This window comes from Notamacropus eugenii, chromosome 5 (assembly GCF_028372415.1).
Source record: "Notamacropus eugenii isolate mMacEug1 chromosome 5, mMacEug1.pri_v2, whole genome shotgun sequence".
Lineage (NCBI taxonomy): Eukaryota > Metazoa > Chordata > Mammalia > Diprotodontia > Macropodidae > Notamacropus > Notamacropus eugenii.
The window spans coordinates 3,623,488-3,692,132 of NC_092876.1; the positions used below are offsets into that span (position 1 = coordinate 3,623,488).

Below are 68,645 nucleotides of genomic sequence, written 5' to 3' on the forward strand. Positions count from 1 at the left end.
CAAGGAAGCTGGGCTGTCTCACTTCCTCCTTCATCAACCAACAAAAATGCTCCACCAACAATTCTCCTTGCCCAGGAGAGTAGCTCAAGAATTAGTTAAAGAATGGCCTTCATGCGCAACCTTTGCATCATCTCCCTTCCCTCTTGGAGTAAATCCCAGAGGACTACGAGCCAACCACCTATGCAAATGGACATAACCCATATGGCATCATTTGGCAAGTATAAGTTCATTCATGTTTCTATTGACACATATTCTCATGCACTCTGGGCAACAGCTTAACCAGGGGAATCTTCATTTAATGGTCGAGCTCATTGCATTGAAGCTTTTGCTGCTCTTGGGATTCCTACCAAGATTAAAAGTGAAAATGGTCCCAGTTACACAAGGAGGCCCTTGGCAGAATTTTGTTCTTTATGGTCTGTCACTCAGAAAGCTGGAATTCCATATAATCCCTGTGGCCAGGCTAAAATTGAAGGAGCTCACCAGCGTTTGAGCTCACAACTGCTTAAACAAAACGGGGAATATGAACGCTGCTATGGCAAACCCTCAGTTAATCCTAATAGACTATGAAAACGAGCACTTTTAACTTTCAATTTTTTCACCTGGGACGATCAAGGGATAATGCCTATGCACAAACATTTTGCCAATGATAATAATTCACAACCCCACCCTTTGGTGTGGTGGAAGCCCTTGGAAGGAGGACCCTGGCAGGATCCTGCAGAATTACTCACATGGGGCAGAGGGTATGCTTGTATCTCTACAGGTGATTCCACTAAGAAACATCAAACCTCACCATGGATGGGGACAAGATCAGCAGACAATTGAGAGACCTCTCTCTCGCAGACAATGGAACCTGGAGAGTCAGAGTATCAACAAGGAAGACCCAGGAGGCTGCACCAATAATGTGGGGTCAAGTCAAGAAGATGATCGAGATGGCAGAACAGTCAATTGAAGCAGCAGAGATTCCTAAAACGGCCCCAAACTTACTTGTTGCAGTGTGTATCATCATCACTGGAGCAGTAGGGGTTCAGGGAGACACTGGCTGGGCTGGGCTTTAGAGACCCCCTACCATTTGGCCCCTTATGTGGCTAGATCAACCCCCTCTGGCGAATGTTAATGATACCCAATGGATACCTCATCCTAGACTTCCTGAAGGGATACAAGTAGAAAATGAGGGTACCCCTTACAGGTATACTTCACATTCAGTGAACCCACCCCTATCTTTTACCAGAAATACAACTACCCATTAGTATTATGTAAGATGGAGATACCAACTTTGATTAATTCATGCAGAAAGTTATACCCATGCACTGGCAGTGGGCTCCCTGGGTCTTGGGGATAGATGGGATAATATCTCAGGATCAGTCCCATGTCCAGCAGGAGAGCCCTATTATTGGGAAGCTCATTGGGGAAATGAAGAGACTCATTGGAGGAAGTATGTTACCCTGTGACCTTCCAAAGTTAACATGACATGCAATGAATGTTTAAATGCAGCTAATTGGGGCCCTATCCTGATCACCATGGAGGAAACTAGAAGGGTACAATATGGTAATCAACCCATTCTTTTCTAACCAATCATTGTCTTTCCTTGATGATGCTCTAGTTGGCCCCCAATTCAACATTCCCCATTGTCCACTCCAAAATTCTCAATGGAAATTGGCAGTACTATCTGGACCATTAATGTTTGCTCAGGGTCAGGGCCCAAGCCCCCTGGGGTCCCCCCTGACCAACAGGTCTCTGAATGCCTGTCAGTCTGGGTTGAGAGATCTGTGAGCTCTGAAGAAAGGAGACTGGAGACAAGATGATAAGCAACTCAGCAACTCCGTTTATTCAGCTGAAAGTCAGGGTTTATAAAAGCGTACCCACCAATCATATACAGGCTGAGCTCATCCCATTACTTCACCATCTCATGACCATTACTTCATCACCTCATGACTATTCTACGTCCTTACACCTGCAGTAAGTAACAAAGCTTATCTTGTTCCTGAAGCTGGTTCCTGGGTTTCCAGGCCCACTTGTGACTTTACTGTATAGAACATCAGTATCTGCAGGAACATCAGGTTCCAGGGTCATACAGAGCTTCTGCCAGGGTTTGAGTAAGCACAAGTCCCACAGGACCAGGCTTTGCCTCTGCTATAGCCTTGGTCCCAGGACTTGCACCCCCCTGGGCCCCTTACAAATGTTGTATCAAACATCATTCTAATTTAACTTTAAATGCATCAAAAATTGTGACCACATACATTGAGGCTTGTGTCTTTGCCCCATATGACCTGCTTATGGGTGATAGAATTCATATCCAAAAGAATCGAGAAGGCTTAGACATCTCTTCTCCTTCTTGTTATTTGCATCATTGTATTACTAGTGAAAACCAAAATACCACCTTTATGGTCATGGATCAGCCACCATTCCTGGGGTTCTCCATCCATTTGGATAAAGATTGGTCTGTGACACCTTCTCTGCATCTCTTTGCCCAAGTTTTAATGAAGGTGTTACATAAGTCTAAGAGATCCCTCTCTATACTCATAGGAGACATAGTAAATCTGATCTCTCTTAGAGCCTCCCTGTCTACTGCCCTTGTTGCTCTATCTACTAGTATTCAATACATGTATATATGAAGGAAGTTGTTCCCAATTCCACTGTGATATGGAAAACTCAGGACAGCCTGGAAGCCACCTACTGTGATGAATTAGTCTAAAAGAAGCCATATTCTGGTTTTGGAAAAAGATAGAGGCTATACAAGATCGGTTATGCTTACCTTGTCATTTTAATGCACCACAATATTATATAACCCCTTTAAAATATAATTCAAGCTGATATACTTGGCCCCAGATTCAAGCTCATGCTCTAGGGGTCTGGGAGAAGCACTATAGCAGCCCTGATGTACTGAGATTACTCGATGAAATTAAGAACCTAGAAAGAGCAAAATTAGATTCAGTCACTTCCTCTATTGTAGAGGAATGGTTAAACGGAATGAAATCCTTCGATCCCAGACAAATTTTTGGCCTAACAAATGTGCTGGGCCTTCTTGGTTTCTGTATAATAGTAATTTCTCTACGTTGTGTCCTTGCAATCTGCAGAACAGTGTTGACCTCAAAACTTGGTTAAAGAAAAGGCAACAGACTAAATGCATACATTTTAGGATTTAATTAATTAATTGATCGATTCCCTATTAAAGAGAACGGTAACATAATGCATTATGGAGCCAGAAATGTTCTGGCTGCCGATACAAAGAATTGGGCAGCCTTAAATATGTTTTAGGACAACGACATGTTCTGTGTCCTTTAGATTTATGGTCTCCATAAGTGATTCACTAGACCATTAGAAAGGAATTTCTCAATTGCATAGGTTGTAAATACAATAAGATAACAGAGTTTGTCAAAGTTTCACATAGAAATCACGACCCAAGATATCTGTGTTTTCTTTTTTTTTCTCTTTTTTTTTTTATTTTTTTATTTTTTTAATGTTTAACAATCACTGCCATACAATTGCGATTTTATCCCTCCCCACCTACCCCTCACTACCTCCCTCCCTCCCCACGACTGCATACAATTCTGTATAAATTCTACATATACTTTCCTATTGAGTATATTTTCACTATAGTCATGCTATGTAGTCAGACTAAGATAAATGAAAGAAATCGTATAAGAAATCAGAACATGATACACAAACACATACACATACACAGACATGATCTGCTACATTATGTGAGTGACTTCCATATTTCTCTCTCTGAGTGTGGAAGGCATTTTGCCTTGAGATCCACCACTGGGATTTTTTTTTTTTTGTAAGAAGTTCTTGTGTTTTTACAAAAATCTAAGTCTACCAGAAAAAACTCTCACACACTGTGGTTGTTGCTGTGCATAAAGTTTCCTGGTTCTGCTCCTTTCACTCAGCATCAGGTCATAGAAGTCCTTCCAGGCCTCTCTGAAGTCTCCTTGTTCATCATTTCTTATGGCACAATAGTACTCCATTACATTCATATACCATAATTTATTCAGCCATTCCCCAATTGATGGACATCCCCTTGACTTCCAGTTTTTGGCAACTACATAGAGTGCTGCTATAAATATTTTTGTACATGTGGGACCCTTTCCCATTTTTATGATCTCTTGGGGATATAGTCCTAGTAGCGATATTGCTGGGTCAAAGGGTATGCACATTTTTGTAGCCCTTTGGGCATAGTTCCAAATTGCTCTCCAGAATGGTTGGATGCGCTCGCAGCTCCACCAACAATGAATTAGTGTTCCAACTCTCCCACATCCTCTCCAGCATTTATCATTTTCTTGTTCTGTCATGTTTGCCAATCTTATAGGTGTGATGTGGTACCTCAGAGTTGTTTTGATTTGCATCTCTCTAACCAATAGTGATTTAGAGCATTTTTTCATATGATTATAGATAGCTTTAATTTCTTCCTCTGAAAATTGCCTGTTCATATCCTTTGACCATTTATCAATTGGGGAATGACTTGTATGATTATACATTTGGGTCAGTTCTCTATATATTCTAGAAATGAGGCCTTTATCCCCGAGCTTAGCTGTAAAAATTTTTTCCCAATTTACTACATCCCTCCGGATTTTGGTTGCATTGGGTTTGGTTGTGCAAAAACTTCTCAGTTTAATGTAATCAAAGTTATCCATTTTGCATTTCATAATGCATTCTATCTCTCCTTTAGTAAAGAATTCTTCCCTTCTCCATAGATCTGATAAATACACTATTCCTTGCTTCTCCAGTTTATTCATGGTATCAATCTTTATACCTAAATCATGTACCCATTTGGACTTTATTCTTGTGTACGGTGTCAGGTATGGGTCTATGCCTAATTTCTGCCACACTGTTATCCAGTTTTCCCAGCAATTTTTGTCAAACAATGAGTTCTTATCCCAGAAGCTGGGGTCCTTGGGTTTATCAAACAGAAGGTTGCTATATTCCTTGCCTACTGCATCTTGAGTGCCAAGTCTATTCCACTTGTCTACCTCTCTGTTTCTTAGCCAATACCAAGTGGTTTTGATAATTGCTGCTTTATAGTACAGTTTGAGGTCTGGTAGCCCTAGGCCACCTTCCCAAGCATTTCTTTTCATTAGTCCCTTTGATATTCTGGACCTTTTGTTTTTCCAAATGAATTTTGATATTATTTTATCCAGCTCTAGAAAGTAATTGTCTGATAGTTTAATTGGTATGGCACTAAATAAGTATATTAATTTGGGTAGAATTGTCATTTTTATTATATTAGCACGGCCTACCCATGAGCAACTAATGTTTTTCCACTTACTTAAATCTGACTTTATTTGTGCAAAAAGTGTCTTGTAATTGTGTTCATATAATCCCTGGGTTTGTTTTGGCAGGTAGACTCCTAAGTATTTTATACTGTCTACCCTAACTTTAAATGGGATTTCTCTTTCTATCTCTTGCTGTTGGACTTTGTTGCTAATATATAGGAATGCAGAAGATTTGTGTGGGTTTATTTTGTACCCTGCAACTTTGCCAAAGTTGTTTATTAATTGAAGTAATTTTTTACTTGAATCTCTGGGATTCTCTAGGTAAATCATCATATCATCTGCAAAGAGTGATAACTTAGTTTCTTCTTTGGCTATTCTAATTCCTTGAATATCTTTATCTTGTCTAATTGCTACAGCTAACATTTCTAGTACCATATTGAATATTAGTGGTGATAATGGACATCCTTGTTTCACCCCTGATCTTATTGGGAATGCATCTAGCTTATCCCCATTGCATATAATGCTTGCTGAAGGTTTTAGATAGATACTGCTTATTATTTTTGTGTTTTCTTTACCATTAACACGCCATAACATAGTAGATGTCCAGAAAATATGAAGATATGGAAAGCGTCCCGTTGTTCAAGATAGTGTCTTAGGTTAAAGGTCTTCTAAGGAATGTAGAGTCAGCCCTGGCTGGCTTTTGCTGACATAGGAAGAGGCATTCTCTGAGTTTGCTTCAGAGAGAGCAAAGAGATTATTCCAAAATTGTATATTAAACGTTATCAACAGCAATAAAGGCCAGGACTGTTCTTCATGATATGCAACCTCAGATCACTTCATCTCTCTCCCTTCATAAATTACAGAAAACAAAAGGGGGATATGTAGGACTACATCCTTCTGCAGCTTGATTTCACAAGCCTCCTAAGCAGCAAAAGTTGTATATGAGGTGTGTCTCCTGCAGAAGCAGGGACATGATTGTGAGGTGAAGCATGCCTCCTTGGGAACCCAGCTGGGCAGGAAATGCCCTAAGGAAATTGTATGGCATTCTGTGTCATGAAGCCTGGCAATGGGTCTTAAAGTTTCACATTGTATGTTTGTGTGTTCTCCCAGGAAATGGATGTTTGCCTCTCCTTATCTTGGGATGTAACCAGGACGTCAATTTCTAAATAAAAGTTGACTCCTGAAGTGGCTCGGGACAGTGGCTTGCTCCCCAACCTGCCCATGCTGTGCCTTGAATAGTTTGGTGTCTGGTTGCTCTCTTGAATTCCCACATGCTCTCCTGTCCCCTTACAGGTGACCCCTGTTCAAATTCTGCTGCCCAGGACACAGCACGAAAGAAAAAGAGAAAAAAAAAAGAGAAATTCAGCCAGTAAAACCCAAGTTAACTAGGCATCTTTCAGCCATTGACATTTAGCTTCCTTTGGAGAGGAGAAAGAGAGGGAGAGAGAGAGGATGAGCTGAATTATCCAACTGGCTAGGTCCCCATTTAGGCAACAAATGCTGTGAACTGGGGCTGGAGGGGAAGAGTGAAGGGTGAGACACAATCCTGGCCTCATACTCTGGTCCAGTGTTTCTGGCAAATAGGGAAACTCCAGAAAGCAGGTTAAGTTAACTTGTAGATCACCTTTCCATTTTCAAAGGTCCTTAGCAGAGCCGTTTAGATGAGGCCAAAGAAAAGAATTCCTTCTTTAGCTGTTCATCAGCATTTGTGAAGGGCCTAGTATTGTCCTTGCTAGAGAGGGTGAAGTGAAAGAGCTGAGTCTGGGGCACTATTCAAAGTCCTAGGGATTTTCCTTTCACCTCAGAGTTGTTCTGGTTCACATTTCTGTTACTAGCAGTTTCAAGCGATATTTTATTTGAATTTTTTTTCAATTCAAAGAAATACAAAACAAGGAAGTTTGAAAAAAAACTTTGCCATGTGGAGAACAGAACGCGACTGAGGATTCAAAATGTAGAGCCCAAAATTTCCATTTCAGGAAGACCTGCACAGTAAATACTCTGCCTTGTGCTTTATGTGTCCGTCTCTTCTTCCTTGGAAGTTTTCCTTTTCCCCCCGCTGTGCACTCATTCCTTTTTTCCTTTTTTCCCTTCTGCCCCTCCCCCCAGAAGGCTACAATGAAGTGTGGATATATACATTTCCCGCAAACTACTACCTTGACTGCTGATGATATTTAATATCAATTTTAGACTTTAATAAGGGCCAAAGTTTGCATGAAGAAGAGCCTGGACCTAATAGTCTCCTTTGCTTAGAGGATGCCTTTGGATGGGCAAATGGGACTTCCTTATCAGACCCTTCTTCTAGCATCCTAGTGTTAAGAAAACCACAAATACTTTGGGGTATGACTTCAGCTTTGTCAAACTCTGTTAAGATCACAACTTCAAAGTCCTGTGAAGGACAGGATGTCTGTCATCTGGGTGATGGGACTTTTTCCTTATCTTAAATCACAGAGACATGCTATGTGTTGACCTGAAAACTTGTTGAAGAAAAGGCAACAGGCTGAATGCATACATTTTATGATTTAATTAATTGATCAATTCCCCATAAAGAAAACAGTCACATAGTGCTATGGAGTCAGAGGTGACTCTGACTACCTAGTACAGAAAACATCTGTCTTAAGTACATTCTGCCATGAGAAGGAAACTCTCCTAATTAAGCAAATCATAAATTCAGTAAGACAAGACAATTAACAAAGCAATGTCAGTCAGGTCTTGAGATTCCAAGCTGGGTAAACATATGTCTCAGGTGGTAAGGAAGGAAGGAAATCCCACCACTAGTGAGTGGCAGGCTTCCTGCCCCAAACAGGTAACTGACACAGGAAAGGGCAAACAATGTTCAATGGAAACCCAGGATGCCTATTTTTTCTTTACCACTAATATGCCATAACATAGTATGTGTCTATAGATAATAAGATACAAAGGAAAGTCCCATTATTCAAGATATGTCATAGGTTAAAGGTCTCCCAAGGAGTGCAGAGCCAGGTTTGGCTGGCTTTTGCTGACATAGGAAGAGGCATTCTCTGAGTTTGCTTCAGAGAGAACAAAGAGATTATTCCAAAATTTTATATTAAACATTATCATATGGAAAGAAGATGCCCATAGCCTGGGATCATAAAACCCAACTGACGCCACGTTGTGTACAATGTGTTTATCAAGAGAACTCCTTCCTCATGGCAAAATGTACTTAAGACAGTCAATTTCTGTACTAAGGCAGCCAGTTCTGATCCTGGCTCCATAGCGCTATGTAACTGTCTTCTTTATGGGGAATTGATTAATTAATTAAATCATAAAATGTATGCATTTAGCCTGTTGCCTTTTCTCTCTAGCCAAGTTTTCAGGTCAACACTGCATACCATAAAAGTTGTTAGGTTGCCTCATGGTTGTTGTTGACCTGAAAACTTGTTAAGAGAAAAGGCAACAGGCTAAATGCATACATTTTATGATTAAATTAATTAATTGATCAATTCCCGATAAAGAAAACAGTTACATAGCGCTATGGAGCCAGGATCAGAACTGGCTGATTTAGTACAGAAATTGACTGTCTTAAGTACATTTTGCCATGAGGAAGGAGTTCTCTTAGATAAACACATTGCAAACAAAGTGGTGTCAGTTGGGTTTTATGATCCCAAGCAATGGGCATCTTCTTTCTGTAGCATGTCTCTGTGATTTAAGAGAAGGAAAAGGTCCCATCACCCAGATAACAGACATCCTGTCCTGAACAGGCCTTTGAAGTCGTTTATCTTAACAGAGTTTGACAAAAGCTGGAGTTACAAGCCAGGCCTTATCACTAAGATGCCAGAAGAAGGGTCTGGTAAGGAAGTCCCATTTGTTTGCTTGACATCCAAAGGTATCCTCTAAGTTAAACAAAGGAGCCTATTAGGTCCAGGCTCTTCTTAATTCAGACTGTGACCCTTATTAAAGTCTAACATTTATATTAAATATTGTCATTGTCATTCCCTTTCATTATTAAATATTTCTATTTGTTTCCAATTAATTTTTAGTCTATCTTTTCACTGCCCTTTAGTGAATGTAATTTTTATCTCACTATGATGTGAAGAGGCTGCATTTTACATTTCTGCTTCTCTGTATTTGATTGTGAGGTTTTTATGCTCTCATGCCTGGATAAGTTTTGTGGAAAGGCCAGGTACTGCTGAGAGAAAAGTATATTCCTTTATATTCTCATTCTGTTCTCTCCAAAGATCTAATGATGGGCTTCAGACTCTGGGAACTTCCCTGAACTTCCCTTGAATCTCTGCACCTGGCCTTTCATACTCAATTTTGCAGACAGGTTCCCCCTGAATCTTGCCACTTAACCTGGCCTTTCATAATCAAATCCAGTTCCTACTCAAATTCCTTGCCCTTGGCCTAGCCTGGTCTTCCATCGTTGGTTACATCCCACCCCAGCCCTGCATTGTCTGCTTCCAGCTGTTTCTGCCCCTGTATTACATCATTGGTTACCCCAGTCCCATACAGATCCTCTTTAGACCTCCCTCCCAGACCATTAGACCACATCTAGATCCCTCCTACAGTCATTTCTCTATTTAAATTCCATCTTGCCTCCATGAAGGTGCTCAGATTCAATCCAGCGCAGATTCTGTCTGGCTGAGATTCTGTCTGGCCTGCTTGAGAATACAAGCATTACAAATGCTTAGGCTTTGTTTTTCTGTAGTTTAGAAAAGTCTTGAGTAAAATTCATTTGAGTAGGACCCGGGGTGTTGGTATTTTGGGGCCCCCAGAATCCCTCAAACCTCAACAGTAGCCCTCTAAATTTTCCCAAATTTATTTACCTCCTTCACTTCTTTCTTGTTTACCTTTAGTTAGATTTATCTAGTTCTGAGAGGGGAAGGTTGATGTCCTCCACTAGTGTAGTTTTGTTGTCTGTTTCCTCCTGTAACTCATTCCAGCTGTGCTTTTAAACCTTAGATGTTTGTGGCCCCTTTGAGCAAGATATAGTTTCCTTCCTTTTCTCTTTTAATCAGATCTATTTGTGCTATTGCTTTGTCTGAGATGATCATTGTTACCCCTGCTTTCTTTGCTTCAGTTATAGTATAATAAATTCTACTCCAGCCCTTTACCTTTGCTGTATGTGTATCTCTGCTTTCAGTGTGTTGCTTCTAAATGGTTTATTTTAGGATTCTAGTTTTTCATTCATTCTACTACCTACTTCCATTTATGGGTGAGCTCATTTCAATTTTGATTTACAGTTATAAGTATGTATTTTCCCCCATCCTGGTTTCTGCATTTCTCCTTCTCTCTCTCTCCCTTTCACCTTTAACCCTGTCTCTTCTCCCTAGCGTTTTCCTTCTGATGAATGTCTACCCCAATCTGCCTTGGGGCAGCTAGGTGGTGCAGTGGATAGAGCACCAGTGCAGGAGGCTGCAGAACCTGAGTTCAAATCTCACTTCAGACACTTGATGCTCATTACCTGTGTGACCATGGGCAAGTCACTTAACCCCAACTGCCTCATTTTGGGTCATCCGAAGTCATCTTGATGAATATCTGGTCGCTGGACTCAGATGGCTTTGGAGGAGAAGTGAGACTGGTGACCTGCACAGTGCTTCCTCACTCAAAACAAAGTCAAGTGCAAGTCATGTCATCATTTCTCTGATGGCATGGTCTTCTTCAGCAAAGAAGGATGAACACACCAGTCTACCCTTCCTTCTGTCAGTTCCCTCCCCGCTCCCCATTCCCAGTCCCTTTTACTTCACTATAGGATGAGATAAACTTCTTTACTCATCTGAGCATGTATGTATTTTCCTTTGAGTCAATTTTGATAAGAGCAAGGCTTCAGGTCTCCCTTCCATCTCCCCCATCTTTCCCTACACTGTAATGGCTCTTCCCTGCCTCTTGGATGTGAGATATTTCACCCCCTTCTGCCTCTCCTTTCCCTGTTCTTGGAATGCAGTTCTCTTTCTCACCCCTTAATTTTGTTTTCTTGACTATCATCCCATCACCGTCAGTGTATACAGTTAAAGTATACTCTTTCTAATTGCCCTAATCATGCAAAAGTCTTAAGAGGTACAGGTATCATCCTCCCATGTAGAAACATAAACAATTTAACTTCATTGAATCTCTGCTGTTTTCTCTTTCCTGTTTCCCTTTTGAGGCTTCTCTTAGGTCTTGCATTTGAAGATCAATTTTTTGTTCAGCTTTGGTTTTTTCATTAGCAATGCCTGATTATCCTCTAATTTATTGAATGTCCATTCTCCCCTAAAGAATTTTGCTCAGGTTTGCTGGTGTGTGATGCTTTGCCTTGTGAATATCCTATTCCACACCCTCTCATTGTTTAATGTGAAAGCTATTCCACTATCTGTTAGCCTGACTGTGGCTCCATGACATTGGAATTGCTCCTTTCGGGCAGTTTGTCCTCTTTTCTCCTTGACCTGGGAGCTCTGCAATTTGGCTATAATATTCCTGGGAGTTTTCATTTGGGGATCATTTTCAGGAGGTGATTGTGGATTCTTTCAATTTCTGTTTTACCCTCTGGCTCTAAGACATCAGGGCTGTTTTCCTTGATAATTTCTTGGACACAAAAATACCAAATGTGGTCACAGAGGGTCAGACATGACTGAAATAACTGAACAACAACAGAGCATCCATATAGAATGTCTTGTAAGGTCCAGTGTAAGATGCTGGGCTAATCCTCAGTTCCTTCCTGATTGTTTCTCCACTTTCTCACCAGTTTTTTGAAACCAAATAATTTTTACCCAGGGTAGTTTGTTTTCCACTATATCAAGCACTGAGTTACTGAGTTCCAGTGATTCTGAATCTCCCTTATTTAATCTGTTCCATTAAATCATCTCTCTCTCTGTCTTATTTTAACATTAGCACATGGTTTTGCTGAACACTACTGTGTACTCTAGTTTGAGGTTTACAAGTGCTGTGGCCCTAAACTTACTGCTTGTCATCATGTGTCTTGATATTGTAGGTCTTTTGCTAAAGAAATGAATTTTATTTTCTTCAGCTCTCTCAAATATTGGCTTCATAATTTCGTTTTTATTCTTATTGATGTTTTCAGTCACGTCCAACTCTTTGTGACTTCGTTTAGGATTTTCTTGTCAAAGATATTGGAGTGGTTTCTTTCTTTCTCCAGCTCGTTTTACAGATGAGGAAACTGAGGCAGAGGCAAATGCCCTGCCCAGGAACACACAACTGGTAAGGGTATGAGACCAAATATCAACTCAGATTTTCCTGACTCCTGTCCCAACATTCTATCCTCTGTGCCCCCTAGCTGCCTCTAAAATTTTATTGGTATAATATTAAAAGGGTATATATCACTGCTGAGTGTCTATTTGGGTTTGAATCTTTTGTGGTCCCTGAACCAATTTCCACTCTTATTTCCTTATGAAATGAAAGTCACCATTCATATGTGGAACCACTGGTTACAGCAGATAGGTTACAGATCCAGTGGGATAGTTCATGTACCTTGACAATATACTTTCGAGAATGTACACACAGCTGATGAGGTTGGGGAAAGAAATAACCTTGAGTGGTATCTAATGACTCTGGCTTATTTTTAGTTTGATTGGAATGTTAAGTTACCATCTATGGGAAAAGCTAGCCCTCACAGCTAAGTCAGACTACCATCGATATTCTCTTAAATCTAGGTTACTTATAGATATGGTGAATACAGAGATTGATGAGACTTTACCATTTAGTAGCTGGATCCCGAGTACATGGAGAGGAAGAGGAAGGTGAGTGACTCCTGGAGAATCAGTGTCAGAGAGGAATTTCTCTGCTCTGAGTTCTTGTGGTGGGTCAGTGGAGGTAAAAACCCAGGCTGTAGTATTGTGCTCAAGCATGAGTGCAGGCCTCAGAAAAACCCTAAACAGTCCTGAGGATTCTTTTGAGGCTTGTTTGAGGCAGATTTGCATCAGAGGGACAGAGAAATCATTACAAAAGTGATCCATGAAAGCTGGCTCCATCTTGAATCTCTTGCTGACCTGAGGTGACCAACCTTAGTTGCTGCTACCTTGACACAGGATAAGACTCTTAAACATTCTCTTTGTCCTTAGCTTTGCCTCCTCAACCAGGGTAAAAGGCTGAATGAAGAATTTACAAAGTCCCTTGTACTTTTCTCAGAGTAAATTCTTATTCATTTTAAAGCCAAATATACCCAAATAAATAAGTAGCACTTTTGAAACATTGTAAGCACACTCTGACAACTTAATTCATAATTTCACAGCATACTGATGAAAAGAAGAACTTCTGTAAACCATTTATAAAAGGTTTGGTCCAAAGAAAGAAACAGATTCAGCTTCCCCACATGATTTTTCCTAAGAACAAACAGAACAGGGTTCCTGCTGTGTACCCCTCCCCAAATGATTTGAGCACCTCCACCCCCGATCTGAGAAAGGCCTAAAACCTGGAATGGCCCATCAGGAGACAGACATTTTGGCCCACTCTGGGCTTAGCCTACCACAATGCCTTGTGTGTTCTGGCCTGACAGACATGCATGACTTTGCTGTCAGGGAACCCCACAATTCCCCTTCCTGTGTCAGCAGCTACAGTAGGCCAGATGAAGCTGCCTGGAAGTATTTTTCTATTTATGAATGCCAAAGACAAGCACCTTGAACTGGACACTATCTTGAATACTGGGACTTTTTCTTGGTATGTTATGGACACATGTTAAGCTATGTACAGTCATGTTAATGACATAAGAAACACAGACTCCCCTGGATTAATCATTTCAATGGTCACTTTCACACTTCTTCTATCTTATTATATTTACAGCCTATTCAATTAAGAAATTCCTTTCCCATGTCATGGGTAACATGTATGGAGACTGTATTTTTGGCTGACACAGGCATCCTGAGCCAGCAAGGGAGGGAGGGGGGGGAGGAAATTACTCTGAAGCCATAAAATCCCCTTTTCTGTCCTTCCTGGGCTCATTCACAATGGACCCCCAGGCATATCTCTGTATGTCCCATGCATGTCTCAGTAATCGTTAACGTGTTTACTTATTCTCATTAAACCAGAGTCAGGCATGATGGAGTCAGAAAAGAAGACATAAAAATATTTGAGGTCAGCAGGTTAGAGCACACGTACAGCCTGATTCTGTTTGCTCCTTGTTCAGACCTTCCGTGAGGGGTGTCAGCCATTACTGAGTGTGTTCTAAGAACGAGAAACAAAACTAGGCATTGTGTGTGTTTGTTTCTCTGGAAGCTGCTGGATCATGCATGGAGAGATATGCAGGGGGCTTCACTGTCTGTCATGCCAGAGCACGCAAGGCATGATGGTAGGTTAAGGTCAGAATGGGAGACAATGTGTCTCCTGATTGGCCAGTCCAGGCTTCAGGCCTTTCTCAGGGGAGGGGGCTCCAGAGGGTTTGAGGGGGCCCCTGGCTGGTCCTGATGAGGTTTAAGGGTGAGGGGAACCCCAAAATACCGACGGTCCGGGTCGTGCTCGAATGAATTCGACTCAAGCCTTCTTAAAGCCAAAGAAAACAAAGTTTATTAAGGATTCGCCTAATTGGGTTGCCTCTTAAGGAGCCTAAGCTTTTGTAACGCTTGTATTCACAAGCGGGCCAGACACAATCCCAGCTAGACAGAGTCTGAGCTGGATTGCATCTGAGCACCTTCATGGAGGCAAGGTGGGACTTAAATACAGAAAAGAGTATAGGAGGGATCTGGGGGGTGGTCTGGTAGTCCAGGGTGATGGGAGGAGGGATTTAGGAAGGGTCCTGAGGAGAAGTCCAAGGAGGGTCAAAGGCTGGAAACAGCTGGAGGCTATCAGGAGATATCAGGCTAGGGAGGGTTTGGGTGGGAAGCAGGTGGGGCAATCCAGAGATCTTGATAGGGACAGTTATGGGTATGGGGTTGATGGGATCAAGGGTGGGGAGTGCAACAGAGACCTGAAATGATAATGAAAAGCCCATGGGCTTCCGGAGACTGCCTGAACAAATGAGAAGATTAGATTTGGGTAAGAAAGGCCAGATTAAGTGGGAAGATTCAAGGGGAACTCAAGGAGGCTCCCAGAGTCTGAACCTCATCAGTCCCACTCCTTTTCTAAGGGCACAGTTGCATGTCCCTCTAGAAACCATTTTTCCAAATTAAGAGCATAACTTAGAGCACGATTTCCTCCACATCCCCCAATGGAAAAATGTGAAGCAAAGTAAAAACATACACAATGTTACAGTTTCAACGCATGAAACAAAGTTGCCAAAGCACATCCTTCACTTGATGATCTCAGATTGTCTCCGATATAAAACCCACTGTATCCATTTCTCCTTGGCCCTGCAGCCTGAAGCCTTTCAGAGAGGACAACGGGGGGATTCGGACCCACTGCCATTTAATGCTCATTCCCTCAGCTCCTAAACACACCCCCTCACATGCCACATTTAAGTGTATTTTACATTAAGGGTGGCTCTGCCCTTAGCTGGTCAAACATCCCCATGATCCCCTGGGATCTGCCTGGAAATGAGCCCACATTCCACTCTGCCATGGGAGAAACGTGAGAACCCAAGTGACTGCATTTTGGGAGCAACCTCCACCCCGAAACAGCAGAACTCAGCTTTGCTGGGAATCACCGGCTTTCCTGGCCACCCCCAGGTCGTCTCTTCCGGGCTCTCCCCCTCCCCCCAATCAGGTGGTAGTGATAACCAAGAGATGACGGACCTGGCGGGTGGTGCCCAGGTGGAATCAGAGCCCGGGGTGGAGTTTGGAGGCCTGGGAGGGGTCTGGGGCGGGGGAGGGCTCATCCCACTGAGGAAGGTAATTGACGGGATGGAGGGCGGGGCTTGGGGCGGAGCTCCTGGCCCTGGGTGTGATTGGAGGAAACGGCCCACGGTCTCGGGGGCGGGCAGAGGGTGGGAGCACCCTCCCAGGGGGCTGGCTGAGAACAGGAACTTGGGCTGCGGTGGCTCCTTCTTCTCCTTGCCCTGTGAGCAGAGATCTCTCCCTTTTTCTCTCCCAGAGTTGAGAACTCTGCCCTCTGGACGCCAGCTCTGTGGGTGCAGGTCCCAGGTAGGTCCGAGCCCGCGCCTCCCAGCCCTGCTGGCTCCTCTTACCACTGGGTCTTCACCTTTTCCTCTGACCACGTGGTCTGTGCCCCCTGGTCCCATTCTCCCCCACAGGCCTGGCTGCAGGACAAGCCTCTCCCTGCTGGGGTCTGTAAGGACCGAAAGCTCGTGCCTGCCCTGAGGACGCGACTTTGGATGCAGGAACCAAACCTCCTCCTGACCCGCCTTTACCTGGATCCACAACTCCCGGGCTGCTTCCCTATCAGACCCCAGCCACTGGCTCCCGGTGTCTGATCTCCCTTTGAGGAATTCCAGGCCTGAGCTCTCCCAGAGGATCCCACATCCTCCTGAGCTCCTAGTTAGACCCCAGGACACAGGCCTCCTGCTCTCCCAGGCTCAGTGTCCCCCTGGACCTCTTCTGTCAGTGCAGTGTCCCTGACCTCCCTGCCGTGAGCTGGGGTAGAATGTCTTCCTACCAGACCTTTCCTGGGCTCCCCTTCCCCAGGCCTCCTGTATCCCTGCCCCCTCTTCTTGCAGAGCCCTCAGGCCCCCTACCAGGGGGCTGAATCCCAGACTGGACTGGATCTCCCAGCCTCAGGCTTCCCCTGGACATTCTCTGGGGCTCCATCCCAGAGTCCTCCCCACCCTCCACCTTCCTAAGCTTCCCTCCTCTCTAGATCAATGAGTCAGTCTGCTGTCTAGATAGTGTGTGTGTGTGTTAGTTGGGGAGAGGGTGTGCAGGGAGGGAAAAGGACCAGTTGGAGGGAGATCTATGATTCAGGAGCCATTGAAGTTCTGACTGCTCTTGTCTCACCTGGGATCTGAAAGGCCTTCTGCCCCTTGGTTGTCTGAAGGATAGTAGGGAGGAGAAGGGGGCAGAAGAGGAGGAGGAGGAGAGCATGGGATCATCTACCATTCCCGTAGGTTAGAATCTCTGCCCTGAGGGCAAGGCCTGACCCTCTGTGGATCCCTGTAGCCCAGCCTCCTGCCCTGGAAGAAAAGGGAAAGACTCTGCCCCTCTGGGATCCTCCCTCCCCAGCTCAGCCTGCAGAAGACCAAGGCCTGGCCCAAGCAAGGAGCCTGGAGCCAGAGGGAATGGCCCCTGGGAACTGCAGCCCCCCAGCCCAGGTGAGTGCACTTTGCCCTCAGACTTGACCAACATCAGCCAGAGGCCATTTCCACGGACTAGGAGGGATTGTCTCTGAGGCAGGCACTCCCCTCCCTATGGAATGTTTCTTCACAGAAATAGGCAGGACATTGAAAACAGTAGTAACAACACTGCCCTGCTCTCTCCTTCTGTGTTCTGCAAGGATTGAAGGCACCTTCACATTACAGGCTCTAACCTACCCACCCCCACCCTGGCTACACCCACTTGCTCCCCTCCCATGTTCATTTTTAAGGTTTCCCTCTCTGTCCCATAGGGGTCATGTCTTTGCTCCTTTATCCATGTCTAGCACCCCTCCCCTTTGCTTCTTTGGCCCAGCTCTCCCTCCCAGACCTGGAAGACAGAGTGCTCTGCTTCTCCAGGGTCTAAGCTGCACAGACAGTTTATTGGTCTGGTCTACGCTGACTGGTCCCTGTTTTGTAGGTGGTTTAACTGTCAAGGCTACACTGAGAGGGCAGTAAGGACTGATAGGAGCCAGTCCCAGGAGGTAGGTTTTGGGCTTTGGGGTCCTGACCTCCTGCCTGCTCTGGTCTAGTGTTTCTGGAAAATATGGGAACTCAAGAAAACAGGTTAAGTTGGCTTCTGGGTCACATTCACAGGTTCATAGGCACTTAAAGAGAGCTGTTTGGATCAGGACAGAGGAAACAGTGCCTTCTTTAGTTCTTAAGTAATTAGCATTCCTCCCTAAAGGGCCCAAGGTCTCCCAGTGCATTCTGGGTCATCTCCAGTCATGTTGAGGAATATCTGGTCACTGGATTCACATGGCTGTGGAGGAAAAGTGAGGCTGGTGACCTGCACAGCCCTCCCTCATTCAAAACAAAGTCAAGTGCAAGTCATGTCATCAATTCTCTGATGGCAGGGTCTTCTTTTGCAAGGAAGGATGAACACAGTTAGCATTGGTGAAGGGCCTAGGACTTCCCTTGTTAGAGAGGATGCAGGGAAAGGGCTGAGTCTGGGAACTATTCAAAGTCCTGGGAGATTTTTTTTGCCAGTGAAGAAAGGGGATACTGAAGGAGACACCCAGTTCTTGTCAGAGAGGCATCAGGCTCAAAGGCAAAGACACAGTGGAGGGACTTTTTTTCTCCCCTACATCCACTTTTGACTATCGTCACAGTAACTTTATATCAGAGGTGTTTTTAGTATCTTTATTTCACAGTTCAGGAAACTGAGGCAAAAAGGCTTAAGTGATTTGCCCAGTGACTCATTGGTAGTAAGTGTAGGAGGCCAAATTTAAACTTATATCCTCCTGACTCCATGTCTGGTGCTCTGTCCACTGGGCAACCTAGATGCCACTGTCTATTAATTTTTTTGAAATAATATTTCATTTTTTCCCCAATGGCACAGAAAAATTCCTCTTTTGAGTTCCCAGTTCTCAACCTTCTTCCTTCCTCTTACCCCTCCCTTGTATGGTATGCAATCATAAATAGCTTATACATGTGCAGTTCTGTAAAGCATTTCCATATTAGTCATTTTGTGAAAGAAAACTGGAAGCAAAAGAAAGAAAGTGAAAAAAAGTATGTTTAGGTCTGTATTCAGACTCAGTTAGTTCTTCCTATGGAGAGGGACAGCATTTCTCATCAGGAGCCCTTTGGGGTTGTCTTAGATCCAGGTATCCCTGAGAACAGCTCAGTTATTCCCTGCTGTTCACCATACAGTGTAGCTGTTACTGTGTACATCCTCCTCCTGGTTCTGCTGACTTCATTGCATCAGTTCATGTAAGTCTCTCTCAGTCTCCTGAGATCCTGCCTGTCACATACCCCAACTTGTTAAGGCATTCCCCAATTAACAGGCATCTCCACAATTTCCAGTTCTTTGCCAACGCAAAAAGAGCTATTATAAATACCCTTCTCTAAACAGGTCCATTTCTCCTCTTCTTTTTAAAGAAACCTTTGTGTATATTGCCTTACCAGTGTCCATGTTGGAGGAAAGGCTACGCACAGTTTCATAGGCCTTTGAGGATAGTTCCAAATTGCTGTCCAGAATGGTTGGATCAGTTCACAAATCCACCAATAGTTCATTAGTGCCTTAGGTTTCCTACTCTCTCCAATATTTAACATTTTGATTTTATGTTTTATTAGGCAATTCAATAGATGAGGTGGTCACCTAGAGTTCTTTTAATTTGCGTTGCTCTAATCAGTAGGGATTTGTAGCATTTTCATGTGACTACAAATAGCTTTGGTTTCTTTGTCTGAAATCTGTCTGTTCCTATCCTGTGACTATTTATCACTTGGGTTATGACTTGTATTCTTATAAATTCGTCTCAGTTATATACATTTGATAAAAGACACCTTTATCACAGATACTTCCTGTAAATTTTTTTCCAGGTTGTCAGTTTTCCTTCTCATCATGGTTCATTAATATTGTTTCTGCAAAAAACCTTTTTAATTTAATATAATCAAAATTGTTGTGCATTTAGTGATGCAGTTTATGGGTGAGTGCATTCCATTCGTATTTACTGTGATGATAACTGTGAATTTCCCTCCATCTTATTTTCCCTGTTTTTATCTCTCTTTCTCTCTCATTCTTTCTCTTTCTCTCATCTTTCACGTCTCCCCTTAGCCATGCTTTGCTTCTGACCAATGAATGCCTCCCCCAACATACCCTGCTTTCCATCAATCCTGCCCCACATTTATCCCTGTCTCTTTTTACTTCCCTATAGGATGAGATAGATTTCTGTACCAAACTGAGCATGTATATTATTCCCTCTTTGAGCCAATTTTCATATGCGTAAGGTTCAAGTCCTCCTTTCTCACCTCCCCCATCTTCCCCTTCACTGTAAGAACTCTTCTTTGCTGCTTTTATGTGAGATAATTCACCCCCTTCTTCCTTTCCCTTCCATCTCCTTGGAATATAATTCTTTCTCACCCCTTAATTATCTCTTTTTTGAATATCATTTCTTCACAGTCCACACAAACTCTCAATATATATTCCTTTTAATTGCCTTAATGGTCATAAATGTAGGAATATGAGCAATTTGACCTCATTGAATCTCTTCTGTTTTCTCCTCCCTCTTTATGTTTTGATGCTTCTCTTGGGTCTTGTATGTGAAGGTCAGCTTCTCCTTCAGCCCTGGTCTTTGTGTTAGGAATGTTTGATTGTCCTCTATTTATTGAATGTCCGTTTTTCCCTGAAGGATTGTACTCAGTGTTTCTGGGTAAGTGATGCTTGGCCTTCATCCTAGCTCCTTGTCTTACTGAATATGATTCAACACTCTCTGATGTTTCAGTGTAAAAACTACTCATTTCTGTGTTAGCCTGACTCTGGCTCCATGACCTTTAATGGCTTCTGTCTGGCTGCTTATACTGTTTTCTCCTTGACCTGGGAGCTCTGGGATTTGGCTGTAATGTTCCTGGGAGGTTTCCTCTTGGGATCATTTCCAAGAGGTGATTGGTGGGTTCTTCCAATGTCTACTTTACCCTCTGGCTCTGAGATATCAGGGCTGTTTTTCTTGATAATTTCTTTGTCCAGAAAAGACCAAATGGGCTCAGGGAGGGTCAGACATGACTGAACAACATAACATCCATATAGAATGTCTTGTAGAGTGTGCTGTAAGATGATGGTCTAATCCTAATGTCCTTTGCTGTTATCAGTAATGTGATGATTGAAGAAAATCCCAAAGGACTGATGAGGAAGCCCACTGCCCTCCTCCAGAGAAAGAACTGACATGGTTTGCATATAGACTGAAGAGCTGTTTTCACTTTCTCTCTTTTAGTTTTTTTTTCTTTTTTGCCCCAGTTTTCCTGTACAGAATGACTAATGAGGAAATGTTTTACATGACTGTGCACATGTAACCTATATCTTCTTACTGTAGGGAGGGAGAGTGAGGGAAGGAGGGATAGAATTTGGAACTCAAAACTTGGATAAATAAATTAAAGTATTTTTAATATGTAATTAGGGAAAAATAAAAGATAATTTTTAAAAATGTAAAGAGAAAATAGAAGTTGTCCCCCATTTTGCACTGCACTATCCATTGCTTACAGCAGTTTGAGAACTTTTGAGCGCTCTGAATAAATTCCATCATCTTGACAGTGCACTTTCTAGCATGTACACAGAGCTGAAGAGGTTGGGAAAAGAATAACCTTTCAATCAGTGTTTAATGACTTTGATTTATTTTTAGTTTCATAGTAGGATTAAGTTCCCTTGTTGGGCCAAAGCTGCCCTCACAGCTAGGCCAGACTAACATTGACATGCTTCTTAGTCTAGGTTGCCTATAGATTTAATGAATACACAGACTGATAAGACTGTCATTTAGTAATAGATAATTTATGGGAAAACATATTTCTTTGTACGACGAAAATAGTCATGGGATTCCAAGACTCTTTTCAAAAGCTAAATTCCCCTTTCTGATGGCTGGAAAAAGGGAGGTGATGGAAGGCTAAGTTTCTCTTTCCAGTCTTAGTGAATTAGCTCCATTTCACATTTTCTTCACCTGGAGGTTGTCTACTTTGAGTAGTATAGTGTTATAAGACTGAGTTTCCCTTTCTGGCAGCTGGAGGATGGGGTGTGACTGCTCACTGCAAACCACAAGCTCCTCTTTTCTCCTCTTTATTCAAGCTTTAAAGATCCTTTAAAATAATACTTTTGGTTCCAAAACTCATCAGCTGCAGAACAAAGACTTCTGGGGTAGTCTCAGTTTGACAGACAAGCTGATAGACTCAGGTTGAATCTGGGTGATGAAAACCCAGGAGGATTCAGTAACCAATGACGAGACTTGTCCAATTTCTTTATTTTCAAGACGTTTCCTAAGATGGTTGGAATTTTTTTTCTTCTTCTTCTGTTATAAAAACAAACTCTGTAAGTCCCACTTTTGTCACCCTTTGCAAGGAATTAGTTGCCCTGACTTAAAGGTAACCTGTCAGCTGTTAGAATGAAATCATTATCCACTAGCAAATTTTGTGCCTCAGATTGTTCTCTATTTCAGATAACTCATTTTAACAGCTGATGTCTGCTTTGTCAGAGACAGTTCAGTACTTGAGAGGCTTCCAAGGAAAGTATGGGAGAGAAGAGGTATTAGGCTAACTACCACACAGAACATCTACAGAGCCATTGTGCTGACCTCATTATTGTATGCCTGTGAAACTGGACAGTGTGCCCAAGCCTCGTAGGAAACAGAATCACTTCCATTTGAATCTTCTTAGGAATATTCTGAAGGTCACCTGACAAGATAATGTGCTGGACACTAAAGTCCTTTCTCAAGTTAGGTTGCCAAGCATTCCCACTCTACTACAGAGAGCACAACTCTGATCAACGGATATGTTGTTCAAATGCCAAAAGAATGTTTGCATAAAAGAATGTTTTATGTAGAACTCATGCAAAGAAGGGGCTCACTTGGTGGTCAGAAGAAGTGATACAAGGACATTCCCAAGGTCTCTCTGAAGAACTTTGTAATGAATTGTGAGACATGGGAGACACTGGCAAAGGACCACCCAGCATGGCATGTCCACATCAAAGCATGTGCTGGGCTGTGTTAGCAAAGGAGAATTGAAGTAGCTCCAAACAAGGGAGAGATGTGCAGAGTGAGAGCCATCTCCAGCCCAGATACTCACATGGACTATTTGTGCCTGACCTGTGGTAGAGCCTTCTGGGCCCGTTGGACTGATCATCCATAGTCAGACACACCTTGACCCTGACATAGTGACATCATTTTGGTTCACTTTGAGCACAAAGAACAAGAAAATGACCAACTATGGGAACTAAATATTAGAATAAACACATATATGGTGTTGATGAATGAAGGATTTATACAGCAAAGGCATGAGATGTTTTGGCCATGACACATCATACCCACAGTAGCCTCGAGCACTCACAGTAACAGGTTAACCTCCTTCACTTGGCTGGAAAGTCTCATATCCCTCAGTTCAGTCCAGATTGTAATTACTGTCTCTTATGAATCCATTACACGTTTTATCTAGAGAAGACTTTTTTTTGCAGCTTCTCAGGAAATAAACCAGATCTTCTACAATCCTGCATGAATCCCCCAAATCCCCAGAATACACTTTCCTTGCCACCTTCTCACACATTCGTCACACAGTTTGCTTTATAACACATCACTTCTGTGAGTTCTGAGAAGGGAAAAATGTCACATTTCTCTCTTTCTTTTTCCACAGGTCCTCTGACCTCACAGATAAAACAACACACGTTGTCTTAGAATACATAGGAAGGCACATTCCATAATAAGACCTTTCTCAACTTTATTCCATCTGGCCACATCAAACCCTTTTCTCAATATTCCATTGGGCTCTTAAGGACTGTAGTTTCAAGTGTTGACTCTGACACTCAGCAGGAGTATGACTTGTGGGTAAATCCCCTTTCTCTGCTTCTGTTTCCTCCTCTCCCTTAATGAGGGTCAGACTACATGAATTCTGGAGTCCCTTTCAGCTCTAAGTCTTGTGATTTGATGGTTTAGGAGTTGGTGACATTCAAGGATGTATCTGTGGACTTCACCCCAGAGGAGTGGGGCCTCTTGGACCCTCCTCAGAAGGAGTTGTACAAGGAGGTCATGCTGGAGAATGCTGGGAACCTGCTGTCCCTGGGTAAGGACACTTCCCCTGGCCGGCCTCTCTGAGTCTGCTTTAAGAGGAAATATATCCATTCCTGAGTGTGCTGGCTTTGGAGCATTTATCACTTACTAGAAAGGGAAGAGTGCTGGTTTCTTGTGGCCTAGAGACAGGAGCCTCCTGCTGCCTGGGTTTCCTATGAAAGGGCAGTACATTGTGTAAGGACAATATGGGAGGTTTCCTGGTTGCTCCTGACTCTTACCAGTTCTAGGGAGCTTGAGGTGCCAGATCAGATCAGTGTTGAAGCATGTCAGGTGTGGAAGTCATCCCCCATCAGGCAGTCCAGCATCTCCCTGGACATGAATTGTGTCTGCCCAATGTCTGCACACTGCTCAGGAGGCTTGGCCCTGCACCCCCTTCCTCTTTGGGAGGGGCCAAGTGTTTAGGACATTCCTCTTTATGAGAGGCCTCAGTTGGTAGCTCCCAGCTCCCAGTTGTGCCTCTAGGGCACATTTGTCCTTCCCCTTCCTTTCCATTGCCCCCAATTCCAGCCCAGATGGTGGGAAAGGAAGGAAGAGCATCAGCACTTCTGTTCAGCTGCTGTTCCCCAGCTGTTGTGCTCAGTGCCTTCTTTACAGTGTGATGTCATGAGGTGATATCATTATCCCCATTTGACACTGGAGAAAGTGGACTTAAACAGAGGGTACATGACTTGTCCAGGAGCACACAGTTACTGACTGTCTGAGGCTAGATTGAAACCCTGGCTTTCCTGACTCCAGGCCCAGGGCTCTCTCTACTGCTCCTCCATCTGCCTCTTTTTTCTTGATAGTGGAAGCTTTGCAATGGGTCCATCCTCCTATGAAGAAGGGGCACCAAGTTTTCTGACTCCAGATTGGTTCCATGATCTTCTCCCCACCTCTCCCCAACGTTCCCAAAATCAGTTCTATTGAAACCTTGCCTGAGGAGTTCTGGGAACCATCCTGTGACATTGCTTGCAAGCCTCTGTCACTGGTAGAAATAGCAAACTGGCCTAGAATCAGAATCTGACTAACTGAGGGTCATTGAGTTCCCCAGCAGGAGAATGTGACCAGCAGAGGCAAAGACTGCCTGAATGAACAGGACCACGGTTTCTATAGGTTTCAGGGAGTGAGGAGCAGGAGAGTGGACAGGGTCAAAGCTTACTCATCAAGGTCCCTTTTGCTGGAGCTCAAGGCTGATCTGGCACATCCTATTCTGGATTACTTGCATTACAAGTATTAATGGGAGAATAAACCAGTTCTCTGTGAACATGATGGAGTGATTCTCTAGCTTTGCATGCACACCCTTTTCCCTAAAGGGAAATAAATTACAAGGTTTTCTCTGTCCTCATCCCTGATTCCCTATGCCCAGGACTGCCAGTTCCCAGAGAAGATCTGATGTCTTATTTGGAGGGAAGGGAAGCACCCTGGCTGCTGGAGCAAGAAGGCCTCAGGAGCTGCTATCCAGGTGAGTGAGGGGAAAGCAGGTATGAGAGGTGTAGTTACAAGAGACTTCTATGTGTGGTTTGGAAGACCTGACTTGGAATTCTTTTTCAGATATTTTTTACAGGTGGGATCCTGGACAAGTTACTGAATCACTGAGCCTCAGTTTCCCCCTATGTAAAAGAAGGGAGTTGGACCCCATGGCCTTGAAGGTCTCTTCCAGTGATCTCTGATCCCATGAAATGTCATTGTTTGGAATTAAGGGTCAGGAACTCCCCTGAAACTGCCAAAAGGGTTAGACTTTTCATTTTGGGTTCTTTTGTAGACCTTCTTTAAGACATTGAACATTTATTAAATGCCTGCTCTGTGCCAGGCCCTCAGCTAAGCAGCAGGGAAATAAAGAGATGCAAGGGGCAGCCCCTGCTGTCCTGGAGCTCATCATTGGGTATGTAGGGTAGGGTGTGGGGGTGCTGACAACATGCCAACCACATTGTAGAAACCTGTTATGAACAGGACAAATGGGAGCTCATTGAGAGAGGGAAAGCCCTAAAATGAAGGACTGGAAAGGCTCATTGTGGAAGCTGGGCAATACCAGGAAAGCCAGGGTGAGCATTATACACATGGGGAGATGGTGACACCAGCTGTAAATGGGTGCATCCAGTTTTTAGCTATGAAATAGAAGACATAGGGAAATACTTCTTGGGTTGAAAGGCTCCAGTGACTGTATGTTGAGGATTAGAGAGAAATGGTTTTGTTTGTGGCAATATGGAAGGAGTCATTAGTGCAGCAGAGACTGAAGAGTAGGGAAATAATGGGTGTGGTGGAGAGGCAGTATACTGAGGCAGATGACATGCTGGAATGGGTTGATTTACACAGGGAAAGGAGTTTGCCCAAGTATCCAATGTTTTCCATGAAAAATGAGGCAAATTTCTCTTGGGTGAGTTCAGAGTGGACAGTGAGAGAGAGAGACAGAAGGGAGGGCTGAGGAAGAATGAAAGGAATTGGAAAAGCTGCTGGGACTAATGTGATAGTGAATCAGTTATGTTGTTGTTCAGGCATTTCAGTTGTTTCTGACTGTTCATGGTCCTATCTGGGGTCTTCCTGGCAGAGAAACTATTGAGTTGTTTGCCATTTGCTTTTCAGGCTCATTTCACAAATGTGGAAACTGAGGTAAACAAGCTTAAATGACTTGGCCAGGGTCACACAGCTAGTAGGTGTCTGAGGTAGGATTTGACCTACAGTGGTCTTGACCAGTACTCTATGCACTGAACCACCTACCTGCCCCAAGAGAGTCAGATGGAGACATGTCAAAGGATAGCCTTGCCACAGGGAAGACCACAGTGAGATTATGTAGCCTAAATGAGTAGTGAACTCAGACAGCCTGCTTTTGTGATTTTCTCTGTCTCTATTCGGTGGCACCTAAGTAGTAGCACAGGCTGCTGCCTTACTTAGAATTAATTAATCCTGCTTTACATAAATCATCAACCTGTGTCCATCCCCTGATCCCTGAGGCTCACTCAGTCTTTGGCTACAGCATTCCTAGGAGCTTCTCTTTTCAGATCTCTTTCATGAGGTGATCAGAGAATTCTTTCAATATTTATTTTGCCCTCTGGTTCTAGAATATCAGGGCAGTTTTCCTTGATAATGTCATGACAGATGATGTCTAGGCTTTTTTTTTTTTATCACGCCTTTCAGGTAGTGCAATAATTTTTACATCATCTCTCCTGGATCTATTTTCTGGGTCAGATGTTTGTCCAATGAGATATTTCAAATTGTCTTCTATTTTTTCATTCTTTTGGTTTTGTTTTGTAATTTCTTGGTTTCTCATGAAGTCATTAGTTTCCATCTGCTCCATTCTAATTTGTAAATAACTCTTTTCTTTAGTGAGCTTTTGAACCTCCTTTTCCATTTGGGTCATTACGGTCTTTAAAGAATTCTTCTCCTCATTGACTTTTTGGGCCACTTTTGCCATTTGAATTAGACTATTTTTAAATATGTTATTTTGTTCAGCATGTTTTTGGCTCTCCTTTAGCCAGGTCTTGATTTTCATTTCATAATTTTCTTGCATCATTCTCATTTCTCTCCCTAATTTTTCCTCCACCTCTCTGACTTGATTTTCAAAATCCTTGTTGAGCTCTTCCATGGCCTGAGACCAGAACATATTTATTCTGGAGGTTTTGGATGCAGAAGCCTTGACTTTTAGGTCTTCCTCTGTTGATATGCATTGTCCCTCCTCATCTAAAAGGATGGAAGAAAGTACCTGCTCACCAAGAAAGTAACCTGTTGTCTTATTCGTTTTCCCTTTTTTGGGCATTTTCCCAGCCAGTTACTTGATTTTGAGTTCTTTGTTAAGAGGAGGGTATGCTCTGGGGACCTCTAAGTTCTCAGTTCCTACAAGGTGGCACAGTCAGGGGAGAGGAGTTTACTCCTCCCTTGGCCTGCGCTGTGGTCTGTGAACAGGATTCCCTCTCTACAGCTTCCATCAGCTCCACCACACCAGCCAGCATTCCTCCTAACCACAGGGCCACCACTCAGTGCTGAGATCCAGATCAGCTGCTGGGTCTACAGGCCAGGGCTCCAGCAATGAAAGCTGCCACTGCCTAAGGCCAGGGCTCTTGCCCCAGGGTCTTCAGGTGAGGGCTCCAATAATGGAAGCTGCCACTGCCTAGGTCCAGGACTGCACTGCTGCATTCCATTCTCATCCAGGTGAAAAATCTTTCTCACCGACCACTGAAGCTGTCTTTCCATTTGTGAGTTAAGGCAATCTGCAACCCGCAGCTGGTGCTGGTGGCGCCTTGAAACCTGCTCCAGTCCTGGCCCTGGCTCAGCATGGCCAAGGCTAAGCTGCACTCCGCTCTGCGCCTGGTGCGATAGACCTGTCCAGTCAGCCTTCCAGGCTGCCGTGGCCTGGAAATCTCTTTGACTCTGTCGTTTTGTGGCTTCTGCTGCTCGAGAATTTGTTTAGAGTCATTTTGGGAGGGGAGCTTCTAGAGGTGCATCCTTCTACTCCACCATCTTGGCTCCTCCCCCCAATAAAATATATTTTAAAGAGAACAAAAGAAAAGAAAGTGGAATAGAGAACGGCCATCTACTACCATGGACAGAGCATGCCCAATGGAGGATTGCAGTTCTAGTCTCAGTTGCTGAATTTCTGGGCAGGTCACTCAGCCATTCTCATCTCATGGTGTGAGTAATGAATATAATGATAATGCTGGGTCTGCCTGTGTCATGAGTGCTTCTGAGGACCCAGTGTGATGGTGTGTGAAGGTTTTTTTAGATCAGATTGTCCTGCAGATGTGAGCTCATGGCATTTTCAAATGATGGATTCTATCCATGGAACTTTGAAGACTTTTCTCTTGGCCTGGGAAAGTAGCATGTAGATAACCTAGTTTACTTTATTCCCAAGAGAGGAATGGATTATAATTATAATTATGTGTGTACTTGTGTCTCTTTCTATATGTTTTATTGTTTGTTTCTTGCAGGAGAGAGTAGACCTGAAACAAAAGATGATGCTGCAAAATTAAGCATTTCTTTGAAAGAAATTCATAAGGAGAGGGATGGTCCTTGTGACTCCACTAGGAGACAAATCTGTGCTGCATTTCACAGAATCCACACAGGAGAGAAACCTTATGATTGTCATCAGTGTGAAAAGGACTTGAGTCTACAGTCATCCCTGATTTGCTATCAAAAAATTCACAATAGAGACAAACGACAAGAGTGTTGTGAATGTGGGAAAGTGTGTAATGAACACTCATCCTTCATTATCCATCATAATAGTCACAGTGACAGGAAAACTGATGAATGTAATCTGCATGGAAAGGTTTGTCAACACAGGTCCAATCTTGCTATATATCAGAAAATCCACACTGGAGAGAAACCTTATCAATGTGATCAATGTGGAAAGGCTTGTAGAAGAAATTATGATCTATCTGCACATAAGAGAATCCACATAGGAGAGAAACCTTACGAATGTGATCAATGTGGAAAGGCTTTTAGAATAAGGTATCATCTATCTGTACATAAGAAAATCCACACAGGAGAGAAACCTTATCAATGTGATCAATGTGGAAAGGCTTGTAGAAGAAATTGTGATCTATCTGCACATAAGAGAATCCACATAGGAGAGAAGCCTTACGAATGTGATCAATGTGGAAAGGCTTTCAGAATGAAATCTCAACTTGGTATACATCAAAGAATCCACACTGGAGAGAAACCTTATCAATGTGATCAATGTGGAAAGGCTTTCAGAACAAACTCAAAACTTCGTGAACATCAGAGAATCCACACTGGAGAGAAACCTTATGAATGTGATCAATGTGGAAAGGCCTTTAGAATAACGTCTGATCTATCTGTACATAAGAAAATCCACACAGGAGAGAAACCTTATCAATGTGATCAATGTGGAAAGGCTTTTAGAATAAAGTCTGCTCTATCTGTACATAAGAAAATCCACACAGGAGAGAAACCTTATGAATGTGATCACTGTGGAAAGGCTTTCAGACAGAGCTCTAAGCTATCTGTACATAAGAGAATTCACACAGGAGAGAAACCTTATGAATGTGATCACTGTGGAAAGGCTTTCAGAACGAACTCTAGATTTGGTGAACATCAGAGAATCCACACTGGAGAGAAACCTTATCAATGTGATCAGTGTGGAAAGGCTTTTAAAAGTATGTCTGAGTTTGCTAAACATCAGAGAATCCACACTGGAGAGAAAACTTACCCTAAAACATAAAAGGAAAAAAAGAATTCTGACAACATTTTCGTGTGTAAGTAAATCTGAAAACATTTTGAAGTCCTCCTGTTCTTCTGGGTTTGGGCCCTGAGGGTCCCTGTCACCCAAGGAACATTTGTGGTGGTTTTATTTGTTGTCTACCTTTTCTTCCAGGCTTCTTTCTGACCATGGACTTGAGAGTAGGGCCAGGGTGTGTCCACATTCTGGAGGGAATGTCCAGAATGTTCTTGGTGCTGCTTTCTTGGGGTCCCAAGTTTGGGGTTTCTCCAGGATCCCTGACAAAGCTCATGCCTGTGACCTGCAGTCTTCCAGTACTCCCTCAATAGTCTGATTCCCTCTTCTCTTCCCCATCATTGATCTGAAAATTCCTGCCCTGTGTTTGTGTTTGAGCAGTACATCTTTGGATCTCCCTCATGTTGGGTTTCAGTAGGATATTGATGGCCCAATCAGTATAAGGCAGCTGGGAAACTGGTCCAGACTGACAGAACTACAGGGTCCTTTTTTGTATGAGATTCTTTCCCTGGTTATTTTTCCACAGGCTTCATCCTGGGCCAGGAGCTGGTTCTGAAACCCCACTGTGCTCCTGGGATGAGAACCACATAGCTGTTGAATGTTTTCTTTGCTTAATTCCCAGTCTAGGACCCAGCACTTGCCCTCACCCTGGAACTGTCATATCTAGGGGCAAGTCCTTTCTGTCTGCCCTGGGTGTCTAACCCAGAATTGGGCACTGAGTCATAGGGCTGCCAGGTACCACCTTTTCCTGTAGGCTGCACAAGTTTATGCTGGGTCTAGGCCCCCTTCTTGGCCTTCTGGACAACTTCTCCCCTCTCTGGAATGCTCAGGAATGCCCTTCATGGCCAGATCCCCTCCCTGTGAGTCCACGGACATCTCTCTCTGTCCCTCTACACTGACTCAGTCTGGAACAAGCCTTTGCTGTGGTTTCATGGATTTCCCCCTCAGGATTCAGGCTGGGCCTTGATATTCTCCATCTGTTTGCAGGAATTGTGGGACTGCTAAACTCATGACTCTCCTCCTCCTCCATCTTCCTTCATGGATAATTTCATTGGTGACTTTTCTAGTCAGGTCCATTGTCTCTTTTCAGTTCTGTGTACATGGAACCTGGGAGTCTAAACCTGGTTTCTCTCTATGCTTGTTAAAAAGGGGCCTCTTACCCTGCCTATTCTTGAGTTTATCAATGTCTGGTTGCTTTATTCAGTTGTTCTGTTTTTTCTCCTCTAGTGGGTTCCCCTTCCTCTCTTATCACCTGATGCAGAGACAGAAATGAGTAGAACCTCATGAGCCATACCCAGTGTATATGGTACAAACCGAGTGACTGCAACAGTGCAAATGGGAAGACTGAACAAGTGGCCCTCTGAGTCACTGTGCAGCACAGAGGCTGTCTCTGAGATCAGGGAAGGAAAACTGTCTCCCTCTTCACCAAGAGGCCCAGGGCCTCACTCCCAGGTAGAAGGTTATCTCTACTACCAATGTGCCCATGTGCTTAGATTGCCTGTCTCAGTTATTTTTCTTTATTGTAAGAGATGATTCAGTCTGGAGGGAGAGATGGTTTGTCTTGTCTCTGGTGTAAAGAGAAAATGCATCAATAAAACCTGAAAAGGAAGGAAGATGAGAAGGCATCACCAAGAGTGCAAACATCGCATTTGAGAAGAGCCTTGTGAAGTAATCACTGTGGGAAGGCTTTAGTCTTGAACCTCCGGTTTTGGTTTTGATTTTTTTTCACAATCAATTCAGTGTTATTTCAATATCATCACATTTCTTTTTTCCCGACTTAAGAGCATTTTTCCCCAATTATGTAAAGATAGTTTTCAACATTCACTTGTATCAGATTTTGAGTTCCAAATTTTTTCTCCCCCCCCATCCCCAACATGGCAAGCTATCTGATATAGGTTATATATGTGCATTCATATTAAATATATTTCCACATTAAACATTTTGTGAAAAAGAAATAAAAACGAAAAACTACAAGAAGGAAAAAGTGAAAATTGTACGTTTCTATCTGTCTTCAGAGATCTTTCTCTGGATGTGGATCCCATTTTACATCATGAACTTTTGGAATTGTCTTAGAACATTGCAGTCCTCAGAAGAGCTGAGTTCAAATGAGGTTGATCACTTACAATGTTAGTGTTATGGTGTACAATGTGCTCCTGGTTCTGCTCACTTAACTCAGCATCAGTTCATGTATGTCTTTCCAGGTTTTTCTGAAATCTGGCTACTCATTTTTTTGTTTTTTTTTCTTAAACCTGATATCACCAAAAAATTCTTTAATTGTTTTTTTAATATTTTCACATGTCAATTTATTTATTTTTAGATTTCAACATCTGTAACGGGACGAGTTAGAGCTGACCCCTGTCCATTTCAGGACGCCACACTGAGAGCCTGCCTAGATAACCTAGGGGCTTGTCAGTAGGGGTGGAACTAGATGGATTCAGGAGGAATGGTCTCGGCTTTGTTTGCACCATGGTAGTTCTTTGTCTGGCTCCAGATGTCCAGTGGAGAAGACACCCATATAAGGAAAGGTGATAGGTGATAGGTTCAATGTGAAAGGTGATAGGTGATAGATTCAATGTGAAAGGTGATAGGTGATAGGTTCAATGTAAGGCTTAGGAATGTTTTACGTAATTAAGACTATATATGCATGTGAATTAGTTGAAATAAACGGAGTCTTCACCACCTTTTTCTCCCGCCCCATCTCATTACTCACAAGATCAAGGCCTCTTGCCAGACAAAAGCCTTGGGTCGGGGTTAGGGGTTCCCGTAAATGGTCTAGGGGACCCCAACAAACATCCACTTCCAGAAGATTTTGAGGTCCATATTTTCTCTTCATATCTCCCCTCCCTTCACCTCATGATGGCATGCCTTCTGATTGCCCCTTCCCCCAATCTGCTTTCCCTTCCATCTCCCCCTCCACCTTCTCTTATTCCCTTCCCCTTCCATTTTCCTATCGGGTCAGATAGATTTCTGAAACTAATTGCCTGTGTATCTTATGTCTCAGTGGCAGGTATAAGAAGTTTTTAATATTTATTTTTTAAAACTTGAGTCCCAAATCCTCTCCCTCCATTCCTCCCTGCCCTCCATTGAGAAGGCAAGCAACATTGGTTATACATTTGTAGTTATGCAAAACCCTTTTATAACAGTCATGTTGTGTAAGGCTAACCATATTTCCCTCCATCCTATCTTGCCCCCATTTATTTTATGCTCTCTTTTGACCCTGTCCCTCCTGAGAAGTGTTTGCTTATTACCTGCTCCCCCAATCAGTCCTCCCTTCTACCACCCCCCTCTTATCCCCTTCCCCTCTACTTTCCTGTAGGGTAAGATAGATTTTCATATTCCATTGAGTGTGTATGTTTTTCCCTCTTTCAGTCAAATCTGATGACAGTAAGGTTCACTCATTCCCTCTCACCTCCCTTCTTCCATTCCTTTGTAAAAGCATTTTCTTGCTCTTTTATGTGCTGCTTATCATTGCTTACAGCACAGTAGCATTCCTTTACATTCATGTCCTACATGTTATTCAGGTGTTCCCCATGACCTTCATCTGAGGCGAGTGCACTCCATCCACAGACCTGACCAGCATCAGCTGAGGGGGAGAGAAACCTTATGCGTGGAATCACTGTGGAAAAGTTTTCATGTGGAGCTCCACTCTTGCTCAACTGAATCAGAGAGTCCACAGGAGGAATTTCACAAATGTCATGAATATAATAGCAGATATTTTAATTACTGCTCTAAGTTTGTTAAAATGAGAGATTCTACCCTGGAAAGAAACTTTAGGACTATAAGTGATGTCATAAAGCTTTCAAACACCAGTCACCGCTTATTCCACATCAGAGAATTCATACTAGATAGAAATCTTATCACTGTGATGGATGAAGAAAGGCACTCAGAGCTTCCAGATGGTTCATCATAATCAATCTGAGGTGAAACTGTATGTGGATTCAGTGTTAGGCAACCACAAATTATCTCTTACCTTATGTGAGAGTATACCTAGTGTAGAGAAACCTTAAGGATATTCTCAAAGGTGACATGGTTTTCTGTGGAAGAGAGAGATGAGTACACAGTACAATAGTCATATTTCATTTATCCTTTACTTATAAATTAAAATTACCCATATTCTGAGGTTTCACTTTTGCTGCAAGTATCTGCTAGGTTGAATTAATTAATATGTTTAAATCACCACCTACACTTTCATCATACCCAAGAATTTCAAGTAAAAATTCAATATTATAGTAAACGTTATTGTCTCTGACAAAATATATCACATTCAATATTTCAGTTTTCAAATATCTCCTCATATTGGTTTAAAAGCCCAATCCATAATTTAAAAGCCTCCAGATTAAAAGACAAGTTGCTTTGTCTAATAACATTTCTATTACAATGGTCTCTACAATTTCACAATTTAAGAGAATTTAGAAATGCTATGATAACAAAAAATATCATGTATGTAAAACATGAAAAAAAAACTTAAGATGCCCTCAGTTAATTGCATTTCCCACATAAAAAAACATCAATCTTACTTTCTCCTCCAGAGTCATCTGGGTCCAGTGGCCTGATATCCATCAGGACAACTGGAGACAGCCCAGCATGCAATGGAGACCTTGGCCCTTTCAGGCTAAGGTCTTTTGAAGTTCTCATTTTGAGTGAGGTAAGGCCCATTCAGTGAATAAGTCTCTTTAAGAAATGTGTCAAGAGGGGGGTGGAGCCAAGATGGCAGAGTAGAAAGACACACATACGCTAGCTCTCCCCCCACAGCCCATAAAATACCTGTAAAGAAAGACTCAACAAATTCTGGAGCAGCAGAAGCCACAGAACAACAGAGTGGAGGAGATTTCCAGCCCAGGGTGACCTGAAAGGAGGACTTGGAGCAGAGCAGAGCCCAGTCCAGCCTTGGCCCTACCTCAAGGCTCTGAGAGGAGGATGGGAGCAGGCCTCAGGGGTGGAATTTCCAGTGGCAATAGCAGCGATTTGCAGATCCCTCAACCCACAGGTACCAAAGGTCAGTGACAAGGTTTTTTCAATTGGCCAAGAAGGGAGAAGGGCCTTCCCGTAGCTCCAGCCTCAGGCAGCAGCCACAGAGGCCATATAGGGCAGGCAGCAGCAGTTCCCAAAGCACCCCCATCCATTGTTGGGTCATAAAAGCCCTGGGGGCATTGAGCAGCTGGTTCTTACCTCAGTCCTCTGTAGAGGCCCATGCAGCAGCTGATCTTTATCTCACACTGAATGGTGGCCCTGCCCATGCAGCTTATCTGAATCTCAGCCTCTAGTGTTGGCTTGGTGGCGCTGAGATGAGGTGGTTATGAAGGGGAAACTCTGCAAAGATTCTGGGCACAAAAATCTCTCCCTGGTCCCAGACCAGTGTACGCACTTGATTGTACCACCTTGGAGGAACTGAGATGTTACAGATCCCCAGAGTACACCCTACTCTTGACAAAGGATCCAAAAGTCAAGTAACTGGTTGGGAAAATGCCCCAAAAGGGAAAAAAATAAGACTACAGAAGGTTACTTTCTTGGAGAACAGATAACTTCTCCCATCCTTTCTGATGAGGAAGAACAATGCTTACCATCAGGGAAAGACATAAAAGTCTTTGTATCCCTCTTAGCACGTGTGGAGCCAAAGAGGAAAGTAGGGCTCCGCTTCTTTTCTTTCCTCTCTCCCCTCCCCCTCTCTCCCCGCTTGTACTTCTACTTCCAATCCCTTAAGCTTAGCCTTCTTAGGAAATCTCCCCCTCTTCGTCCTAAGAAAGAAGACTCCCTGCACTTGTAACCGAAACCCTGTAATAAAGCTCAACCCCTGTTTGACTCTGGAACGTCCTTTCTCTCATACGTGCATCCGGCGTGGCCAGCCGAAGACCTGGACAGGTAAGAAAGACTCGGGTAGCCCAATACAGGCCTCTAGGCTTGGCAGTTGTCGCCCCAACAGGGATTGGGAGCGTAGATAATCCTGGGTGCTTTTGGGGTACACCCGGAAGGGGCTGTGAAAGAAGCGAGTCCCGAATCCTAGATTCGGAAGGAGAGAAAGGGGAGAGAAGCTTCCCAAACCCCTGGGAAAAGGGCAGGGATGAGGAATCTATTGCCAGTAATAAAGCCAGAGGAACAGGAGGTCTGGGCTGAGAAACTTCACAGGGAATGCAGGGAGGCGGGGGTCACAATAGAGTTAAACGACCTCCGAGAATTTTGTAAGGAAGGGCCGGAGAGGCCAGGGTGGGATTGGAATAAGAGTGGAAGTGGAGAGAGGGGAGGGGAGGATCCAGGCAAGCAGAAAGTTAAGCGGAAAGTTAAGGAGCGTAAAGAAAAAATAGACCCGGAGCTCCATCTAGCGGATGGAAAAGGCGAGGCAGGGGAGAATACGCCGTGCCTTCCCTCCGCGCCTCCTTATAACCTGCTCCATTGGTCAGACAGTTCAGGGCCACAGTCCAGTTTGGAAAAAGGAATAAGAAAGGCTATAGAGAATGGAGAAGATGTAGGGACATTTCCTGTGTTAGAAATAGCGGACCCCAGTGTCCCCGGTGGGGTTCGGAGGAGCCACATACCTATAGAGTGGAAGAGAGTGGCGACTCTTAAAGAGGCTTGTACCAAGCATGGCCCTAATTCACCCTTTGTTATAGCCATGCTTGAAACTCTCAGTGGTCAGTTCGTTCTGACTCCTAATGACTGGAAGAGCTTAGCTAGAGCCTGCCTTACCCCTGGGCAGAAAGAAATAAGTACAGGGAGGGGCCAGGATCAGCTTCCCATAGCTATTGCCCTTCCCTTAAGGCACTGGAAGCTTAAAGAAAGCCAGAGACCAGTGTGGGGAATAGGAGGGTGCCAAAATACCTTAGAGACAATGCACCCAGTAAAGTGGGAGGCAGAGGATCGCCAAAGGACCATATGGCCGTTGGTGATTCCAGGACTTAGTTTTAACATCTGGGGCAGGGACATTATGAGCCGCCTCGGGATGAAGCTACCAAATTTTTAGTAAGGGCCATTGCTGTTGTACTGGAGTCCCCACCCTTGAATTGGAAGTCAGACACCCCGATTTGGGTGGAGCAATGGTCTCTGACTTCAGAAAAACTCCAGGCATTACAAATACTGGTTAAGGAGCAATTAGCACCCTGGAATGCTCCTGTGTTTGTTAAAAAGAAAAAATCTGGGAAAGTCAGGTTCCTTACAGATGTTAATGAAGCATTTGTAAGCACCTGGCAGCAGCTATACCTAAGTAAAGAGCCACTATGCATTCTTATCATCTTTACCTTAAAGGCGATCCTCGCTAAACAAAGAAGGGGAAAAGGTCGCCTAATACAATCAGAGCTAAGATCAAGAGGCCTAATACAATCAGAGCTTGATACAGATGTCTCAAAAGGCTCACACACTACTCCAGCTATGAGACATTTTAAGATACTAATATGGGCTCGAGGGTATGTTTGTGTCTCCACAGGAAAAGGTGATGCGTGGATTCCCATTAGAAGGATACGTAGGTGGGAACCGAGGTCGGAGACGACGGAGACGCAGGAGGCGGAGAGCCCAGAGACCCGGGAGAAGGATCATACACCACCTGAGCCTGCTGCTGACAGCTTTAACCTTGCTGCCCAGAGAGGAAGCAGCCCTCATCACAACCGCAGACACTGCTGCTGACAGCTTCCCATCTAGGCATCCTTTTTTCGCCAGCTGAATGAGGACTTTGATATCACAAACCCAGGACACTTGGGTGGGGAGGAGGTGACCAATTTTCCACCTGTATAGATCCATTTGCAAGATTAAGGGAGTGGTGATGTAAGGCGCCTACACCACCTGCTTCTCTTAAAATATGCTTTGGGATTAGTTGATTGCACTTCCCCTGTTGTAACTCAGCCATTTAGTTTCATCTTTGTTTTATTTGATGCCTCCCTTTGTCAGTTGTGCTAGCTGCAGTTTTCTGTGTGAATGAAGTCTTGTTGTAAGGTACTCATATGCTAAAGGCCTTCCTAATCCACTCAGCCTCCAGCCACTGTTTGCTCTAGAGCCAGGTGCGCTCCGCGCATAACAAAGAAGGGGATATGTTGGGACTGGAAGCTCAAATCCGTGTGGACAGTCTTGGGCGGGTAAAAGTGGGACTTCTAAATCTTAGAGTCTTACGAGGCCCTCCATAAACAGCGGGGGTTCGAGAAGGTCAGACTGAGCTAGCTCGGCTAGCTCAGGTATTTCCGCCTCTCCCCCGGAGATACCTGATGGGTGGAGTCTCCCTGCCCTCGAGGTCGTCCCAGATTGGAGCACACCTAGTTACCTAACAGCATGGTATTGAGATGCAAACTGTGTGGCTGAAGATTAAGTAGGATTGAGGAAGCCTAAAAGCTCTCTTAGCATGTGTGGAGCCAAAGAGGAAAGTAGGGCTCCGCTTCTTTTCTTTCCTCTCTCCCCTCCCCCTCTCTCCCCGCTTGTACTTCTACTTCCAATCCCTTAAGCTTAGCCTTCTTAGGAAATCTCCCCCTCTTCGTCCTAAGAAAGAAGACTCCCTGCACTTGTAACCGAAACCCTGTAATAAAGCTCAACCCCTGTTTGAAAAAAAAAAAAAAAAGTCTTTGTATCCCAAACATGCAAAATAAATATTCAATGGTCTCAGGCCATGGAAGAACTCAAAAAGTATTTTGAAAATACTGGTGAAGGAAAAATGGGGAAGAGAAATGAGAGAGATGCAAGAAAATCATGAAAAGTGGGTCAACACCTTACTAAAGGAGACCCAAAAAAATGCTGAAGAAAATAACAGCTTGAAAAATAGGCTAACTCAATTGGCAAAAGAGGTTCCACAAGCCAATGAGAAAAAGAATGCTTTAAAAAGCAGAATTAGCCAAATGGAAAAGGAGGCTCAAAAGCTCACTGAAGAAAATAGTTCTTTCAAAATTAGAATGGAACAGATGGAGGCTAATGACTTTATGAGAAACCAAGAAATCACAAAACAAAACCAAAAGAATGAAAAAAATGCAAGATAGTGTGAAATATCTCATTGGAAAAACAACTGACCTGGAAAATAGATCCAGGAGAGACAATTTAAAAATTATGGGACTACCTGAAAGCCATGATCAAAAAAAAAAAAAAATAGCCTAGACATCATCTTTCATGAAATTATCAAGGAAAACTGCCCTGATATTCTAGAACCAGAGGGCAAAATAAATATTGAAAGAATTCTCCAATCACCTCCTAAAAGAGATCCAAAAAAAGAAACTCCTAGGAACATTGTGGCCAAATTCCAGAGTTCTCAGGTCAAGGAGAAAAGATTGCAAGCAGCTGGAAAGAAACATTTCAAGTATTGTGGAAATACAATCAGGATAACACAAGATCTAACAGCTTCTACATTAAGGGATCAAAGGGCATGTAATATGATATTCCAAAAGTCAAAGGAACTAGGACTAAAACCAAGAATTACCTACCCAGTATAAACTGAGTATAATACTTCAGGGGAAAAAAATGGTCTTTCAATGAAATAGAGGACTTTCAAGCATTCTTGATGAAAACCAAAACTGAAAAGAAAATTTGACTTTCAAACACAAAAATAAGAGTAGCATGAAAAGGTAAACAGGAAAGAGAAATCCTAAGGGACTTACTAAAGTTGAACTGTTTACATTCCTACATGGAAAGACAATATTTGTAACTCTTGAAACTTTTTTCAGTATCTGGGTAGGTGGTGGGATTACACACACACACACACACACACGCAGAGAGAGACAGAGAGCACAGGGTGAGGTGAATAGGATGGGATCATATCTTGAAAAAAATGAAATTAAGGGGTGGGAGGAATATATTGAGAGGGTAAAGGGAGAAATAGAATGGAGCAAATTATCTCTCATAAAAGAGGCAAGTAAAAGACTTTTCAGTGGGGGGGAGAAGGGGGGAGGGGCAAGGAAAAACGTGAAGCTCACTCTCATCACATTTGGCTCAAGGAAGGAATAAAATGCACACTCATTTTGGTATGAAGATCTATCTTACGATACAGGAGAGTGGAGGAGAAGGGGATAAGCAGAGTAGGGGGGGATGATGGAAGGGAGCGCAATGGGAGGAGGGAGCAATTAGAAGTCAACACTCTTGGGGAGGGACAGGGTCAAAAGAGAGAGTAGAAGAAATAGGGGGCAGGATAAGAGGGAGGGAAATATAGTAAGTCTTGCACAACACGACTATTATGGAAGTCATTTGCAAAACTACACAGATATGGCCTATATTGAATAGCTTGCCTTCCCAGTGGGGATGGTTCAGGAGGGAGAGAGGAAGAGAAGTTGGAACTCAACGTTTTAGGAACAGCTGTTGAGTATTGTTCTTGCATACAACTAGGAAATGAGAAATACAGGTAATGGGGTATAGAAAGTTATCTTTTCCTACAGGACAAAAGAGAAGATGGGGATAAGGGAAGGGAGGGATGTTAGAAGGGAGGGCAGATTGGTGATAGGGGTAATTAGAATGCTTGGCATTTTGGAGTGGATGAGGGGAGAAAATTTGGAACTCAAAATTTTGTGGAAATGAATGTTGAAAACTTGAATAAAAAAAGAAATGTGTCAAGAAATGGCCCCTTTAATTAAAAGGAAAGAAAGAAAGAAAATCAACCTGGGAGGTAAGACCCTGAGGGTTGTTGGCCAAAAGAGTAATATTTTCTATTTACATTCACTCTGAGCCAGGAAGGCCCCCAAAATAGCCATTCAGTGGTACTTGGCCAGGGACCTATTGTCCATCCATGAGCTCCAGAGTGAAATGGGTTTAAGGTTTGGTAGAAAGGAAAGTGAGGTGAGAAGAGAGAGAGGCAGAAAACCACAGAGACAGAAAAGAAAAGAAGAAAAGAAAGATACAAGAAATTCACCAAGTAAACCCCAATAGGCAGCTTACAGCCATTGAAATTTAGCTTGTTTTGGAGAGTAGAAACAGCAGGAGACAGAGAGGATGAGCTGAATTGCCTAATTGGCTAAGTCCCCATTTTGGCAGAAAATATTATGAATTGGGGCAGGGGTGGGTGCGGGGGGAGACAGGGACCTGGCCTCATACTCTGGTCCAATGTTTCTGGTAAATAGAGAAATTTAAGAAAGCAGGTTAAGGTAACTTCTGGATCACCTTCCGATTCTCAAAAGCCCTTAGCAGAGCTGTTTAGATGAGGCCAAAGAAAAGGGTACCTTCTGTCGCTGTTCATTAGCATTTGTGAAAGGCCTAGTCCTTCCCTTATTAGAGAGGACATAGGGAAAGAGCTGAGTCTGGGGAACTATTCAAAGTCCTAGGAGTTTTCCTTTCACCTCAGAGTTGTTTTGGTTCACATTTCTCTTATTAGTTTAGAGAATTTTTATTTGAATTTTTTAAAAATCAAATACAAAACAAGGAAGTTAAAAAAAAAAGCATTGCAATGTGCATAGCAGAACTTGAGAGAGGATTCAAAGTATAGAACAATACATTTCCTTTTCAGGAAGACCTATATAGTAAATCCTCTGCCTTGTCTTTTACCTGTCCAGCTTTTCTTTCTTTCCTTGTAAGTTTTCTTTTGTTCTCTGCTGTGCACTCTTTCCTTTATTGTTTTTTCTCCTTACTGTCCTTCCTCCCTGAAGGCTACAATGAAGTATGGATATATAAATTTTCCCCAAACTACTACTTTGACTGCTGTCAGCCTGAAAACTTGGTTCAAGAAAAGACTTCAGGTTAAAGGCATGCGTTATTTTTTAATTAATTCCCTTTTAAAGAAAATGTTCATAACCCTGCAGAATCAGAGGTTATCTAACTGACTCAGTATAGAAACTGACTGGTTTAAATACATTTTATCATGAGAAAGGAACTCTCTTAGTTGAACAAATTGTAAATTTAGTAAGACAATTCACAAAGTAGTGTCACTTGGGTTTTATAATCCCAAGCTGTGTGAATTTCCTTTCTATAGCATATGTCTCCATGACATATGATAAGGAGAAAATCCCATCACTCTGATGACAGGCATCCTGTCATAAACACGCCCTTGAAGTTGTGAGCACAAGAAAGAGTATCTTAACAGAGCTAACAAAGTTGAAATTGCAACTCGGGACACCTATGATTTTCCTTATTGCTAAGATGCCAGGAGAAGGGTCTGGTAAGGAAGTTACTAAATCAACCCTTTTGCTTCACTGACACCAAAAAGCATACTCTGACTTTACTTAAGATAACAAAGGAGACTATTAGGTCCAGGCTCTTCTTAACTGAAACTCTGGCCTTCACTAAAGGAGGATGTGGGAGTGCTGACAATATTGCAACCACATTGTAGAAACCTGTTTTGAACAGGACAAATTATAGCTCATTGAGAGAGGGAAGGCCCTAAAGTGAAGGACTGAAGAATAAGGAAATAATGGGTATGGTGGAGAGGCAGTATACTGAGGAAGATGACATGCTGGAATGGGCTGATTTACACAGGGAAAGGAGTTTGCCCAAGTACCCAAGGTTTTCCATGAAATATGAGGCAAATTTCTCTTGGGTGAGTTCAGAGTGGACAGTGGGAGTGAGACAGAAGGGAGGGTTGGGGAAGAATGAAAAGAACTAGAAAAGCTGCTGGGACTAATGGGCCAGTGAGTCAGTTATGTTGTTCAGGCATTTCAGTTGTTTCTGACTGTTCATGGTCCTGTCTGGGGTCTTCTTGGCAAAGATACTAGAGTTGTTGGCCATTTGCTTTTCAGGCTCATTTTACAGGTAAGGAAATTGAGGCAGACAAGCTTAAGTGACTTGCCCAAGGTCACACAGCCAGTAAGTGTCTGAGGTAGGATTTGACCTACAGTGTTCCTGACCAGTACTCTATGCACTGAACCACCTAGCTGCTCCAAGAGAGTCAGTTAGAGACATGTCAAAGGATAGCCTTGCCACAGGGAAGGCCACACTGAGACTCAACGGACTCAGACAGCCTGCTTTTATGATTTTCTCTCTCTCTCTATTCAGTAGCACCAAAGTAGTAGCAAAGGCTGCTGCCTTACTTAGAATTAATCCAAGGCTCTGCTTTACATAAATCATCAACCTATGTCCATCCCTTGATCTCTGAGGTTCAATCTTTGGCATGTCCTTGGAGAATCATTGGCCAGAATCATTGACAGCCACCTTTAGTCTGAGGAAGTGGAAGGGAGAAACTCCCAGGTGTCCCATAGTATGAGATGCTTCAGGAGCCAGAAGGAAGTGTTTGGGATCTTCACTATGAGTCTGGTTAGGTCACAGCAGGGTTAGAACTAGGCAGAGGCCACTCACTATAGGAGATAAGGTGCAGTAAAGAGCCAGAAACAGGGCTGAGACCAGAAACTCCATTTGTGAACTAAGACAGAGACCATAGTACAGGGCCTGAGGTAGAATCTGGGGCCTGGTGTCAGCCCTGGGCCCAGTCAATTAGTCAATCAGCAGGGATTGAGCACCTCCAGTTTTCTTGGTACCTCACTAAGCTTTTGAAAGGGAAAAGCCATACAAGAAGTGAGGCTCCTAAATGGTTTAAGAAGAGGAGAATTAGGGAGAAAAGTCTCAAAATCAAACCCAAAGTGACAAAACTTTTAAGCCCAGCTCAGATGTATTGTGGGTTATGTTCCAGAACACCACAATAAAATCAGTATTACAATCAACTGAGTCACCTGAATTTTATGGTTTCTCACTGCATATAAAAGTTGCGTTTATAGTATTCGGTTGTATATTTTATGTGCAGTACTATTATGTCCAAAAGAAAAGTACCTACTTCAAACACATTTTATTACTAAAAAAAGGTAACTACTTGCTGAGCCTTCAGTGAATTTTAATGTTTTTGCTGTCAGAGGCTTAGGCCCAATGTTGATGGCTCCTGACTGCTCAGGGGGGGTGGTTGGTCAAGGTTGGCAGTTACCTTGCAATAATGAAATATACATTTTTCACACTTCATTTATTTTGACTTTCAAATTTTCTCCCCTTCTCTCTCCTCCCCCCTCAAAAGACCATGCATTCTGATTACCCCTTCCTGCAATCTGCCTTCCTTTCTATCACACCCCTCCCTTGCCTGATCCCCATCTTCTCTCTTTTCTTGTAGGGCAAAATAGATTCCTGTACCTCATTACCTGTATTTCTTATTTCCCAGTTACTTGCAAGAACAATTCTCAACATTCTTTACTGAAACTTTGACTTCTAACTTCTCTCCCTTCCTCCCTCCCCACCCATCCCCACTAAGAAGGCAAGCAGTTCAATATAGGCTATATATGTGTAGTTTTGCCCAAGACTTCCATAATAGTCTTCTTGTGAAAGACCAACTATATTTCCCTCCATCCTATCCTGCCCCCCATTAATTCTATTCTCTCTTTTGACCTTATCCCTCCCTAAAAGTGTTGACTTCTCATTACATCCCTCCCCTCATTTGTCCTCCCTTCTATCATCCCTACCCACCCCACTTATTCCCTTCTCCCCTACTTTCCTGTAGTGTAAGATAGATTTTCATACCAAATTGAGTGTGCATGTTATTCCTTCCTTAAGCCAAATGTGATGAGAGGAAGCTTCACTTTTGCCCTCTCACCTCCCTTTTTTCCCCTCCAATGAAAAAGTTTTTTCTTGCTCCTTTCAGGAGAGATCACCTGTCCCATTCCATTTCTCCCTTTCTCCTCCCAACATATTCCTCTCTCACCCCTTAATTTTATTTTTTTTACATGTCATTCCTTCCTATTCAACTCACCCTGTGCTCTGTATCTATGTGTATGTATAATCCCTCCAAGTACCCAAATACTGAGAAAACTTCCAAGAGTTACAAATATTATCTTTCCATGTAGGAATGTAAACAGTTCAGTTTTAGCAAGTCCCTTATGATTTCTCTTTCCTGTTTACCTTTTCATGCTACTCTTATTCTTGTGTTTGAAAGTCAAATTTGCTATTCAGTTCTGTTCTTTTCATAAAGAATGCTTGAAAGTCCTCTATTTCATTGAATGACCATTTTTTCCCTTGAAGTATTATACTCAGTTTTTCTGGTTAGGTGATTCTTGGTTTTAATCCTAGTTCCTTTGACTTCTGGAATATCATATTACAAGCCCTTTGATCCCTTAACGTAGAAGCTGCCACCTCCTGTGTTATCCTGATTGTATTTCCACAACATTTCATTGTTTCTTTCTGGCTGCTTGCAATATTTTTTCCTTTATCTGGGAACTCTGGAATTTGGCTACAATATTCCTAGGAGGTTTCCTTTTTGGATCTCTTTCAGGAGGGAATTGGAGAATTCTTTCAATATTTATTTTACCCTCTGGTTCCAGAATGTCAGGGCAGTTTTCTTTGTTAATTTCATGAAAGATGATGTCTAGGCTATTTTTTTTATCATGACTTTCAGATAGTCCCATAATTTTTAAATTGTCTCTCCTGGATCTATTTTCCAGGTCAGTTGTTTTTCCAGTGAGATATTTCACATTGTCTTCTATTTTTTTCATTCTTGCAGTTTTGTTTTGTAGTTTCTTGGTTTCTCATGAAGTCATTAGCTTCCATCTGCTCCATTCTAATTTTTAAAGACTTATTTTTTCAGTGAACTGTTGAACCATGTATTTCCATTTGGCTTTGGTCTGTGAACAAGATTCCCTCTCCAGAGCCTCCACCAGCTCCACCACCCCAGCACTCCTCCTCACCACAGGGCTGAGATCCAGATCACCTGCTGAATTCCACCAGTGTGTTTAGGCCATGGCTTCAACAATGGAAGCTGCCACTGCCTAGGGCCAGGGCTAAAATGCTGCATTCCCTTCTGACCTAGGTGAAAAAGCTTTCCATTGACCTTTGACGCTGTCTTTGGCATTTGTGAGTTGAAGGATCTGGGACCCGCAGTTGCTCCTCATGTCACCTTGAAACCCCCTCCAGTCCTGTCCCTGCCATGGTATGGCCAAGGCTAGGCTGTGCTCTCTTCTGCAACCAGTGCAATAGACCTTTCCATTTGGCCTCCCAGGCTGCCTTGGCTTGGAAATCTCTTTCACTCTGTCGTTTTCTGGCTTCTGTTCCTCGAGAATTTGCTTAGAGTCATTTTTTACAGGTATTTTATGGGCTTTGGGGGGAGAACTTCTAGAGGTGCATCCTTCTATTCCACCATGTTGATTCCACCCCCAATAAAATATATTTTTAAGAAAACGAAACAAAAGACAGTAGAACAGAGAAAGGAGATCTGTTACCATGGACAGATCATGTCCACTTGCAGGGTTGGAGTTCTAGTCTCAGTGCTGAGTTGTTGGGCAGGTCACTCAGCCATTCTGAACTTGTGATATGAGCTATGAATATAATGAGAATGCTGGGTCTGCCCATGACATAGGTGTTTGTGAGGATTCAGTGTGATCGTGTATGAAGCCATTTTAAATCAAATTGTCCTGCAGATGTGAACTAATGGCATGTTCAAATGATGGATTTTGAACTTTGAAGACTTTTGTCTGGAACTGGGTAAAGACAGCCTAGTTTACTTTATCCCAAAGTGGGGAAGGGATTATAATTCTAATTATGTGTGTACATGTGTCTCTTTATATATGTTATTTTGTTTGTTTCTTGCAGGAGAGATTAGACCTGAAATGAAAGATGGTCTGCAAAATTCAGCATTTCTTTGAAAGAAATTCATGAGGAGAGGGATGGTCCTTGTGACATCACTGGGAGACAAATCGGTGCTGCATTTCACAGAATCCACACAGGAGAGAAACCTCATGATTGTCATCATTGGGGGAAGGACTTGAGTCAACAGTCATGCCTTATTTACCAACAAAATTCATAATGGAGAGAAACAACAAGAGTGTTATGAATGTGGGAAAGCTTGTAATGAACACTCATTCTTCATTATTCATCATAGTATTCACAGTAACGGGAAAACTTATGAATGTAATCTGTGTGGAAAGGTTTGTAGATGAAGCTCCAGTCTTGCTGTACATAAGAGAATCCACATTGGAGAGAAACCTTATGATTGTCATCAGTGTGGAAAGGCTTTCACACTAAACTTCAATTTTGTTAAACACCAAAAAATCCATACTGTAGAGAAACCTTATGAATGTAATCAGTGTGGAAAAGCTTTCAATCCCAGTTCCAGTCTTGCTCTTCATCAGAGAATCCTCATTGGAGAGAAACTTTATGAGTGTAATCACTGTGGAAAGTGTTTTAGAAGAAGCTATGGTCTTACTTTACATCAGAGAATCCACACTGGAGAGAAACCTTATGTATGTAATCAATGTGGAAAGGCTTTTAGAAGTACGTCTGACTTTGCTGAACATCAGAGAATCCACACTGGAGAGAAACCTTATGAATGTAACCAATGTGGAAAGACTTTTAGAAGTAGGTCTGATTTTGCTCAACATCAGAGAATCCACACTGGAGAGAAACCGTATGAATGTGATCAATGTGGATAAGGCTTTTAGAAGAAGCTATAATCTTACTTTACATCAGAGAATTCACACTGGAGAGAAACCTTATGAATGTAGTCAATGCGGAAAGACTTTCACACTAAATTGCAGTCTTGTTAAACACCAAATAATCCATACTGGAGAGAAACCTTATGCATGTAATCAATGTGGAAAGGCTTTTAGAAGAAGCTATGACCTTACTTTACATCAGAGAATACACACTGGAGAAAAACCTTATGAATGTAATCAATGTGGAAAGGCTTTCACACTAAATTTCTATCTTGTTAAACATCAAATAATCCATACTGGAGAGAAACCTTATGAATGTGATCAATGTGGAAAGGCTTTCAGAAGAAGCTATGATCTTACTTTACATCAGAGAATCCACACGGGGGAGAAACCTTATGTATGTAATCAGTGCGATAAGGCTTTCAGACTGAAATCCAAACTCGTTCTACATCAGAGAGTCCACACTGGGGAGAAAACTAGTGTAATATAGTTTTTTTATACACTCTCACCTTACTAAACAAATCTGATGAAAGAGAAGTCCAAGAAAAATAATTTGTAGGTAAACATTTCATTACTTATGGCTAGTGGGTATTTAATAAAACAGTGGTGATTTAGGTCACTCCTATAAACCAAAGATCATTCATGGAGGCCTCTCAACACTTATATGCCCTTAGATGTCGGGGTGTTGCCAGGAGGCATAAATCAACTGTGATTGGTTGAAACTTAATGAAAGACCAAGTCTTATAATGAGAGGTGAGCTTATTCTGCTGAGGTGCTGAGGGCCATGACTCATCACTACATCTTGGACCAAGAGACTGTATCAGTAAGCAGCCCAAAATACACAGGGAGGCCTGTTATCACAGATTGGTGGATCTGCATTCATAAAAGGAAAGACAACTTTTGAGGGGTTAACAATCACTTTAGTCAGACATGTGTATCATTCCTTTAACCAAGTATCATTCACCTAGTGCAGGGGAGTCAGCATCCTGAACTTCAAAGAAAATACAGAGAAATTAAAAGTCATCAGATATGGCTTCCTCTACCTGAATTCAACAAGCCAGTTGAACCCCAACTATCTGGCCATTGTTACCAGAGAGGGAAGCAGACATCTGGGTTCTTGAAGCCAGTGGGGCTGCTTAGTACCTTCCCATTGTCCTCATCTGGCCAAGCAAATACTTCCAATCAGCCACAAAGTAATCAACGGAAATGACTTCCTCTGCCTGACCATACTTCAACAGAGAGACAAAGCTGTCTGACCATAGTTACCAGCAAGGCAAGCATGACATCTGTGTTCTCAAAACTGAAGGCTCCTTAGCAGCTTCCCAGAGTCATCATCTGGCCAAACAAACACTCTTACAAAAACTAAGCCCCAAAGTAAAACTTCACCCTCAATGTATTTATCACACTTTTTAGAGCCATAGGGCATCACATCCCTTGAGAATCAGTGTCTGCTTAACAAAAGGAATGGACCTTCTTACAAATTTTCCCAGGCCAGAAGATGGGTGGTAAAGATCCTCCTCGGTCATATTCAAATACCTGCATTATACTTCTTGATTATTTAAAAAAAAACCCAAACAGCCAAAGGTCCTATTTTACTTGCCATTACGGAGACTTACCTCCATCCAGATCACCCCTGCCTGGAACAATGCAGCCAAAAGGGTGAATCCACTTCCCTTCAGACTTATGTGACTAAAATGCAATGGACCAGAATTCACCTAGACTAAAGCCTCTTTCCCTTTTGGTCACATCTCAGCTTTCCCAGTTGGGCAGGTCTTGCCCAAGATTTCTTCTCATCATCAGCCTTGCCTTCAAAGCCTGGCTGAGGTTCCTATGGTGGCTGCTTTCTGAATGAGGAAATCGAAAGGGGGGGGGGGATCCTTAGTCCCAAATCAATAAGGGACTATTATATGAGAGAAATCATCATTTCTCTCACATCAGACAGTGAATTCTCAAGGACATGCCTTATTAAGATAATCCATTTGAAAGAGCATTCACACTAACATCATCCCTTATTTCTCCTCAGAAAATTCACATGAGATTGAAAGCATTCCTGTACTGAATGTGCAAAGGCATCAGATGGACTGGAGAGCTTATTAGACATCAGGAATTTTACCTGGTGAATAAACATCTGGACTCAGTTGGGAAGGTCTGTAGACAGAAATCATCTTTTCCTCAAGGATTCATGTTGAAGAGAAGGCTTATGAATGTGCTCCATGAGGATCTGCCTTTTCTTGGAAGATGGAAGTCATTAGACCCCACAATATTCTCACTGGAAGGAAGTCTTATAAAAGCAATCTTTGTGGGATGGCCTTCACCTGGAGCTCATATGTGTGTGTGCTTTGGAGAAATCTTCCTGGTGATAAAATGAGGGAAGGCATCTTCTGTTTTGAACTGGATGCTGTGAAAAGGCAAATTAGACTTTTAGAGAACAGGGTTATAATGCTTAAAAACTGTTAAATACTAAATTGAATATATTTGGCTTTTAAAAGGATAATAATAAATTTACTGTTTGGGAAAAGTAGGAAAGACATGTAAATTCTCCTTCTGCAGGAAGTTCTTTGGGGACTAACCAAATGCTTTGGGACATTCTCTTTGGGCAAGGTCACCAAATCTTATCAACCCTAGGGAAGAAGATGCTTAAACAAGAGGCTGTTCAGTTCTAAAGTAATGAAGTGATTGACTGAGTGATTAAGACCTCAGAACCACTGAGAATCAAAGTACTCTTTGGGGAGGACGAGCTTGCAAGTTGGTTTATTATATCCAAGCTTTATGAGAATTTGTCTGGCCACTGATTATTGACATTGTAAAATTCCCCCTAGAGTCATACGTATGACAGTTACTACATATTTGAACCAAGTCAGTCTTAACAGACTCCAGCTTTGATTCACAATGGGACCCCTTCCTTGAGTAAAGTTGATATCACATCTTGGAATGAAGAGCATAGGAGCATGATTTCAATCCTCATTATCTAGGAACTTGTAGTGCCAATGCGATACCCACAGTACCCACTATGGATATGCACACATATTTCCAAGGGAAATTCACAAAATGTAAACTCTCTCAAAAACAAAACAAAGTTATTTATTCAGATACCAGAAAGCCAATTCCACCATGGTAAAAGCAAAGTTTGTACACATTACCAATAAAGGGAGTACAGCCATCCCCAAGCCTTTCCTCTTTCAGGCCTTCCCACAAACAAGCTCCCCTTAGCAAAATTACTCCCTCTCTCACTCATGCTCTGCTACACTCTCTCAGCCCTGCCCTTCCTGCTCTACCTATTCAGCAATCTCCTGCCACTAAAAATTGAAAGAAAAAGAAATTGAACAAGCCATCGAGGAATTCCTCAGGAAAAAATCTCCAGGGCCAGATGGATTTACAAGTAAATTCCAACAAACATTTAAAGGACAATTAATTTCAATACTATCTAAATAATTTGGGAAAGAAGGAGTCCTCCCAAATTCTGTTTATGATACAAATATGGTTTTGATATCTCAACCAGGAAGAGCCAAAACAGAAAAAGAAAATTATAGACCAATTTCTCCAGTGAATAAACATGCAAAAATTTAAAATAAGATTTTAGCAAAAAGAATGCAACAACTTATCAAAAGAATAATACATTATGATTGGGTACAATTCATACCAGGAATGCAGGCCTGGTTCCATATTAGGTAAACTATTAGTATTGTTGTTCATATCAACAACAAAGCTAACAGAAAACACATGATTATCTGAAGAGATGCAGAAAAAACTTTTGACAAAATCCAACACCCATTCCTATTAAAAACACTGGAAAGGATAGGAATAAATGGAACTTTCCATTAAATAATAAGCAACATCTACCTAAAACCTTCAGCAAGCATTATGAGCAATGGAGATAAGCTAGATGGATTTCCAATAAGATCAGGGGTGAATCAAGGATGTCCCTTATCACCACTATTATTCCATTTGGTTTTAGAAATGTTAGCTGTAGCAATGAGGGAAGAAAAGGAAATTGTTGGATTTTTCTTAGGGGCCCTGCAAGGTACTCCCCCACCCACAGCAAATCCCATACAATGGATAACTCAGGAAGCCATATGGGTGGAGCAGTGACCCCTAGCTAGGGAGAAGCTTACTCATATACATCACTTAATCCAGGAACAACTAGATGGAGGCCATATTGAGGAATCAAATATCCCGGGAACACTCCTATATTTACTATCCCTAAGAAATCAGACAAGTGGAAATTACTTCATGATCTAAGAGAAGTAACCAAGTCAATGCAGTCCATGGGAGGACTTCAACCTGGGCTCTCTACCCCCATTGCACTTCCACAGAATTGGCCCTTATTAGTCATTGGTTTTAAAGATTGTTTCTTTACCATCCCCCTGGTTGATCAAGATAAACCAAGGTTGGCATTCTCTGTCCCATGCATTAATCTTAAAGCCCCCATGAAGAGATATCAATGGTGGCTTCTACCACAAGGGATGAAAACAGCCCCACCTTGTGTCAAAGATATGTTCAAAGGGCCATCGAATCTGTTAGGAAGCTCTATCCCTCAACCTATATTATTCAATACATGGATGATATTTTAATCTCTACTCCCCATGATAAGGACCTCAGCCATATTTGGCTCAATTTAGAAAAGTCACTGTGCAAATATGGCCTCCTGAGAGCCACAGAAAGGATGCAGAAAGAAGAGCCCTATAAATATTTGGGGGCCATCCTAGAAGCCACTTGCATTCAACCTCCAAAGGTAGAGCTAAGAAGAGGTAACTTGAGGGCACTTAATGATTTTCAGAAATTCTTAGGCAACATCAAGTGGCTCATGCCTACCTTAAAAATCACGACTGGGCAGTTGAAATACCTTTTGGTATATTGAAAGGAGATTCATCTCTAACTTCTCCTTGTGCTCTTACCCCTGAAGTTGTCCAAGAGCTTAGCTTAGCAGAAAAAGAAATTCAAAAGGCCCAAGGTCTCAGAGTTGATCCCACAGGAGAAATGAGCCTAGTTATTCCTCCCACTCCCTACACATTCATTGGGGCAATATATCAACCTACACAGTGGGTTCACCTATCCAATCAACAACAAAAATCCTTAGTAATGTGTATAGAAAGGATTTCTAAAGTAGTATTTGAAGGACATAGAAGAATATTACAGGTGTTTGGTTCTCATCCTGAAAAATGTGTTCCCCTAGATAAAGAGCAGTGTCATTTCCTCTGGATAAATTTTCTCCCTTGGCAGGTTGCTTTCCCAGACTTCTTAGGTCACATAAATAATCATATATCAAACACTAAAATCCTTCATTTGACTCCCCTATGTTATTCATTTTCCCAAAACTTACCTCACTTCATCCCATTTCCAATACTATTAATATATTCACAGATGCCTCCAATACTGGTAAAGCAGCCATAGTTAGTGGAAATCAGCACACAGTGTTAAACACCCCATACACTTCTCAAAAGGCAGAAGTAGCAGCAGTCAAACATGCCCTCATAATTCCCTGTCCCATGTAATATATCTGATTCACAATATGTTGTACAACTAGTTTCACGTCTTGAAACAGCAAAAATAAAACCTGTCTCTGATCAGGAACTGTTCCACTTGTTCTTGTCCACACTAGAGGCAATCTGTGGGCCTGTGTCTCCCTTCTTTATCACTCATATACAGTCTCACACTAACCTACCAGGACCCTTATGACAAGGGAATAGACAAGCTAATGCCCTTGTGTCTCTTACTCTCAAGGAAGCTGGGCTGTCTCACTTCCTCCTTCATCAACCAACAAAAATGCTCCGCCAACAATTCTCCTTGCCCAGGAGAGTAGCTCAAGAATTAGTTAAAGAATGGCCTTCATGCGCAACCTTTGCATCATCTCCCTTCCCTCTTGGAGTAAATCCCAGAGGACTACGAGCCAACTACCTATGCAAATGGACATAACCCATATGGCATCATTTGGCAAGTATAAGTTCATTCATGTTTCTATTGACACATATTCTCATGCACTCTGGGCAACAGCTTAACCAGGGGAATCTTCATTTAATGGTCGAGCTCATTGCATTGAAGCTTTTGCTGCTCTTGGGATTCCTACCAAGATTAAAAGTGAAAATGGTCCCAGTTACACAAGGAGGCCCTTGGCAGAATTTTGTTCTTTATGGTCTGTCACTCAGAAAGCTGGAATTCCATATAATCCCTGTGGCCAGGCTAAAATTGAAGGAGCTCACCAGCGTTTGAGCTCACAATTGCTTAAACAAAACGGGGAATATGAACGCTGCTATGGCAAACCCTCAGTTAATCCTAATAGACTATGAAAACGAGCACTTTTAACTTTCAATTTTTTCACCTGGGACGATCAAGGGATAATGCCTATGCACAAACATTTTGCCAATGATAATAATTCACAACCCCACCCTTTGGTGTGGTGGAAGCCCTTGGAAGGAGGACCCTGGCAGGATCCTGCAGAATTACTCACATGGGGCAGAGGGTATGCTTGTATCTCTACAGGTGATTCCACTAAGAAACATCAAACGTCACCATGGATGGGGACAAGATCAGCAGACAATTGAGAGACCTCTCTCTCGCAGACAATGGAACCTGGAGAGTCAGAGTATCAACAAGGAAGACCCAGGAGGCTGCACCAATAATGTGGGGTCAAGTCAAGAAGATGATCGAGATGGCAGAACAGTCAATTGAAGCAGCAGAGATTCCTAAAACGGCTCCAAACTTACTTGTTGCAGTGTGTATCATCATCACTGTAGCAGTAGGGGTTCAGGCAGACACTGGCTGGGCTGGGCTTTAGAGACCCCCTACCATTTGGCCCCTTATGTGGCTAGATCAACCCCCTCTGGCGAATGTTAATGATACCCAATGGATACCTCATCCTAGACTTCCTGAAGGGATACAAGTAGAAAATGAGGGTACCCCTTACAGGTATACTTCACATTCAGTGAACCCACCCCTATCTTTTACCACAAATACAACTACCCATTAGTATTATGTAAGATGGAGATACCAACTTTGATTAATTCATGCAGAAAGTTATACCCATGCACTGGCAGTGGGCTCCCTGGGTCTTGGGGATAGATGGGATAATATCTCAGGATCAGTCCCATGTCCAGCAGGAGAGCCCTATTATTGGGAAGCTCATTGGGGAAATGAAGAGACTCATTGGAGGAAGTATGTTACCCTGTGACCTTCCAAAGTTAACATGACATGCAATGAATGTTTAAATGCAGCTAATTGGGGCCCTATCCTGATCACCATGGAGGAAACTAGAAGGGTACAATATGGTAATCAACCCATTCTTTTCTAACCAATCATTGTCTTTCCTTGATGATGCTCTAGCTGGCCCCCAATTCAACATTCCCCATGGTCCACTCCAAAATTCTCAATGGAAATTGGCAGTACTATCTGGACCATTAATGTTTGCTCAGGGTCAGGGCCCGAGCCCCCTGGGGTCCCCCCTGACCAACAGGTCTCTGAATGCCTGTCAGTCTGGGTTGAGAGATCTGTGAGCTCTGAAGAAAGGAGACTGGAGACAAGATGATAAGCAACTCAGCAACTCCGTTTATTCAGCTGAAAGTCAGGGTTTATAAAAGCGTACCCACCAATCATATACAGGCTGAGCTCATCCCATTACTTCACCATCTCATGACCATTACTTCATCACCTCATGACTATTCTACGTCCTTACACCTGCAGTAAGTAACAAAGCTTATCTTGTTCCTGAAGCTGGTTCCTGGGTTTCCAGGCCCACTTGTGACTTTGCTGTATAGAACATCAGTATCTGCAGGAACATCAGGTTCCAGGGTCATACAGAGCTTCTGCCAGGGTTTGAGTAAGCACAAGTCCCACAGGACCAGGCTTTGCCTCTGCTATAGCCTTGGTCCCAGGACTTGCACCCCCCTGGGCCCCTTACAAATGTTGTATCAAACATCATTCTAATTTAACTTTAAATGCATCAAAAATTGTGACCACATACATTGAGGCTTGTGTCTTTGCCCCATATGACCTGCTTATGGGTGATAGAATTCATATCCAAAAGAATCGAGAAGGCTTAGACAACATCTCTTCTCCTTCTTGTTATTTGCATCATTGTATTACTAGTGAAAACCAAAATACCACCTTTATGGTCATGGATCAGCCACCATTCCTGGGGTTCTCCATCCATTTGGATAAAGATTGGTCTGTGACACCTTCTCTGCATCTCTTTGCCCAAGTTTTAATGAAGGTGTTACATAAGTCTAAGAGATCCCTCTCTATACTCATAGGAGACATAGTAAATCCGATCTCTCTTAGAGCCTCCCTGTCTACTGCCCTTGTTGCTCTATCTACTAGTATTCAATACATGTATATATGAAGGAAGTTGTTCCCAATTCCACTGTGATATGGAAAACTCAGGACAGCCTGGAAGCCACCTACTGTGATGAATTAGTCTAAAAGAAGCCATATTCTGGTTTTGGAAAAAGATAGAGGCTATACAAGATCGGTTATGCTTACCTTGTCATTTTAATGCACCACAATATTATATAACCCCTTTAAAATATAATTCAAGCTGCTATACTTGGCCCCAGATTCAAGCTCATGTTCTAGGGGTCTGGGAGAAGCACTATAGCAGCCCTGATGTACTGAGATTACTCGATGAAATTAAGAACCTAGAAAGAGCAAAATTAGATTCAGTCACTTCCTCTATTGTAGAGGAATGGTTAAATGGAATGAAATCCTTCGATCCCAGACAAAGTTTTGGCCTAACAAATGTGCTGGGCCTTCTTGGTTTCTGTATAATAGTAACTTCTCTACGTTGTGTCCTTGCAATCTGCAGAACAGTGTTGACCTCAAAACTTGGTTAAAGAAAAGGCAACAGACTAAATGCATACATTTTATGATTTAATTAATTAATTGATCGATTCCCTATTAAAGAAAACGGTAACATAATGCATTATGGAGCCAGAAATGCTCTGGCTGCCGATACAAAGAATTGGGCAGCCTTAAATATGTTTTAGGACAAAGACGTGTTCTGTGTCCTTTAGATTTATGGTCTCCATAAGTGATTCACTAGACCATTAGAAAGGAATTTCTCAATTGCATAGGTTGTAAATACAATAAGATAACAGAGTTTGTCAAAGTTTCACATAGAAATCACGACCCAAGATATCTGTGTTTTCTTTTTTTTTCTCTTTTTTTTTTTATTTTTTTATTTTTTTAATGTTTAACAATCACTGCCATACAATTGCGATTTTATCCCTCCCCACCTACCCCTCACTACCTCCCTCCCTCCCCACGACTGCATACAATTCTGTATAAATTCTACATATACTTTCCTATTGAGTATATTTTCACTATAGTCATGCTATGTAGTCAGACTAAGATAAATGAAAGAAATCGTATAAGAAATCAGAACATGATACACAAACACATACACATACACAGACATGATCTGCTACATTATGTGAGTGACTTCCATATTTCTCTCTCTGAGTGTGGAAGGCATTTTGCCTTGAGATCCACCACTGGGATTTTTTTTTTTTTGTAAGAAGTTCTTGTGTTTTTACAAAAATCTAAGTCTACCAGAAAAAACTCTCACACACTGTGGTTGTTGCTGTGCATAAAGTTTCCTGGTTCTGCTCCTTTCACTCAGCATCAGGTCATAGAAGTCCTTCCAGGCCTCTCTGAAGTCTCCTTGTTCATCATTTCTTATGGCACAATAGTACTCCATTACATTCATATACCATAATTTATTCAGCCATTCCCCAATTGATGGACATCCCCTTGACTTCCAGTTTTTGGCAACTACATAGAGTGCTGCTATAAATATTTTTGTACATGTGGGACCCTTTCCCATTTTTATGATCTCTTGGGGATATAGTCCTAGTAGCGATATTGCTGGGTCAAAGGGTATGCACATTTTTGTAGCCCTTTGGGCATAGTTCCAAATTGCTCTCCAGAATGGTTGGATGCGCTCGCAGCTCCACCAACAATGAATTAGTGTTCCAACTCTCCCACATCCTCTCCAGCATTTATCATTTTCTTGTTCTGTCATGTTTGCCAATCTTATAGGTGTGATGTGGTACCTCAGAGTTATTTTGATTTGCATCTCTCTAACCAATAGTGATTTAGAGCATTTTTTCATATGATTATAGATAGCTTTAATTTCTTCCTCTGAAAATTGCCTGTTCATATCCTTTGACCATTTATCAATTGGGGAATGACTTGTATGATTATACATTTGGGTCAGTTCTCTATATATTCTAGAAATGAGGCCTTTATCCCCGAGCTTAGCTGTAAAAATTTTTTCCCAATTTACTACATCCCTCCGGATTTTGGTTGCATTGGGTTTGGTTGTGCAAAAACTTCTCAGTTTAATGTAATCAAAGTTATCCATTTTGCATTTCATAATGCATTCTATCTCTCCTTTAGTAAAGAATTCTTCCCTTCTCCATAGATCTGATAAATACACTATTCCTTGCTTCTCCAGTTTATTCATGGTATCAATCTTTATACCTAAATCATGTACCCATTTGGACTTTATTCTTGTGTACGGTGTCAGGTATGGGTCTATGCCTAATTTCCGCCACACTGTTATCCAGTTTTCCCAGCAATTTTTGTCAAACAATGAGTTCTTATCCCAGAAGCTGGGGTCCTTGGGTTTATCAAACAGAAGGTTGCTATATTCCTTGCCTACTGCATCTTGAGTGCCAAGTCTATTCCACTTGTCTACCTCTCTGTTTCTTAGCCAATACCAAGTGGTTTTGATAATTGCTGCTTTATAGTACAGTTTAAGGTCTGGTAGCGCTAGGCCACCTTCCCAAGCATTTCTTTTCATTAGTCCCTTTGATATTCTGGACCTTTTGTTTTTCCAAATGAATTTTGATATTATTTTATCCAGCTCTAGAAAGTAATTGTCTGATAGTTTAATTGGTATGGCACTAAATAAGTATATTAATTTGGGTAGAATTGTCATTTTTATTATATTAGCACGGCCTACCCATGAGCAACTAATGTTTTTCCACTTACTTAAATCTGACTTTATTTGTGCAAAAAGTGTCTTGTAATTGTGTTCATATAATCCCTGGGTTTGTTTTGGCAGGTAGACTCCTAAGTATTTTATACTATCTACCCTAACTTTAAATGGGATTTCTCTTTCTATCTCTTGCTGTTGGACTTTGTTGCTAATATATAGGAATGCAGAAGATTTGTGTGGGTTTATTTTGTACCCTGCAACTTTGCCAAAGTTGTTTATTAATTGAAGTAATTTTTTACTTGAATCTCTGGGATTCTCTAGGTAAATCATCATATCATCTGCAAAGAGTGATAACTTAGTTTCTTCTTTGGCTATTCTAATTCCTTGAATATCTTTATCTTGTCTAATTGCTACAGCTAACATTTCTAGTACCATATTGAATATTAGTGGTGATAATGGACATCCTTGTTTCACCCCTGATCTTATTGGGAATGCATCTAGCTTATCCCCATTGCATATAATGCTTGCTGAAGGTTTTAGATAGATACTGCTTATTATTTTTGTGTTTTCTTTACCATTAACACGCCATAACATAGTAGATGTCCAGAAAATATGAAGATATGGAAAGCGTCCCGTTGTTCAAGATAGTGTCTTAGGTTAAAGGTCTTCTAAGGAATGTAGAGTCAGCCCTGGCTGGCTTTTGCTGACATAGGAAGAGGCATTCTCTGAGTTTGCTTCAGAGAGAGCAAAGAGATTATTCCAAAATTGTATATTAAACGTTATCAACAGCAATAAAGGCCAGGACTGTTCTTCATGATATGCAACCTCAGATCACTTCATCTCTCTCCCTTCATAAATTACAGAAAACAAAAGGGGGATATGTAGGACTACATCCTTCTGCAGCTTGATTTCACAAGCCTCCTAAGCAGCAAAAGTTGTATATGAGGTGTGTCTCCTGCAGAAGCAGGGACATGATTGTGAGGTGAAGCATGCCTCCTTGGGAACCCAGCTGGGCAGGAAATGCCCTAAGGAAATTGTATGGCATTCTGTGTCATGAAGCCTGGCAATGGGTCTTAAAGTTTCACATTGTATGTTTGTGTGTTCTCCCAGGAAATGGATGTTTGCCTCTGCTTATCTTGGGATGTAACCAGGCCGTCAATTTCTAAAGAAAAGTTGACTCCTGAAGTGGCTCGGGGCAGTCGCTTGCTCCCCAACCTGCCCATGCTGTGCCTTGAATAGTTTGGTGTCTGGTTGCTCTCTTGAATTCCCACATGCTCTCCTGTCCCCTTACAGGTGACCCCTGTTCAAATTCTGCTGCCCAGGACACAGCAAGAAAGAAAAAGAGAAATTCAGCCAGTAAACCCCAAGTTAACTAGGCACCTTTCAGCCATTGAAATTTAGCTTCCTTTGGAGAGGAGAAAGAGAGGGAGAAGGAGAGGATGAGCTGAATTATCCAACTGGCTAGGTCCCCATTTAGGCAACAAATGCTGTGAACTGGGGCTGGAGGGGAAGAGTGAAGGATGAGACACAATCCTGGCCTCATACTCTGGTCCAGTGTTTCTGGCAAATAGGGAAACTCCAGAAAGCAGGTTAAGTTAACTTGTAGATCACCTTTCCATTTTCAAAGGTCCTTAGCAGAGCCGTTTAGATGAGGCCAAAGAAAAGAATTCCTTCTTTAGCTGTTCATCAGCATTTGTGAAGGGCCTAGTATTGTCCTTGCTAGTGAGGATGAAGGGAAAGAGCTGAGTCTGGGGCACTATTCAGAGTCCTAGGGATTTTCCTTTCACCTCAGAGTTGTTCTGGTTCACATTTCTGTTACTAGCAGTTTCAAGCGATATTGAATTTTTTTTCAGTTCAAAGAAATACAAAACAAGGAAGTTTGAAAAAAAACTTTGCCATGTGGAGAACAGAACGCGACTGAGGATTCAAAATGTAGAGCCCAAAATTTCCATTTCAGGAAGACCTGCACAGTAAATACTCTGCCTTGTGCTTTATGTGTCCGTCTCTTCTTCCTTGGAAGTTTTCCTTTTCCCCCCGCTGTGCACTCTTTCCTTTTTTCCCTTCTGCCCCTCCCCCCAGAAGGCTACAATGAAGTGTGGATATATACATTTCCCGCAAACTACTACCTTGACTGCTGATGATATTTAATATCAATTTTAGACTTTAATAAGGGCCAAAGTTTGCATGAAGAAGAGCCTGGACCTAATAGTCTCCTTTGCTTAGAGGATGCCTTTGGATGGGCAAATGGGACTTCCTTATCAGACCCTTCTTCTAGCATCCTAGTGTTAAGAAAACCACAAATACTTTGGGGTATGACTTCAGCTTTGTCAAACTCTGTTAAGATCACAACTTCAAAGTCCTGTGAAGGACAGGATGTCTGTCATCTGGGTGATGGGACTTTTTCCTTATCTTAAATCACAGAGACATGCTATGTGTTGACCTGAAAACTTGTTGAAGAAAAGGCAACAGGCTGAATGCATACATTTTATGATTTAATTAATTGATCAATTCCCCATAAAGAAAACAGTCACATAGTGCTATGGAGTCAGAGGTGACTCTGACTACCTAGTACAGAAAACATCTGTCTTAAGTACATTCTGCCATGAGAAGGAAACTCTCCTAATTAAGCAAATCATAAATTCAGTAAGACAAGACAATTAACAAAGCAATGTCAGTCAGGTCTTGAGATTCCAAGCTGGGTAAACATATGTCTCAGGTGGTAAGGAAGGAAGGAAATCCCACCACTAGTGAGTGGCAGGCTTCCTGCCCCAAACAGGTAACTGACACAGAAAAGGGCAAACAATGTTCAATAGAAACCCAGGATGCCTATTTTTTCTTTACCATTAATATGCCATAACATAGTATGTGTCTATAGATAATAAGATACAAAGGAAAGTCCCATTATTCAAGATATGTCATAGGTTAAAGGTCTCCCAAGGAGTGCAGAGCCAGGTTTGGCTGGCTTTTGCTGACATAGGAAGAGGCATTCTCTGAGTTTGCTTCAGAGAGAACAAAGAGATTATTCCAAAATTTTATATTAAACATTATCATATGGAAAGAAGATGCCCATAGCCTGGGATCATAAAACCCAACTGACGCCACGTTGTGTACAATGTGTTTATCAAGAGAACTCCTTCCTCATGGCAAAATGTACTTAAGACAGTCAATTTCTGTACTAAGGCAGCCAGTTCTGATCCTGGCTCCATAGCGCTATGTAACTGTCTTCTTTATGGGGAATTGATTAATTAATTAAATCATAAAATGTATGCATTTAGCCTGTTGCCTTTTCTCTCTAGCCAAGTTTTCAGGTCAACACTGCATACCATAAAAGTTGTTAGGTTGCCTCATGGTTGTTGTTGACCTGAAAACTTGTTAAGAGAAAAGGCAACAGGCTAAATGCATACATTTTATGATTAAATTAATTAATTGATCAATTCCCGATAAAGAAAACAGTTACATAGCGCTATGGAGCCAGGATCAGAACTGGCTGATTTAGTACAGAAATTGACTGTCTTAAGTACATTTTGCCATGAGGAAGGAGTTCTCTTAGATAAACACATTGCAAACAAAGTGGTGTCAGTTGGGTTTTATGATCCCAAGCAATGGGCATCTTCTTTCTGTAGCATGTCTCTGTGATTTAAGAGAAGGAAAAGGTCCCATCCCCCACATAACAGACATCCTGTCCTGAACAGGCCTTTGAAGTCTTTTATCTTAACAGAGTTTGACAAAAGCTGGAGTTACAAGCCAGGCCTTATCACTAAGATGCCAGAAGAAGGGGGAAGTCCCATTTGTTTGCTTGACATCCAAAGGTATCCTCTAAGTTAAACAAAGGAGCCTATTAGGTCCAGGCTCTTCTTAATTCAGACTGTGACCCTTATTAAAGTCTAACATTTATATTAAATATTGTCATTGTCATTCCCTTTCATTATTAAATATTTCTATTTGTTTCCAATTAATTTTTAGTCTATCTTTTCACTGCCCTTTAGTGAATGTAATTTTTATCTCACTATGATGTGAAGAGGCTGCATTTTACATTTCTGCTTCTCTGTATTTGATTGTGAGGTTTTTATGCTCTCATGCCTGGATAAGTTTTGTGGAAAGGCCAGGTACTGCTGAGAGAAAAGTATATTCCTTTATATTCTCATTCTGTTCTCTCCAAAGATCTAATGATGGGCTTCAGACGCTGGGAACTTCCCTGAACTTCCCTTGAATCTCTGCACCTGGCCTTTCATACTCAATTTTGCAGACAGGTTCCCCCTGAATCTTGCCACTTAACCTGGCCTTTCATAATCAAATCCAGTTCCTACTCAAATTCCTTGCCCTTGGCCTAGCCTGGTCTTCCATCGTTGGTTACATCCCACCCCAGCCCTGCATTGTCTGCTTCCAGCTGTTTCTGCCCCTGTATTACATCATTGGTTACCCCAGTCCCATACAGATCCTCTTTAGACCTCCCTCCCAGACCATTAGACCACATCTAGATCCCTCCTACAGTCATTTCTCTATTTAAATTCCATCTTGCCTCCATGAAGGTGCTCAGATTCAATCCAGCGCAGATTCTGTCTGGCTGAGATTCTGTCTGGCCTGCTTGAGAATACAAGCATTACAAATGCTTAGGCTTTGTTTTTCTGTAGTTTAGAAAAGTCTTGAGTAAAATTCATTTGAGTAGGACCCGGGGTGTTGGTATTTTGGGGCCCCCAGAATCCCTCAAACCTCAACAGTAGCCCTCTAAATTTTCTCAAATTTATTTACCTCCTTCACTTCTTTCTTGTTTACCTTTAGTTAGATTTATCTAGTTCTGAGAGGGGAAGGTTGATGTCCTCCACTAGTGTAGTTTTGTTGTCTGTTTCCTCCTGTAACTCATTCCAGCTGTGCTTTTAAACCTTAGATGTTTGTGGCCCCTTTGAGCAAGATATAGTTTCCTTCCTTTTCTCTTTTAATCAGATCTATTTGTGCTATTGCTTTGTCTGAGATGATCATTGTTACCCCTGCTTTCTTTGCTTCAGTTATAGTATAATAAATTCTACTCCAGCCCTTTACCTTTGCTGTATGTGTATCTCTGCTTTCAGTGTGTTGCTTCTAAATGGTTTATTTTAGGATTCTAGTTTTTCATTCATTCTACTACCTACTTCCATTTATGGGTGAGCTCATTTCAATTTTGATTTACAATTATAAGTATGTATTTTCCCCCATCCTGGTTTCTGCATTTCTCCTTCTCTCTCTCTCCCTTTCACCTTTAACCCTGTCTCTTCTCCCTAGCGTTTTCCTTCTGATGAATGTCTACCCCAATCTGCCTTGGGGCAGCTAGGTGGTGCAGTGGATAGAGCACCAGTGCAGGAGGCTGCAGAACCTGAGTTCAAATCTCACTTCAGACACTTGATGCTCATTACCTGTGTGACCATGGGCAAGTCACTTAACCCCAACTGCCTCATTTTGGGTCATCCGAAGTCATCTTGATGAATATCTGGTCGCTGGACTCAGATGGCTTTGGAGGAGAAGTGAGACTGGTGACCTGCACAGTGCTTCCTCACTCAAAACAAAGTCAAGTGCAAGTCATGTCATCATTTCTCTGATGGCATGGTCTTCTTCAGCAAAGAAGGATGAACACACCAGTCTACCCTTCCTTCTGTCAGTTCCCTCCCCGCTCCCCATTCCCAGTCCCTTTTACTTCACTATAGGATGAGATAAACTTCTTTACTCATCTGAGCATGTATGTATTTTCCTTTGAGTCAATTTTGATAAGAGCAAGGCTTCAGGTCTCCCTTCCATCTCCCCCATCTTTCCCTACACTGTAATGGCTCTTCCCTGCCTCTTGGATGTGAGATATTTCACCCCCTTCTGCCTCTCCTTTCCCTGTTCTTGGAATGCAGTTCTCTTTCTCACCCCTTAATTTTGTTTTCTTGACTATCATCCCATCACCGTCAGTGTATACAGTTAAAGTATACTCTTTCTAATTGCCCTAATCATGCAAAAGTCTTAAGAGGTACAGGTATCATCCTCCCATGTAGAAACATAAACAATTTAACTTCATTGAATCTCTGCTGTTTTCTCTTTCCTGTTTCCCTTTTGAGGCTTCTCTTAGGTCTTGCATTTGAAGATCAATTTTTTGTTCAGCTTTGGTTTTTTCATTAGCAATGCCTGATTATCCTCTAATTTATTGAATGTCCATTCTCCCCTAAAGAATTTTGCTCAGGTTTGCTGGTGTGTGATGCTTTGCCTTGTGAATATCCTATTCCACACCCTCTCATTGTTTAATGTGAAAGCTATTCCACTATCTGTTAGCCTGACTGTGGCTCCATGACATTGGAATTGCTCCTTTCGGGCAGTTTGTCCTCTTTTCTCCTTGACCTGGGAGCTCTGCAATTTGGCTATAATATTCCTGGGAGTTTTCATTTGGGGATCATTTTCAGGAGGTGATTGTGGATTCTTTCAATTTCTGTTTTACCCTCTGGCTCTAAGACATCAGGGCTGTTTTCCTTGATAATTTCTTGGACACAAAAATACCAAATGTGGTCACAGAGGGTCAGACATGACTGAAATAACTGAACAACAACAGAGCATCCATATAGAATGTCTTGTAAGGTCCAGTGTAAGATGCTGGGCTAATCCTCAGTTCCTTCCTGATTGTTTCTCCACTTTCTCACCAGTTTTTTGAAACCAAATAATTTTTACCCAGGGTAGTTTGTTTTCCACTATATCAAGCACTGAGTTACTGAGTTCCAGTGATTCTGAATCTCCCTTATTTAATCTGTTCCATTAAATCATCTCTCTCTCTGTCTTATTTTACCATTAGCACATGGTTTTGCTGAACACTACTGTGTACTCTAGTTTGAGGTTTACAAGTGCTGTGGCCCTATCCTTACTGCTTGTCATCATGTGTCTTGATATTGTAGGTCTTTTGCTAAAGAAATGAATTTTATTTTCTTCAGCTCTCTCAAATATTGGCTTCATAATTTCGTTTTTATTCTTATTGATGTTTTCAGTCACGTCCAACTCTTTGTGACTTCGTTTAGGATTTTCTTGTCCAAGATATTGGAGTGGTTTCTTTCTTTCTCCAGCTCGTTTTACAGATGAGGAAACTGAGGCAGAGGCAAATGCCCTGCCCAGGAACACACAACTGGTAAGGGTATGAGACCAAATATCAACTCAGATTTTCCTGACTCCTGTCCCAACATTCTATCCTCTGTGCCCCCTAGCTGCCTCTAAAATTTTATTGGTATAATATTAAAAGGGTATATATCACTGCTGAGTGTCTATTTGGGTTTGAATCTTTTGTGGTCCCTGAACCAATTTCCACTCTTATTTCCTTATGAAATGAAAGTCACCATTCATATGTGGAACCACTGGTTACAGCAGATAGGTTACAGAAATTTTGGATCCAGTGGGATAGTTCATGTACCTTGACAATATACTTTCCAGAATGTACACACAGCTGATGAGGTTGGGAAAAGAAATAACCTTGAGTGGTATCTAATGACTCTGGCTTATTTTTAGTTTGATTGGAATGTTAAGTTACCATCTATGGGAAAAGCTAGCCCTCACAGCTAAGTCAGACTACCATCGATATTCTCTTAAATCTAGGTTACTTATAGATATGGTGAATACAGAGATTGATGAGACTTTACCATTTAGTAGCTGGATCCCGAGTACATGGAGAGGAAGAGGAAGAGGAAGGTGAGTGACTCCTGGAGAATCAGTGTCAGAGAGGAATTTCTCTGCTCTGAGTTCTTGTGGTGGGTCAGTGGAGGTAAAAACCCAGGCTGTAGTATTGTGCTCAAGCATGAGTGCAGGCCTCAGAAAAACCCTAAACAGTCCTGAGGATTCTTTTGAGGCTTGTTTGAGGCAGATTTGCATCAGAGGGACAGAGAAATCATTACAAAAGTGATCCATGAAAGCTGGCTCCATCTTGAATCTCTTGCTGACCTGAGGTGACCAACCTTAGTTGCTGCTACCTTGACACAGGATAAGACTCTTAAACATTCTCTTTGTCCTTAGCTTTGCCTCCTCAATCAGGGTAAAAGGCTGAATGAAGAATTTACAAAGTCCCTTGTACTTTTCTCAGAGTAAATTCTTATTCATTTTAAAGCCAAATATACCCAAATAAATAAGTAGCACTTTTGAAACATTGTAGGCACACTCTGACAACTTAATTCATAATTTCACAGCATACTGATGAAAAGAAGAACTTCTGTAAACCATTTATAAAAGGTTTGGTCCAAAGAAAGTAACAGATTCAGCTTCCCCACATGATTTTTCCTAAGAACAAACAGAACAGGGTTCCTGCTGTGTACCCCTCCCCAAATGATTTGAGCACCTCCACCCCCGATCTGAGAAAGGCCTAAAACCTGGAATGGCCCATCAGGAGACAGACATTTTGGCCCACTCTGGGCTTAGCCTACCACAATGCCTTGTGTGTTCTGGCCTGACAGACATGCATGAGTTTGCTGTCAGGGAACCCCACAATTCCCCTTCCTGTGTCAGCAGCTACAGTAGGCCAGATGAAGCTGCCTGGAAGTATTTTTCTATTTATGAATGCCAAAGACAAGCACCTTGAACTGGACACTATCTTGAATACTGGGACTTTTTCTTGGTATGTTATGGACACATGTTAAGCTATGTACAGTCATGTTAATGACATAAGAAACACAGACTCCCCTGGATTAATCATTTCAATGGTCACTTTCACACTTCTTCTATCTTATTATATTTACAGCCTATTCAATTAAGAAATTCCTTTCCCATGTCATGGGTAACATGTATGGAGACTGTATTTTTGGCTGACACAGGCATCCTGAGCCAGCAAGGGAGGGAGGGGGGGGAGGAAATTACTCTGAAGCCATAAAATCCCCTTTTCTGTCCTTCCTGGGCTCATTCACAATGGACCCCCAGGCATATCTCTGTATGTCCCATGCATGTCTCAGTAATCGTTAACGTGTTTACTTATTCTCATTAAACCAGAGTCAGGCATGATGGAGTCAGAAAAGAAGACATAAAAATATTTGAGGTCAGCAGGTTAGAGCACACGTACAGCCTGATTCTGTTTGCTCCTTGTTCAGACCTTCCGTGAGGGGTGTCAGCCATTACTGAGTGTGTTCTAAGAACGAGAAACAAAACTAGGCATTGTGTGTGTTTGTTTCTCTGGAAGCTGCTGGATCATGCATGGAGAGATATGCAGGGGGCTTCACTGTCTGTCATGCCAGAGCACGCAAGGCATGATGGTAGGTTAAGGTCAGAATGGGAGACAATGTGTCTCCTGATTGGCCAGTCCAGGCTTCAGGCCTTTCTCAGGGGAGGGGGCTCCAGAGGGTTTGAGGGGGCCCCTGGCTGGTCCTGATGAGGTTTAAGGGTGAGGGGAACCCCAAAATACCGACGGTCCGGGTCGTGCTCGAATGAATTCGACTCAAGCCTTCTTAAAGCCAAAGAAAACAAAGTTTATTAAGGATTCGCCTAATTGGGTTGCCTCTTAAGGAGCCTAAGCTTTTGTAACGCTTGTATTCACAAGCGGGCCAGACACAATCCCAGCTAGACAGAGTCTGAGCTGGATTGCATCTGAGCACCTTCATGGAGGCAAGGTGGGACTTAAATACAGAAAAGAGTATAGGAGGGATCTGGGGGGTGGTCTGGTAGTCCAGGGTGATGGGAGGAGGGATTTAGGAAGGGTCCTGAGGAGAAGTCCAAGGAGGGTCAAAGGCTGGAAACAGCTGGAGGCTATCAGGAGATATCAGGCTAGGGAGGGTTTGGGTGGGAAGCAGGTGGGGCAATCCAGAGATCTTGATAGGGACAGTATGGGTATGGGGTTGATGGGATCAAGGGTGGGGAGTGCAACAGAGACCTGAAATGATAATGAAAAGCCCATGGGCTTCCGGAGACTGCCTGAACAAATGAGAAGATTAGATTTGGGTAAGAAAGGCCAGATTAAGTGGGAAGATTCAAGGGGAACTCAAGGAGGCTCCCAGAGTCTGAACCTCATCAGTCCCACTCCTTTTCTAAGGGCACAGTTGCATGTCCCTCTAGAAACCATTTTTCCAAATTAAGAGCATAACTTAGAGCACGATTTCCTCCACATCCCCCAATGGAAAAATGTGAAGCAAAGTAAAAACATACACAATGTTACAGTTTCAACGCATGAAACAAAGTTGCCAAAGCACATCCTTCACTTGATGATCTCAGATTGTCTCCGATATAAAACCCACTGTATCCATTTCTCCTTGGCCCTGCAGCCTGAAGCCTTTCAGAGAGGACAACGGGGGGATTCGGACCCACTGCCATTTAATGCTCATTCCCTCAGCTCCTAAACACACCCCCTCACATGCCACATTTAAGTGTATTTTACATTAAGGGTGGCTCTGCCCTTAGCTGGTCAAACATCCCCATGATCCCCTGGGATCTGCCTGGAAATGAGCCCA

At 42.4% G+C, this 68,645-nt stretch overlaps 1 protein-coding gene across 1 annotated transcript; it reads left to right on the top strand.

Moving 5' to 3' along the window:
* Positions 1–16,086: 16,086 nt before the first annotated feature.
* Positions 16,087–50,090, top strand: LOC140508184 (uncharacterized). The gene is given in 9 exon segments (XM_072615962.1): positions 16,087–16,174; positions 16,285–17,298; positions 23,742–23,868; positions 25,222–25,317; positions 28,775–29,999; positions 33,629–33,673; positions 35,607–35,620; positions 46,645–47,303; positions 47,305–50,090. Coding segments are annotated over 8 exon segments (2,694 nt in total). The 5' UTR covers positions 16,087–16,174; positions 16,285–17,265; the 3' UTR covers positions 47,800–50,090.
* Positions 50,091–68,645: the final 18,555 nt, after the last annotated feature.